This window comes from Larus michahellis, chromosome 1, assembly GCF_964199755.1.
Source record: "Larus michahellis chromosome 1, bLarMic1.1, whole genome shotgun sequence".
NCBI classification, from domain to species: Eukaryota; Metazoa; Chordata; class Aves; order Charadriiformes; family Laridae; genus Larus; species Larus michahellis.
In genome coordinates, this window is record NC_133896.1 from 28,024,648 (window position 1) to 28,096,564 (window position 71,917).

Below are 71,917 nucleotides of genomic sequence, written 5' to 3' on the forward strand. Positions count from 1 at the left end.
TTATGGTATCATTCTGTTTATTGGTTATTAAAATCATCTACAAGAAAACAACATTATCCTAATTGGAAATGTAGGGAAACTGGGGAACAAGAAAGCAATGGAATTTGCCATCATTTAGCATATAAACAAGCTTAGGCTCCCTATTCAATGCTGTATTCACTAGTTCCACTGCCTACTTATTTAGCAGCAGAAATATTTACTTGGGAGAAAAATGTCATTTTTTGTTGGGAAGAACCTTCCTGAGTCAGATCCTGAACCACACATTAAGACTGTTTTGTGCTTTCTTTGTTGAGAAACAAATGACATCGCTTTCTGTTTCTTTATCGAGAAATAATGGACTTTTCTTCATAGAATCATAGAATGGTTTGGGTTGGAAGGGACCTTAAAGATCATCCAGTTCCCACCCCCCTGCCATGGGCAGGGACACCTCCCACTAGACCAGGCTGCTCAAAGCCCCATCCAGCCTGGCCTTGAACACTTCCAGGGATGGGGCATCCACAGCTTCCCTGGGCAACCTGTGCCAGTGTCTCACTATCTGCACAGTAAAGAATTTCTTCCTAATATCCAATCTAAATCTCCCCTCCATCAGTTTAAACATGAGGTTTGTTCACATGACGTACAAGGAAAAAGAAGTCAGACAGGAGCTACCATTAAACATCGTTTTATTGTAGTCTTTAATGTACATGCAGAATTAAAAAAAGTGTCAGTTATATCTGTAAGCATATAACAACAATGTAAATGTCTCGGATCAGCAATGTATTTGGATTAGGGACTAATAACTCTAAGTGAACAGACATCTTTCAGGATATACAATTTATATGGTAAATCAAGGTTTTCTTCAGAGTGATTTTCCTCATAAAAAGATAAAATATTTCTTGTTTACAATCTCGCTTGTTTTTAATACTGAAAAAATCTATAATAGTACACTCTCCATTATGTACATAGAAAAACATAAAACTATATCCATACCAGTGTCTGTTTTAAATGCAAACAATAGTAGTTAATAGCTTTGTAACTTTTTTGTGCACCCTTTCCCCTCTCCTCCCTCCCCTCCCCTTAAAAAATGCAGCATTTCCTAAAGTTTTCAATGCTTTGGCAGAAACTGAACCGAAGGCACTCCCGTGTTAAGTAAAGCCATATGTGAAATATCAGCGCTAAATAAAAAAGCCGTAGGTGTACCAGACAGCTCCAAGCTCATCCCAAGGGCCAAATCTTGCACTCTCCGAGGTCAAGAACTGGTTTGCTGGAGATCCCAACTGGAGCAGGCTCAGGCCCCAGCTCGGTTTACCATAAAGCTGATTAGCCTCACAACTATTTTTTACAAATGCTTCACGCAAACCGTACGAGGATGCAGAGAGCACCTCTGAACACAGTACTATCACGAGGGCAAAAAAAGCTCCTGCAGGTCACAGCATCAGAACGTGTGGCAAAGGCCTCGCTTTCCGGGCCTCGCACTTCGCAACACGGCAGTTTCACACAACACCCTCCGTTTAAGACTTCCCGATGCGGCAGCTCAGCTAAAAAAATGCACAAACCAACCCACAAACGTGAAGTTTCTAAACCCACCCCTTGCGACGGGTTGGTTTAGACTCCGCAAAGTGTCAATTCTCCTGAAAATAATCTGCGCGCTAGTGGCGTGGGCAGGGAAGCTTTGGAAGTGGACAGAAAAGTTTCTCCTCTCAGGGGCAGCTCCTCCTTGGCCTCATGTGGCTTGTGTTTGGCACACCTTCATTTTTCTTGTAACCCAGGGCTATCTCTGGCATACCCGCGATATGTATTTATATGAATACTTTGCAAAAAATTACAAAAAAAAAAAGAAGCCTATGAGAGAAGCACCTAAATGCTCGCTAAGGGATGTGTCGTAAGTCACAGTCGGGAAAACATTTCCATAATGACCAGTTTTAGTCCTCAGCTGCAGCCTGCTTCTGCAATCCTAGCAAAGGCTGAGCAATGACTGGATGCAAACTTCCAAGAGAGAATGAGACAGAAAAGCACCGACTGAAGCTTTTTATGCACATGAAAAGCTTTCCCGTGTCAATGTCTCCAACCTGATAAAGTGTTAGATTTTTGGGACGTGTATTAGTTTAGTAATTTGTTTACTTGAACTAATTTATTCGTAGTGCACCATATCTGACCGTGACTGTAAATAGCTGCAGTCAAGTGACAATCCAATTGAAAAAGAACATTCTGCTAAAACCTGCCAGCTGGTCACGATCATTCTGCTGCAATAGCTCCATGCTCTTTGGCCACAATAAAATGAATGGCTTTATAGCGTTGGAAAGCATTTTTGTCGTTCTTCAGTATCACTGTGAATTTATCTCACAAGGAATGAAGGGTGAGAGAAAAAGCCATCCAACAACACTTCAGTCTCTGGATTGAATGGCCAACAAAATGATACGCAGCTGGCATGGAAGAATAGCCATTTAAGGTTAGTTTGAAATGCAGACTGAAGGGGAAAAAAAAAAAAAGCAGCAAGTAGTCCAGTAAGAATTAATAGTAGAAAAGAAACTGAGCAAGTGATTCTTTGTTTTGGGCCAGTATATCCACCACCAGTTGCTGTATGTTGCTTTTGGAAACACGAAACTGGCACCAAAACACTCCAAACAACACAAAACCCCCACCCCCTTCTTAGGCTGATGGCTCTCCTTGAAATGTCCCTCAAATCTCTTTCCGTACTGTGGCTCGGATGCTGCTGAACATTTTGCCTATGGCCTCAAAGAGTGGGTCGCAGAACGTGTGGATGCAGATGGAATAGACGCGGCTAATGCACTGGATCTCAATCAGGTAGCTCCTTATGCACGGCACCACTGCCCAGATGTGCAGGAATGACAAAATGGCAAAGTAGATGCCCCAGATGAGAGCCATAGGAATGCCAAAGATTGCTGACAGTAAACGATAAAACCAGTATTTCGTTACAGTGAAGGTGGTAAAACTGGCCTTCCAAATCCCATCAAAGCTGTGTGTTCCCTCTGGCTCAGCAATCACATCTTCAAAATCAATCTGCAGCAAAGAACACAAAGTCAGGTCAGTCAGACATTCGCGTCAAGGGTGGATTCCAGAAACACCTTTCCTGGAGAGCAATGGTCCCCGGCAACAAAACACCGAAGCACGTACTTCCGACGTCCCAACACGATTCAACCCATTTTAGCACAGCATTTAAGCCATGAATCTTCAGTAATTATCTTTCTCCAGTGACTACCAGGGAGCCTTGATAACAAGCTCAAGATTAAGACATCTAACTTCTAGATGGAGATGTCGACAAAACTGAATATATTTTCCTCATCTCCTACAGCCCTAAGGATACGCAGTGCCCTTGAAGTCTACTTAAGGCACAAACCAGGTGAGCAGAATCATCACGCTTTCATTGCCTAACGTAACTGTTTCACATCTTTATGAATAGAATAAATGCAGTCGCTACTCTGACTTTTTACATACCTCAAGCATGTATGAATAAAATGGGTTTTATTCGTCCACATTTTCCCATCCTTCCTTGTTGAAATCATTGCTGAATTTTGACAGTGAATAAAGGGTGAGGCTAGCTATTTAAATACATACTTTGAAACAGGCACAGATAGTTCTTATTAGACTGAAAAATAAAATGTTGGATTTTGATCTGCATCAGGTGGAGCTCCTCCTTAGTCTGAAAGGGTTAGGGAGCTCTTTCATCTTATTAAACATATGGAGGGCCTTCACGTTAGAACCATTTTGTTCTATCCTATCCTGTTTACGTGCTAACACTCTGTTCATGAAAGACAAGGCCAGAAGGAACATAGTCTTCCACATATTTCACAGTTTTGGCTATTCCTAAATTGTTCAGAAAGTTACCTAAGGAAGCAGTGCATTCCAACAGGCATATTTTACTGCTCTCTGTTGAAATACCGAGCTATTCAGGAAGCTTAATTGTCATAACATTTCTATTAGAAAATTAACAGAATTACGATGATGGTTCAGCCCCTTGTCACACGAACATGCGTTTGATATAACCCACAATACGGGATATTTAATTTAGCTAGTACAACCAATTGTAGAGGTACTGCATTCAACAGGAAAGAGAACATCACAACACTATTCCTCTGCAAGAAACTAAATGACTGTTTAAATCAAACGAAAGGAAAAAAAGAAATTGCATTCCTGGGACTGGATCCCAAAGTGAGATGCTGCTGCTGACGTAAGTGAAGATTTACAGGCACGGGGTAAATATGATACGGGTCAGCAGCCTCAGAACCTCGGGCAATAGTACCTTAGCATGCTGAATATACATATACACTCAGTATAAGTATTGCTTATACTGTAGGAAAAGGCTTACAATCACTTCTTTTAATCTAAAATACACATAACAATTGGAAAGAACTCCTCCCTCTCTCCTGTTGAATCTTCAATCACTTCCAAACAGAAGGGAAAAATGCTGTAAAACCGCTGGACTTTGCAGTTTCTTAAACAAAAAAGATAATTCCAAAGCAGAAGTGCACAGTTCAGGCACAATTTACTTGAACAGACTGAAAGTCTTCGGGAGGAAATTTCTGAATCAGCTGTGATATCAAATATTTTGAATGCCTAATGTCAAGCTGGCTTGATTCAACGTATTGCTGGTGATACGGAACACACCTCAGCACTGTGCACTTGCCCGTAAAGGCCTGCAGAGCCAAAAGCTGAAACCAGACAGCGTAATTTTAAATAACAGCTACAAAAAACGAAAATGAAGAGAGTCTGAATCACAGTTCTCCTCTGCAATAGTTCTACAGGTATGCAATAACCTCTGCTTCTGTAGGTTGTGCACATGAATTTTTGGTACAAATCTCAGAAAACAGTTTCCTTGAAACCAGTGTCTAAAGACGACACAGAAAGTACACTACAGTCACTGCTGAGTGAAGACAGCAAATTGGAAATTATTTGGGCTCTGTACTTTCAGTGGGTGTGAGACTGAAGCTCTGGTGGAAGTAATTCTGGGAAAGGCATCACAGGCAACAATATCTCTCTATTTTCATTGTGGCATTATTAGATATAAAAGTTCATGTTTGGGGACCACACAACTGACCGAAAATTAGCTTTATGAAGTATATTGACCATAAAATAATTACAGAAACATAATTAAAAGTTAGCTACAGTCTAGTAAGACAGGGCAAGGAACTTTCCTGGATGTATTGTGATCTTTTTACCAAATGAAACAATCAAATGTCTTTGTATCAATCACGGGATTTTAGGACTGCATCATGAAAGAAAGAAGAAAAGGTTGTAGATGTATACCTGGAGAAGTCAATAATATTTACTGATGATGGCATCTAATTGTCTTACAGCTATCCCTGTCCTCCCCAGATGGTGTCAAGATCTGTATCTTGTTCACTGAAACCAATCTCATTCAACTGAACGCTGAGAAAAATGTATGCCTGAGTTTATGGAGCAAGTATATTTTATTTTTGGAATACACAAGCAGGCATACTTATAGTATCTGTTTCTGCAGCTATTCAAAAGCAAACTTTTTGTTGTAGCCCATATCCCATGCTAGCTCATTTTCAAAGAGAATGGGTGTTCTTGGCTTATCATCAGTGTTTGCCTTGAAATCAGATAATATAAATATCCAGATGATGGCAACCCCCAAGATGATTATAGCAAAAAAAAGCTGCTTTTCAAAAAACGCTACTACACGAAGACTACGTTTTTTTCTCATAGGTTAAGTATAGCCTTCTTATTCTGAAACTTCTGGCAACTTATGGCATGCTTCCCACCAGCTGATGTGACCATTGGCAGAGACAGTTTGTTCACGCAGCCATCACACTGCAGTTCGGTGCATCGAGGACTACTGAGGGTCGCATCTAGAGTCTTTTTATTCAATTTGGTTGTGGCGGAGTCTATCTTGTATTTTTTCAACTGGCCCATAAGGGAAATATTAAATCTCAGCAGGAAAGCAAGTTCGCATTGAGCTCCATCAGCCTTTTCATGGTTACATCTTTAATTTAGCTCAGCGGGGCCTATTTTTATCAGCAAAGCCTGCTTTTGGCATGCAAAAAGAGACCATAGGTTAATGTGAAGTTTCTAGAACTTTTAAAATAAATAGTAAGACTGGCCTGTAATTTGATTCCTTTCAAAATAATTCATTATAGTGAATGCTGTACCGAAAAATGGAAGCCAGTAAACTCATTGGTTTTCAAATCAAATAGTAAACTTTCTGCAATCATGATTCTCAATAACTAATGTTTTTAGCCTGCTGTGTGCTCCAAGATGTCCACGGAGTTAATCCTGGGGAGCTGACAGAAGAATCCTGCCATACAACATTTCCAGATGGACAGCCCTGTCCTCATTCCAGGAGATGATGCTAATATTAGAACATTTATGATATATCTTTGGCCAGGATTTCCCAGCTCAAGTCATACACTGTTGTCCTAAAAGTACTCAGGAATCAATCTGCCTGTGAGAAGAAAATAGCGGTGTATTTGTGCCACTAAAAATTGTCAAGAGGTTACTTTCTTGGAGTAATTTTAACAGCTGTAGAAATGCTTCTACCAATGCACACAACCTGAAGAGATGGTGCTGTAGGAACCACAACTGATGCCTCACCATCATCTTTCCTATTTCATTATTCCTCAAGACCCATGTTCCCCTTTGAATAAGGGAGATACTAAAGTGAATTTGAGAGTGAAAAGTGAGAAAAACTCTAAAATCACTCAGCTGAATACAGTGTTAAAATGAAGCTGCTACCTCCCTGAAAGCCATGAAATTACGTACATGTCAAGAGAGTCCAGCTACGACACGAACGCGAACTTCTGCGGTGCTGTCCAAACTCAGACTCACCCGCAGCCGTGCACAGCCTAAATAAAGACTTGAGGTAATCTGGGCTCTTCTACTTCTCAACAGATCACGTACAGATCCACTGGCTGGGAAACGCTCTATTTGTTTCACTGTTCAGGCAGTACAGATAAGTCCTTACGCTGCAGGAACTGAGATATCACCCAGATTCTTCCTGCACTGAACCACTCCCATCAAAGATCCTGTTTTTAACTCCCAGGGATCAGTCCTCCACAGGCAGCAGAAGGAATAGGTGACTGGATGCATTTTGCCGTGCTGTGGGTTACATTTACCCCACTGGGATCGCTCACTCCTCGGTCTCGTCTCTCACTGTCTTCTGGTTTTTAGTTCAGCAACACTCAGTGACGGTGAGTGTCACTGGACTGATAACGGGAGTCCAACTGAACTAAATAAAGTAAAAATAGGACTGAGAGGAGAAAGAGAAGGGGCCAGAAATATGATCCTAGGGAACAAAGATACTCTAATTTCTGGAAATGAACCTAACTGGCTTGCAAGGACAAGATACCTTTTTTTAGGGTATTGTTCTCGACGCCACTTTTGACAAAGCATTGTGTGCATGTAAATCTGTGAAGACCTCTGTTTCATCTACATAAAGGCACGCTTAGGTTACGCACAGGTCTTTTTCGGTACATTTCAGTGTGCGGTTTGTTCCTCCAGAGCTGTCAGGGTGTGCTGTGAAATCAGGGTGAGGCATTTGCCAAGCTCATGAAAACACAGGCACGTTCACTTGTGACAAGGAGAGAAGTAAAGGAAATTTGTTTTGACCCTCCAAAGGATGCTAATAACTCACTACAGCCTTCTGTTTCAGCCAAAGCTATTAAACACTATCAACTGCTGTTCCATGCCTACAATACACTTCCTGACTTCAGCTATTCTTTGTTTCCTACTATTCAGTTTGGTAAAGCCAGTTTTTACATTGCTTGAAGCTTTTGTCTGATTCTGCTATGAGAATTACTGCAGCTTCTTTTGCTCTGCATGTGTTTATTAAACCTTCATCAGGAAATTAAGGAACCTGCTTTGATTCTAATACAAGAAAAGGAAAGAGCATGGGGAATTTGTCTTCTTTTTTTCCAAGTCTGTTTAAAGAAAAAAACTATCAATTAAAAAAGCTTAACAGTGTGAAGTTACTGCTTTTTCTAAAAAAAAAATCCCAGCTTACTCAAGTATATAAGCTTTATATATGAAAGTAGTTGACCTGTTGACTGTGTCGCTTTAGTCCCTCTGTATCCAAACTTGGCAGGCTGGAAAAGTGTGTCAAACGCCAACCCCCAGGTGCCTACTTACCAGTTCTGCTTCTCCTCAAAAGTTTGTTCTCTGAGGTACACATTATCCATGACATCACAGAAAAATTTACTGTGCTGGGTCTATCAGGAAAAATTATTAGGGCCATCAGCATTTTATGGGAGCTTTGACCTATGCCACATTTCTGTGATTGTAACTGTAATTATTCAAACCTTCGTGTGTGGTAGCTGTGTGCTGCTACTCTGCTCACTGCGTGCAGTTCGCACAGAGAGGCACCACCGCTCCTCCACTGAGGAGGAACCCCAACAAGCACTGAGGATGCCTACATTTTCGAGTGCCATCTATACCTTTAGCAGCCAGTGAAGAGATGCTCAGATCCTTACTGGATCTCTCTTGATTGATCACTAATATCCTGAACCAAGCAAGCCATTTAAATACGCACACAACTTGAAAAACGTGACCCGTCCCACTGATGTCAATACGCTTACATGCTCTGCCAGACCAGGGCTATAGTCTAGTCTGAATATATATTTATACAAGAAGGAGTCACAAGCTAGTTTTCTTTACATTTTTAACACAGAGTATGGGAACTGTCTTTACTGCTTACCCTGTGCTGCTTTTAAACTGGTTTTTCCCTGACATCAAGACTGTAAGTAGAATACTGCTTCACCACATTATATTGTGTCCCTGTAAAGACCTGGAATAGACCTATAGAAAAAGGCAGATGTGATCTTTTTCTCTGTTGTGATAAATGCAACTTGTAAAATTTCTGAATGCATTCAAGGTCCTTTAAAGAAACACTCAGCAGAAGAAAATGTATAAAAGATCATGAGTTACATTTGGGAGGTGATGTTCGGGACAGATGCAGCACTACAAACTTTGTAGAAGGCTGTGGTGTGTTATTAAAACTTAGAAAATGCATAAGCATATGAGATTGTTATTAGTTTTTGTACTTCCACATACTATTTGAAACTTAAAAATTGACAGTTACAGTGCTTGGAAAACAAAGGCATCACAGCAGAAGCAAAAAACCCCTAAGCAATAAGCTCACAACTATTCTGTTAAACCAGTGACATCAGCTAATCATCTAAATGTTTCCTTGACCCTTTGAAATATCACATTTCCATATCGGCTGGTGCTTGTCTTGCTGACCACTACCACAGTTTATCAGAAAATGATGAAAAAGCCTATTAGGTTGTTTCTACTGAATCCAAGGGAAAGAGCATGGGATGTGCTGGGATTCATAGGGGTAAGGTTGTTCTTCTTCCTTCCCTCACCGCCCAGACACCAGGAGACTTCACTATTTTGAAGGTGTAGGGTGTTGCACATGGTAGCACTTCACAGCTGCAAGGCTACCTGAAAAAGGAATAGGAGGACACGGGGCTGTCAGTATTGCAAAGGGGTCTGATGCTCTCCCTGAGGATGCACATCCTCACCTTGGTTGCATGGGGTTACAGGAACTTGAACAGTGTCTTCACTTGTTTCTACTCTAAAAAGTCATTCAACCTTTTAAGAGTTTACCTGCAGTTATGTAGAGAAGATGCTACTTCGTTCCTGAAAACATACAGCTTCATGATGCCTAGATGTTCTATTTCCTTTAGAAGACAGGCTGAGAGAGTTTGGGTTGTTCAGCCTAGAAAAGAGAAGGCTCTGAGAAGATCTTATAGCAGCCTTCCAGTACTTAAAGGGGGCCTACAGGAGAGATGGGGAGGGACTCTTTATCAGGGAGTGGAGCGATAGGGCGAGGGGTAATGGCTTCAAACTGGAAGAGAGGAGATTTAGATTAGATATTAGGAAGAAACTCTTTACTGTGAGGGTGGTGAGACACTGGAACGGGTTGCCCAGAGAAGCTGTGGGTGCCCCATCCCTGGAAGTGTTCAAGGCCAGGCTGGATGGGGCTTTGAGCAGCCTGGTCTAGTGGGAGGTGTCCCTGCCCATGGCAGGGGGGTTGGAAGTAGTTGATCTTTAAGGTCCCTTCCAACCCAAACCATTCTATGATTCTGTGATTCCTTGCTAATCCTTGTCTTCAACAGCAAACATTATGTGCTGTCAGGTGTATTATAAAGCCAAAAGTCATTCTATTCCAGAGTATTTATATAAGCCTCAGGCTATAGCACTGGGTGGCTACAAAACACATCCAGCAGTGTTCAGAAACGGGATAAGTTCCATCACAAGACAAGAAATCACCTTGACTCTTGGTATGGTGGCAAGGATCTAACAAGGGAACCCCATGAGCCCCTCCTGGGGTGCAGCAAGATTAGGCTCTGCCCGTCAGCCTTGAATTCTGCCTTAGAGCTCGCCACCGTTTTAGGGACTGGCCAGATCGATGGGCACAATGCTCATTCCTTTGCACAAAACCAGAGATGCCTCGAGTGCAGATGGCCAGGACCGTAGTTTTTGTGTAAGGCTGGTTAAATGCAGAAAAATGACAAACAAGTAATTGCTAGGCAAAAGAAACCGTACAGAAGCAAGCAGAACTGTTCCACCCCAGCTACTGGTTCAAACTGGCCAATGACTTTGCCTTACATTCCCTGTCGCCCGGTGCCTGCTTTCCATAATATGGCACGAAAAGAGTGTTCTGCTGGCACACCTCTTAATGGAAATAGTGAATCTTTCCTGTGTACTACAGAGTATGCCAGAAAAGCAAACAATGCTTTAACAAACAAGGATATTCATGTCGGAAAGTAGATTTGAAGGACTACACTCTTCTAGCCAGAGAATAAAACCAGTCTGGTCAGGAGTGACCCCTACTGCGCACATAACAAATATTCAACTGGGTGGTGATGGATTTTAAACAATGCCATGACTTAGAAAAAGGCTGTGATTGCAGGTTACCTTTTCAGAAAGTAAAAATCAATGAAAATAGCCAAAAAAATAATTCGCTTCTAATTACTGAGAGAACAACGTCCTGCTGCCTGCCTATGCTGAACTGCTGATGACAGACCAGAAAAGCCCTGGTGATGGGCTTTGTTTTATCAGATGGGCAGGCTCATCGAAATCTGCGGAAGTGCTCGTGCGAAAAACGTGACTGATGCCAACGGGTCAGCGCTGTAACAACCAGCCGTTCCTCCAGAGAGCTCTTCCTGAAGCACTTGCCCGTCCTGTCTCGGGATAAATCCAGCAGAAGGAAAGCCGAGCAGCTTCAAGGAGACATCTGCACTCCTCTGAAACGCAGCGGAACTTCCTGTGCAGGTGGGCATGTCATGTCAGCCAGTTCCTTGGAAAATACGTTGCCGTTGTCAGAGTAGGCAGAAAATAAAAGGGCTCTTTTCCTCCCTGGAAACGGGGTGTCTGGGAGGTTATTGCTGTTTTCCCCAAGAGAAACTCTAAAGAAGCTTTCTTCATTTTCGTATTTATTTCATGTCCCACAGTTCCGTGTTTGATACAGCTATTTTAGCAAAGAACTCTGATACGTCTGTGTGTATGTACATCCACATGTCTGTCCATCTGTATGTTTAAAGAGGCATATTAATCACCAAGAACGCCGGGGGGAAAGTTTTGACTGCACTAAAGATAATGGGAATTCTTTTATTGATTCCAGTGGGGTCTGGAGTTAACCAAAATCCAGAAACATTAATAAAAGTAAAGATATTCTGTAAACAGATTCTATATTATACTTTCATATTATATTTTATTTTATACATATAAATATAATATATTTCTATATATGATATGATATGATATGATATGATATGATATGATATGATATGATACGATATGATATGATATTACATTATATTACCCTCAATGCAGGTTTGTAGACCTGCTACTAAGATAATAAACTGCTATAAAGTATAACTTTTCAGAACTTGCTCTAGCTTCATCCCTGCTAAATTTAGGCACTAATGGGAAATGGAAATATGGTGACCTTAGACTCTTTACTAGTGCATGGAGAGAGACAAGCACCTTTGGAGGGTGCTTTAGATCTGGAAACCACTTTTTTCTCTTTCTCATTTGTAAAAGCAGGCTAAGGAGAGGAGACCCTTAACTACACATACTACCCACAGACACATTCCTGTTAACTGCCGCAATTCTTTTTAGCAAATTTGTATAACTTGTTCTCACCTCTTCCCTCATTTCTGCCTGAATACGCTTACTGCTGACTGTGAGTGTGCAGCGATGCCCTGCTGCCTTTTTCTTTAAAAAAAAATTGCCTCTTCATTTCTCCTGTTAGAAGGTTTCTTTCTTATGGAGGATCTTAAGTTACTGATCCTTAAATATGAGGTAATTACTTCTTTACTATTTCATAAAAATCAAGATATCATTAGTCTACAGTTCTGGTCTTGTCATGAACTACACTAGAACAGAGATATATGAACATGGACTTCAAAACCAACAGGAGACTATATGGCTGAGGTCTACAGGAGGTATTAACCTCATCTTGAGGAAAAACTGATTTTTTTTTCTTTGTAGCATTTGTTTGAATTCTGAGAAGAGATTTCAAAGCTGACAGAGGAAGTGTTGCAATCCGTCTATGAGACTCCCTTAGGCTTTTTTGGAACTCGGAGTACAAATTCAGCACAGCGGGAGTCTGGAGAGGGAACGTGATGCTTTCACCTTCAGCTGTGAGAGCATCTTCTCACTTCCTATCCACATAGCTGAATTTATCAGTTGCCATTTATTTCAAAATAAAGCACATGGACCAAATAAATAGAAGACGACGAACAAACCTCATCCTTGTACAGCCCCACTAACAACTACAGCACAGCTCCTTGATTATGTTGAATAAAATCAGGTGCAAGTTTTATCAATTAATGTGTTCATTAGAGTGGGGATAGTGGCACTGAAACTATTTGTCCTTTTCAATGCTTATCTCATGACATAATTTCTGACAAGAATGATATTGCATAAAATTCAAAGTTTGTTTTGAAACCATCAAAAGACATTTTCATAAGAAATCTGCCAGAAAAATATAAAGGGACTAACGGAGTTGAACCGGCATCCCCAGTAAATCAAATGAAATTAAATGTCATTAACTTCTCTTTCATCTTCAAAATAACAAATCCTTTTTAGTCCGAGATGGTATTTATTATTGTTGTTTGTCTAGAAAAGAAAAGAGAGATGGTAGTTCTGGATCAAAAAGCTCAAAAAAATCAATTGCCGATGTAGATTTCATCCCGCTGTCTGTTTATTACAAGGGTATTTGAGAGCTGTGGGAAATGCAAACTTATTTTAGTTTAGAACTATATCTCTCTTCAGTTTTCCAGAGATCATAAGTTTTATGGAATCATCCAAGTTCATTTGTATTTTCTTCTCTCTGTTGCCTAAAATACAGCAAAGATCAAATTCTCACTGGGGACCTCATGGGCAGACCACTCTATCATACACATTTTCCCTCTTCCCTCTGGAGATTTTTGGATTTTGATATTATTTGTTTTTGTTTTAGACATCCATACTCTCTGCAACAGAAGGCTGTATTTCTGTCCATATAGTGGGCTAAAAATTCTAAAATTAATTTAATTTTTTCTTATAGTTTTCCAACGTATAATCTGAATTCTGTTGAATTTATCAGAAACTAAAAGTATTTGTCTCCTCTGAATCTGAGATCACAGAATCACAGAATGGTAGGGTTGGAAGGGACCTCTGGAGATCATCTAGTCCAACCCCCCTGCCAGAGCAGATAGCGTCCAATAATTTCTAACAAAAGGAACATCCATGCTGAATCGTTGGCTCTGTCCCCATGGCCATCAAATGAAGATTTTCCTATGGAGTTATGAGTCATGTTCGTCGTGCTAAGCAAGAAGGCAGTGCATAAGGCTTTAATAATACTATGAGCTTAAATGCAAACACATTTTTTTGAGCAAGAAGCTTTCATTAGGACAAATGCCATTACTATCTGTAATCTTATGGACATTCAGAAATTCCATGTCTGGAAACTCCTAATTAATGTGCAAGAAAACTGTTTTTCAGTCCTCATATAAACTGGCATTCATAATAACTCGAGTTTTTAATCTCTCACTCCTAGACTAGCTTTGGAAGAAATATTTAGAACAGAATTGTATCACGTGGATAGCCGAAGTCAAACATTTGAACATTCTTGCATTTTACATCTAAACCCCACATTAATATGATACAAAGTTTCAGAAGCATTTCATTTAAAAGCAGAAGTGTAAAAGTACAGTGCCTTGTCTAAGCTATATCGTTATGCCTAAACTCTGTGATGTGAATCTGCCTCCAGACACATCTGACTTCCATCACTGCCAATAGCAAGAGCCCAGATGACAAGCTTGGATTAGAATATACACACACACACATTTATATTGAGATATTGATATTGATGTATTTAAACATGCATTTATATTGATGTATTTAAATGTATATCTCTCTCTCTATATCTCTCTCTATATATATTTTATATATCTATATCAATATCTGTATCTATATCTATATATTTGCGCCAGGGGAGGCTTAGACTGGATATTAGGAAAAATTTTTACACTGAAAGGGTTATGAAGCATTGGAACAGGCTGCCCAGGGAAGGGGTTGAGGCACCATCCCTGGGGGTATTTAAAAGAGGGGTAGACACAGTGCTTAGAGATATGGCTTTGTGATGGTTTTTGTCAGAGTTAAGTTGATGGTCGGACTAGATGATCTGAAAGGTCCCTTCCAACCTAGGTGATTCTATGATTCTATGATTTTCATGGGATTTTTAACAACATCTGAAAACAAAGAACAGGGATCTGCATTAAATGTAATTTAATTCCTTGTTTCAGAAAAAGCACCTGACTGAGCTCTGCTTTTCTCTCGCTTTACCATGTTGAAGAGCAGAACTCTGTTCCTTCCAGGTTGACGCCTGCTGTCACATCAGAGTGACAGCCCACAACGCCTTAGCCCTCCCACCTGAAAAGAGCAGGGGACGATGCCTGCTTTCCTTCCAGGAGGTTCTCAGGTGTGGAGATGGAAGATGCTCTGCCTAGTCATCTCTGCATCTTATACCATGCTCAGCGCAACAGGGAGGGACCGTAACTGTGAAGGATTAAATAAAATGGCAAACTGCTTTTTAAAAAAAACTCTCTTTTTATTAGAAAGCCGTAGAAATTGTAAATGGCTTTAAAATGGCTGAGCAATACTTTCCTCCCTCATGCCCACATAAGGGTGTTATGGTATTTGTCAACATCTGACTAAAAATTCCAGACTTTTCCTTGCAGCGAGCTGAATTGCCCTTAACTGCATTAGCTTTAAGTGGAAGGCATGAATACGTAACTGTTTAAAACTTGGTACAAAAGCCCTGCATCCTTACATCTGTAGCCAAGTACTGGAATTTTTTTTTCCAGAAAGAAAAGGACTCTTACGCAACAAACAGCAGATAGACACCACTTGTTTAAAACAAAATAATAATTATGTTCTGGATGGTAAACCAGGCACGGGCCTTTCTTCCTGGCACACCACTGTAGGAAAAAGCTATAATCTGGCTGCAGATGTGACTGCACCTTTGGTCCTCAGTACTCCCAAAGGAATAGACTTTGCAGGGCTGGCTGCAAGGTCCATCCCCATCCTGAGCAAGGAGCAAGGAAGTACTGAGAAGCGCAAGCTGCAGGAACACTGTTTCCCTCCTCTGCTTCTTTTTCTAAATTCAGTAAACTTTGTGCAGACTTGACCACAGATACTTTGAGAAACTCTGAACTCGAAAGAGCTGAAAGGCTGTAATTTAGCCATGCTCCGGAAAACACAAATAGTGTGCTGGGAAACAGGAAGAGCAAAGGCTGAACTTCAGGCACCTTCATGTGAATCCTCCATCATCAGGGAATGAATGAGAGAAAAAAAAAACACCCGATGAGCTTTCTATCCTGTTTGTTGCATCTCATCACACATAAATAAAACCTGTGTGACACAAGTCCAGGAGCAGAATCATTCAGTGAAAGACGTATTAAATAGATACAGCTGTGCGGCAAAATAGCCGCAAAATAATCACCAGACTGACTCCCGGAGAGCTCTCGGGCCCACAGAGGCTGCTTCTCCCTCGCTAGATTCCCTCCTTGCCTCCTGCATGACCAGCCAACTTCAAAAGCCAGTGCGTGAAGGCATGGGACCACCGTTGCACGTTCTGTCCCCGTCAAGGTGACGCACGAGGACAGTCGTGTGAGGAAGAAACTCCTTCCTTTCTGCTCCCCGCTGAAGGAATTGGAACAGGAAGGAAATTCTGGTGATTTTACTAGATCGTGCTTCCTCCAGCACAGAGCTGCCAACTCCGTTGTCTGCAGACCTCAGGTTGGGTAAGGCCTCGTTTTCCATCCCTCTTTGGACAGAAGTCCAATCATTCGCCCCACTTTTCTGGAAACCTCCCAGCACTTAGCTTCTACTTGGTAGATAATTTGAAGAGAAACCGTAAGTAAGCTGAGGTCACCAATACCTTTGGTATAAAGCTGCCCCGTGTGTCTAGCTTTTATTAAAGGATCTCGACGGGGTCTCTCCCCTGTTGCTGCCCGCGCCATGTATCTGCTGCAGGGGAAGCTGTGCAGATGCTGCATGTTGCACATCAAGGGAACGTGTCTCCTGCTTCTCACAAGCAAGGGTTATTTTTAAAATGTGCTATGGGAAGTATTTGGATGCAGACAACACTGAGGCCTTTTAGAGAGCTGCTTACAGAGCAGATTCCTCGTTCTCTGTCTAATCATTTCTGTTTCATGGCTGACTGATTTGTCCCCAGTTTCCATGCTATTGTGCCTCATAGTCAAGTGGCAAGAAATGCATTAAATGCTGGGTAAAAAGCAGAAGGTTCTGAATCTAGAAAAATGCAATGGCTCTAAACAAAACTGAGCTAAGCCTGAACCACACTTCTGGCATTACAACACTCCTGAACCTTTTTTTTTATTCTGATTCTCAGTACCTGACTGAGACTGGGATTTTTTACTCTGCCTGGATGTTTTACAGCTGAAGTAAGAAAGGCAGATGCATGACAGAAGGGGACCGCAGACTGATGGTTAAGGCAGGAGCTGAATCTGTGTATCTTCACCCCAAACCAAGCCTGTCCCCTACGTACTGGGGGGGGGGGTGTCCTGAACTTTATTGCTACGTCTAACAGGCTGAACCTGAAAGCAGTGCCCAAATAAACTCAAATTGTGGCAAAATTCCTATCTCTACTTTTCAGGTTGGACCTATCCTTGAAATACTTATCAAAATCAAAGTAATTCTTATTTATCCTTGTAAAAAGACTGAAAAATGTTGCTTTATGATGCCCACATTTTTCACAAATGCTGCTGGTTTTATGAGGCAAAACGGATCCTGTCTGGTTAACACCGAATTCATTTTGACACATTCCCGTGTCTTGATGCGACTACGTGCACTACCAGGAGCTCACTTGCTGATATAGAGGCAGTACCGGTATTCTGGTTGTTTGCTGGTTTTCAATGAATGTGTTGGTCCACAATTATTTCAAAAGGACAAACTGAAAAGCTTGTTTTTTTCCATTCCTATAATTCTTATTTTTCAACTTTCCTTTAGATGATTGGATGTAACAAACTTTCTTAATCATTGCCCCTGTGGGAGGCGGAGAAGGCAGGATGGGCTTTGTACGCTTCAGTTTCTTTCAAGTCCGTTAGGAGTTTTTTCCATCAGTGGTCTCCCTCTTTTCCCAGCAGGATCTTTCTTTCCCTAGTTAAGTTTGTGGACACCCGGATTCTGACTTGCTTGGGGGCTATGACTCACCCTCAGAAGGTTTGGTTGCTTTGGGGACTTCTTCTGTTGATGTACGCAATAAGCCGTGATGCAGCCTCATTCTTCAGCTCCTGCATTCCCTGTCTACTCAGCTGCTCCTCCATGGGTAGAAGAAAAAAGAATTGTTCCCTTCCCTTTGAGAATCAACCACTTTAATGGAAGTTTTGTGCCATTAGGTACACAGATGGTTTTTTTTCTAAACGAATAAAAACTTTGTGCCTTTTCTTTCTAGATTGCAAAGCTGATAATGGCTCTTTAAAGATACAGCCTGCTCTGAGAGAAAATCCTTAGCATTGAACCAGCACAATGGCTGGTCATATTCATCACCTTCAAATCACATTCATCACAAAATTGTGTTGAAGTCAGTGGAATTTAAGGTTACTTGGGCCATTGCTATATTACCAGCACATATAATGAATCATTTTACTGACATACATTCAGGAACCAGAGTCCAACCTTTTGATTGTCTGGAAACAATGTGATATTTCTCTTCTTCAATAAAGGGTCTTCCTGACCAACAAACATGGTGAACTGCGCACACTCTGACTCTGCTGGACACTAAATCAGCCAGTTAGTGGCTTAGTCACCCACTATGGCTGGGCAACTCCTGTTTTTCCTGGGTTCTGACAAGCCCAGATGACACCATCCTCAATTTTCACATGCGAAGTATAAAGTTTGTCTGCTAAGATGATCTCTATGAGTTTTTCTGACCAAAGTGCCTTCGAGCAAAAATCTCCATCGACCCTGATTTGTCACAACAGTCAAACTCTGAATCAAAAACCTGAATAAACAAACAAAAAAATCTAGCCAAGGGCACAGCTAGATTTTGCTTAGCTTATTTCCATTTATCACTTCTTGAGGGAAGGAAAAACACTCAGGGAAACAAAACGAAACAAGGAAACCGACCCAAAGGACCACCAGGATCCCTGATTTTGCACCCACTTGGCTTAGGCAGGGTGACCTGTCCCACAGGCCATGCCCAGCCCAGGCTGCGCTGGTTTGGTGCCGCCTCCCTGCCCTGCCTCTATACGTGCCCGAGGGAAGGAAAATCCCTCAGCCGGTGTTACAAACGGTCACGCAACATTTTTTTCCCCCCGGCTCCCGGGCGGGATGCCCCGGCTGCAGGGACTGACCCGCCGGCAGACAGCTGCAGGAGCCCCGGCTCCGGGGCGGCCCCTGCCCCGCAGGGCTGTCGCCAGCGCCCGTCCCGGCGGGGGGCAGCCCCGCAGTGCCCGGGGAACGCAGGGACAGCCCCGCCGCGGGATGCAGCCCCCATCCAGGGTGCAGCACGGAGCTCCAGCGGGCTGCCCTGGCCCTCTCCCCTGCACCCTCCCCCTTTTCTTTTAAAAAAGAAAAGATAAATAAATTAGGAACATATCTCTCCCCCCGCCACGGTCCCTTCCCTCTTGCAGCAGGTGGAGGGGAGCGGCTGCGGGCTGCTGTCGCCCTGCCAGTGCCCCGCGTACTCTGCCTCGCCCCGTCCCGCCTCGGTCCGTCCCCCCGTCCCCTCACCTTGACCACGTCGTCGTTGAGGTGCTTGGGGTCCCGGTTGACCAGGTCGATCTCTTTGGTGTGCACGTCGTGCACCGCCTTTTCGCTCAGCTCGTCTGCCATCATCTTGTTGTTGGGCTTGTAGATGTTGCCCTGCTCCCTGATGGGCGCCGTGTAGAGAAAGCCCTGCGGAGAGGAGGGAGAGGGAGAGCGGGCGGGAGGGGGGAGCCGAGCCGCGGAGGGCCGGGCCGGGCCGGGCCGGGCAGGGCGGGGGGGGCGGGTTGGGGGGAGGCGGCGGGTCCCGCGGGGAGCGGGGAGCGGCGGGAGCCTGGCTGCGGGGCGGCTCTCGCCCCGGCTATTTAACCGCGGCCGCGGGACGCACACCACACCCCCGCGGTACCGGGCACGGCGCTGGCTCCCGATCCCGACCCCGATCCCGCCGCCAGGCGTCCCCGACCCCGCACCGCCCCGCTCCGCTCCCCGCCGCGTTGCCCCAGGGCGGAGCGCGGCCGCCCCTACGCGGGGAGGGCGCGGGCAGCGCTAGCGCCCTCCCCGTACTGCCCTCCCCAGGCTACCATCCTTGTACTGCCCTCCCCAGGCTACCACCCCCGTACTGCCCTCCCCAGGCTACCATCCTTGTATTGCCCTCCCCAGGCTACCATCCTTGTATTGCCCTCCCCAGGCTACTATCCCCTCGCTACCATCCCTGTGCTGCCCTCTCCACTCTGCCGTCCCCATACTGCCCTCCCCACGCCACCATCCCCACGCTACCATCCCCATACTGCCCTCTCCACTCTACCACCCCCGTACCGTCCTCCCCACACCGCCCTGGCCGCGCCGACCGGAGCACGGGGCCCCCACCGTGCCCCCTCCACGCCGGCGCCCTCATCGTAGTGCCCTCACCACACCGCCCTCACTATACCGCTATGCTGCCCTTCCCGCACGGCCACCTCCGTGCCCCCTCCACGCCGGCGCCCTCCATATACCGCCCTCGCCGCGGCCCCGGTCCTGCCGCAGGGGACGAGCCCCTCCGGTCCCCCCTGCCCCGCTGTCCCTTGCCCGCAGGTGCCCGGTTGTCCGCCCTCCCCCGCCGGGCTGCCCACGCTCCTCCGCCGGGCCGGGGAGCGCGGAGCCGGGGGGCCGAGCCGCTGCAGGTACGCGGCGGGGAGGGCGGGAGGGCGGCGGGGCAGCCGGCGGAGCAGCTCGCAACCCCCCGACTCCGTCCCCACGGCGGTCCTACCTCCGAGTCTACGTATTTGGTACCGGACATGCTGCCGCGGGTTGGCTGGCGGCTCTGCCGCGCCTGTCTCTGCGCTACAACTTTGTAGGAGCGGAGGCAGGAGGATCCCGCGGTGCGGAGCCGGCGGCCGGGGGAAGGTAGCTGCCAGGGAGAGGGCTGGCGGCCGGCCAGGGGCTGCTCCCTGCCTTCGGCTGGGGTGGGTGACAAGCCGCGGTAGGGCCCGGCATATCCCTGGGAGCCGCCGGGGGTGGGAGGAGAAAGCAGCCCTGCCCCGGCAACCTGGAAGCGGGCGGACCCGGTCCCGGATGCTTGGGCCAAGCCGCGGGGGGACAGGGGACACGACAGGGACAGGGTCCCCTCCGCGCTGCCCTCCCTGCCCCGCCCGCCCCGCCACCCCCGGCACCGGGTCCCCGCCGCTGGGCTGCGGGGGGCGACGGTGCCTGCGTGCGGCCGAGCCGCCCGGGGCGGCGGGGGGGGGTGCGAAGGAGAGTTGGCGGGGAGGGGGGGAGGAAGCAATGAGGAGATGGAAAACTTTAGCTGTGTTTCACGTCCAGAGCGAGCGAGGCGTTTGTAGGGCTCCATGTGTGTCGTCGTCCGTTCGTGTCGTGTCCCACCCCCCCAACCCCCCCCCCGGCAGTGACAATAGTTTACACAAAGTCATCGCTGCCCCAGAAACAATTGTGGAAACTTGGACATCCTTGGGATGAAGAAAAAGAGATTTTCTCAACCGGTTCATGTCACAACTATGCAAATATTTAACAGTTCTGCACTTCAACTGCGCTGTATTTTTCCCGGGAGGAGACTGACCCATGCACGTCTGCTGTGCGTATTAACCGCTGGGATTTACTTTTAAAGAGGCACGGTGGGACAACTGACATTTCGGCATGCTCTGTTATCAAGGTCCTTTGTAAGCTCAGGGCCATGTGTTGGTGTAAAAGCTATAAGGATTCATCACTGTGTTCAAAATGGTTCAGATTAGGGTTTCAATGGCACTGTATATGTTTATAAACATAAATGTATAGTGCCATTGCAACACTAACCTGAGCCATCTTGCATGAGCTATATTTTGTCCTATTTTTTTTTTTTTGGGGGGGGTGGTGTTTGCAGCTGTCAGTTTTCTGTTAGGAAATCACACCATTGTGAAAGATTTATAAGATTAACAGAAAAATAGTGACCTTAGCCTTATGCCATTTAGCACAGAATTGCAGCAAGAGAAGCAGAAAATTCTTAACGGCGGTATGTTTGGCTTTGGCAATTCAACAGAGAAATGACCTCGAAAAGGCCATTGGCTAAGATGGATGTAGGCTCCACAGATGTAAATAATGGCACCTGTTGACAACGCGGTCCACACGGACACATCTTACTGATATGGTCATCGGTTAGCAGTGAAATTTCTTTAAGAATGTATTTTGCTCATAAACTTCAGAACAAATGCTTTGGGTGGCTGTTTTCCAACTTTCCAAGTTAGTTGTAATTTTTAAAAGTAACTCTTTTATTGATGCAATAATTCACTTAGTCCATCATTAAAATATCTTCGGCTGTCCAAGCATTTCAGTGTGTGCATAGAGTGAAGTGGCTAGATTGAAGGACACAGTCTCTGCAATATTTCAACCCATCTGAAAAAAAACCCACCGTGAGACAGTTCTTTGTTCTCATGCTTCGGAAAGTTTTTCAATTAGTCAGTGTCCTGCACATAAATCAGAAGATTTTGACCCATCATTCAGTATTGCAGCATATCTCAAGGTCGACTGAAAAAAGAGATATATTTGTTAATTTGAAATGCTGTATTCGTCCTGGAGTGGTTTCTGCAGAACCACAACCCCCTTTAAATAAATTTCTGAATCATGCAACGCTACTGCAGCTAGAAGAATACTGGAAGCCAGCTGGGTTTATAAATTTTACAAGATGAATCCCAGAACAGGCTGCTTATATAGCTGAAATGAACCATCACATCTGATGAACCTTGGAAGTGCTCACTTGAGCTTAACTGACAAGATGACAGCCTGCAGAGAAAGCGGCATGGGTACTACCTGTAAAAGTGAGGAAGACACATCTGCAGAGATGGATAGGGACAGAGCCATGGCCCCTTGCCTCAAGCACTGCTGTCTGAGAAATGCCCACAAACACCCGGATACTTGGCATGGATGCGCGTAGGAGTTGTGCAAGGACCTCCCTCCCATTCCATACAGAGAAACAGCATGTCTCTGCTGGAAAGGCCCTGGTAAAGGCTTGTAGGAATCTTAGGAAAGTGCAGTGGTTATGGTCCCCTCTCATTTACTGTGAATGGATTATCCCGAGGTGGCCTTAAATTGCCAGGGGTTGTAGACACCCAGCTGGCCTTGGAAATGCCACCCAAACTGTCTTCTCTTTGAGCTTTGCTGTGTCCTTAGTAGCCCAGGTCAGCTGTTGAACAGGAATATAGGCTACTTTGGCTGGCCACCTCACCACCTTTCTTCTTCATCATACCCACCTTAGGTATTTCAGGCATAATTTTAAAAAGTTTCTTGTGCTCCAAAGTCTTGCTTTAACTCAACTTTCGAACCTCAGGATCACCTTAATTGAGAACTTGGAGCAATGTGTGTGCAAGGTATGAGCTGTTCTTCCTGTTTTGAGAAGAGGAAAGGCTTTGGTACAAGTAGGAAACATTTCTTCCCAGAAGCCAATGCAAAAAAAAACCCAACAAAACAAAATCAGACAAAATTCCTCAAAAAAGTGTCAGAAAATGAGTCACGAAACTGAACAGAATGTGCATGACTGCTCACTGAGTGTCTTTGTCTGGTATCAAACACTCCTCCCTCCACTCCTCAACCGAGGGGGGGTTCCCCTTCCCTTTTTTTTTCAAACTTGTGTAATTATTCCAATTATGGTATTAGCAATACTCCTCATATATTCCAGTGTCAGCAAGATCGGAATCAGCCCCGGGAATCTGTATTCTTTACGTATAGTTGCAGCAGCAGCGAGGCTGTCAGATAGCACAGGCTGTCAGCACGCAGAGCTCCCTACCCAGAGCACTTAAAAACCTGAGCCTGGGGAGAGGGAGATCGTTGCTTTTTCTAGTGTCTTCAGTTCAACTGCTAAAGCACATCCTTTTATGCGCATTTTTGGATGTTTTGCTGGATGAACGCCTGAGCCGCCAGAACTGTTGGTAGTGAGCTTTTATCTGCCACGCTACTGTCCTCACCCTGCTGCGCGATAACGAGCGTTGGGACGGGTTGGACGTGCAGGGCGATGTTTTGCTCGGTCCATGATTTACAGACTTCTCGTCCTGGAGGATTCCTGGTCGTCGTCCTGTCCCCAGTCTGGAGTATTTCTGTACTTTAAATTGTAAGTCACTGGAACAGAACTTTTCCCTTGAGATGGGTGCCCCTCACCACCAGTATACAGGACCGCACTTTCATGTGTGCGTTTGTCAGCTGGCCTGTTCCTTCCGTGAAAGGAGTAGTCATACCAGGAGAGATGGTGAGATCCCCTCACCTTCCCCTTCTTTCTCATAACATCTAACTAGGAGGGATTTCCTTTCATATGGAAGCGCTGCTGCCATAACACAGTTCACACTAGCCTGAGGGCTAAAAGAAGTAATCCAACACTTGAGAGACCCAAAATCAGCTTTTGCCTGTTCAAGGTGCGCTAACACGTTTGGACTCACTCCTGGGAAAGCGTATTTTGGGAAGTGCCTTATTCTGCTGATGTGCAGTAAGTGTATTTTGAGGGGTTCAAGGCAATTCTTTTGTGATTCTGATGGGGCTTAGATGTGAGTAAGATGCCAGGTTGCTCAAACAAAGGCAGTTCTGGGCATGACCAAAGTAAAACTGTAGGTACCGAGGGGAGGTTACACAAAAGGGAGGTGCCTTCTGAGTTTAGACATGTTCCTGGTTGGGTGGCAGCTGGGCAGGGATTACAATTTTGGATTTAAATGCCTGACTGTCGTCTCAGTCCTGCGGTAGGTGTGTACATCTTTTATTAGAGCTAGTTCCTGTAGGTCTTGATTGAGATAAGTTGTAACCGTCTTAGCTGGAGAGGCAAACAGATTGAAAGCTTTAATGCTGCCAGACCTTGTGCAAATCAAGTCATTCTTTTCTCAATCACTTTCAGTACCAAATTCCTTGACAAATACCGTGCTGAACCATGAATGCTGATCCATGTCAACATTGTTCTGTACCATTCTGCCAGTTCTAGCATCTTGTTAACTGTTCAGGTGTCTTCTAGAAATATCAGACTGTGAGAACTGGTCTCATTAATGGGGCATAAACACCCACTCCTTGATGCTTACGTGGGATGGGACTCTCTGTCACTGGAGCTTCACTTCTAAGCATTTCATGGCCAATCCTAGCTTACCTGGGGTGAAAAAGCATCTCTTACTAAACTGAGGCAGTTGGAAAAATAGAAAAGCTTTCCTCAAAGTTTGAAATAAAAGTGTGACTCTCTACATTTTATTCCATTTAGGTGTCTAAAGTAGCTTCTGATTCAGTGCCTTGTGAAGGGCTCCTTCTTTCTTCTGCTTGCAGTTGGAGGGGGAAGCCAGACTAAAGTGGACACCCAGCAGAGGTGACACTCACCCCTGGCCTCAAATTGTGAGAGCAGCATGTAGAGAAGGACCTGCCCCACCACTTATATGAAGCTCTAGTTGCTTCCATAGGCCTGCCCTATTTCTGCAGCAAATGTCACTTTTTATGGAGCAGAGGAAAGGAGCCAAGCCAAGCCAAACCTTTTGCATTAATCAGTGCAGAGAGTCTTCTCTGGAGGATGATTCAGAGCAGGAACCTATCTTAGCTCCTCTGAATTGCCTCTACAGAAGACATTTTCTTTTTGTTGCAATAAACTTTGGAAGATTAGTGTCACCAGGCTAAAATTAGCCTTTATTAATTCTCCCCTCAGTTGTAAATCCCTGCATGAAGAAAGCACCTCAGTTTTTAACGCATAACTGCTGGTTCATTATACTCAGTGGAGGTCTTCAGCTCTAATTTTCATGATCACAGTGGACGAACAGACAACACCGGTAGCATGCCTGGTGTTTGACTTTGTTCCATTTGCATTTTATTTAAAAAAACCCCAAACACCATGTATTTTTCCACGTACTTTTAAAATAGAGTTAATACAGCTTAACAGCAATAGTTTTATCTCAGCAGGTGGGGGAACGATCACACCCTGTAAAAATAATGGACTTACCATTCTTTGGCTTCCACTAAATATGAGTGTGTGGTCTGAGGTCCCAGAGCTGCAGGGATGTTCTGAACTTTTCGGTCAGTGCACGCCTAAGTGAGCTTTTTCAATAGGTGGGAAAAGGCTCCTCATTTACTAATATGTCAAAGTTTCTGTTAAGAATTTATTCCAATTTATATGGTAAACAAGCAGGGTGGGGAAAGTTAAGATACTAATATAAAAGTTCTAGAGACAGATTAGAAGGATTGTATGAAATAGCTCTCATATGGAGGCAGGTTAAATTTCTTCGTGAATTAAAAGAAAAAAATCCACAAACACAAATCTGGGGTTAGTTCTGCATGTTAGTTGTGATCTTCATGAAAAACAAGATGCTGAAATATTTTGCGTGCCAGAACTGAATCTCCAGCTCATAATTACAAATGCAAGGTCTGCAGTAACAAGAGACATGTTGGAATAGGAACACCTCACACTTTTTATTTATTTATCCTCATAACTCTACCATGATGATGGAAAGTCTACTCCTGTTAAGAGCAGTAACGTTTTCCCCATTCCACAGAAGGGAAGAAGATGCTGCAAAACAGATGGCCTGAATCAGGTGTAAATTTTCCTACATTTGTTGCAGACAATGAGACTAAGTTTCTGGACTCCCCTTCTTGCCTAAATTCTCATTGGTAAGTTGCTGGTAAGGGATCAGCTGGGATGGTTTGTCCACATTTCAAACGAATTGGAGATGAACTTAAGGAACCTACCCCTACATGGAAGATCACAGTTCAGTGCCAGTGCCCATTCAGTTCCCGTTGTCCAACAATGCTGTAAGCTATTGACGGTATCAGCCGTGGCAGAGCTCCGGGATGTCTGTCAGAGCTGTCAAATCCATAAAATCCAGAGAATGCTTGCCAGCCAGAGTTGCCCGGGGCAGATTCACATCCAAGTATTGACGAATCTGTATATATTCACGCTTCCTTCCACTCCTGTCATGGATGAAGTAAACGTATTTGCCCGGCATCTAATATTTTGCCCTCAGCCTAACAGTCCATTTGGTATTTTCTGATAGTAAAAGCACACCTGTTCCAGAGAAAGAAACTGCTGTAAAATATGTAAGAAAATAACAGCTTTAATTACTTAATTACAAGCTCGCTTGAGTCGTGTAACAGCTGAAGAAATGGTGAAAAGAACTAATTAGTGACAAGCCTCAATCAAAATAAGAACAAACCAAACCATTCTACTTGATTGTCTGTGGTAGCCAGAGCTGGATGACTTCAGTGAGCTATTTAAGAAAGCCTATATCCAGTAGTGCATGACCTAAAATGACACGTTTTTCTCTAGGGAACGGCCTCATTCTCAAAGTTTGGATCCAGACCTGAGTTCTCTCAAAGCTCAGGATTTTATAGGGCTCCTTTTAGACACAAGGGCTAGTACTGATTCATTTTTTTATTTTATTAATTCATCAAGGGGACATTTTTCTGTGGAAAATATCTTTGTAAAAATCCTTGGACGTTGTGAAAGAAAATAACTCTCAAAAGACTTCAAGCCTAGCCTGACCAGTCTTTATTTTCACAAAGAGATATTTCAATTTTTAACATAAGAAAGGTGTTTTGAAAAGCACATCTGAACAGCAAGCTAACTTCTTGCAGAAGAAAAAAACTCCAGAGAAGTTTTCATGGGCACTAATCATTAAGATCCAGTTTTCAAAAGCCATATGAATCCCTCTCTAAATGGTACAAATGGTACAAACATTTTTAACGTAGAAAGATGTTCTTGATGTACAAAGAATATACAGTGTCAGCTAGCTTCCGTAGGCCAGTAAGCAAGAAAATGAAAATTCTCCAGCTCATCTGTAAATAAAGCATGTGCCCGTGAAAAGAATTAAGCATGTTTTGAATGCAGCCAAAATTCAGCACCAACAGACCTGCTGAAGAGAAAGCAATCATTCCGCATGGGCTTAGTTACACACAGAGATACATTATTTTCTATTATAAATAAGTTAAATGCAGTTGATAATAGTGGAACTGCATTGATGCTCATCCATTTCTTTTCCCTCTCCCATATTTTGGAAGAACTGCACAGTATTCTGTGCTGTTTGGCATTTTGAGAGCTTTTAAAAAAGTTGAAAAAGCGGAAAAAATGAAGTTGAAAATAGGAAAAAGCTGACATTTTATTATTTTATTACATAATCTTGTTTGATAAGAAATCTGTGACATCATTTTAGGAAACAACGTTCTAAATCATACAAACGTTTTACAATTGCAAGTTATCATCTGTATTTAAAGAAAACAGCAGCGTACACCCATCAGAAGACTAATGTAATCTTAATGTACCTCTGCATATGTTCTGTTATTCTGGTTTCCACAGCCATAGTAGGTGCAGAAGGAAAGAAGGACTTTTTTTATGGGTTAGGCTTGGAAGTAGTAAATAAGCAAAACGGAGAGTCAAGTCAATAGGTGAGGAGAATTAGACAACGATAGCAATTACACTCAATTGCCCTCTGTAAGAGCTTGCTACCTAGTTAAAGTGCCAGCATAGTGTCTACCATTTTAAATATCACAAAGTTCACACAGATAATGCACAGAAATAGGCAGGGTTGCATTTACTACACCCCATTTTTAATAAAAAACATTTCTCATAAACAGGTATTTCCAACTCTTTTGCATAGTCTTGTATGAAAACCCTTATAATCTTTGCATTTACATGCAACCATATATAATGAATATACTAGAATTGCACAGCAACACTTAAAAATCTACATAATTTAGAAACCGAAATTTTAGTTATCTAAAATCATTTTTTGCAGTGTCTCACTCTTGCTGCCTAGTAAGTTGGTTAGAATTCAAATACTATAGAAATAATGCTTCAAAGAAAACTGATCAAGTGCCATTTACAAAGGTACAAAATATACAGCAAAGTTAACCTCTCATTAAATAAAATATACAGATTAGCTGATGTTCCAAATCATTAGCTAACACCTTATTTTAAGGGATAAACTTCCAGGGAGCTTTTCCTCCCCAACACAGGAGAATTACACACCAGTTCCTTTCCCTATATGCTTATGCAATGAGTCACGTTCATTTTAATTGCTGCTAATAAAGGAATAAATTGATCATTTTGCATAGTGAGGGCCAAAAAATGTTCCCTGGTGGAACTGCAGTAAGATCAACGGGAAACCCTAAAGATCTGTTTCACCTAAGGTATCACAGCCTATTTGATTATTTATAGCAATAACGCCAAATCATTATCACTGTGGTGGCCATTAAACCTCCATTAGAATTCTCCTGTAATCTAGCAATCGATGTACCGTTAAAATAAAGTGTTGCCAACATACTCCGCGTTCGCTCTGTTGTTAAAATAGTGAGCTATGAAAACTGACTACTTATTCTTAAACTGATCTCCCTGAAAATAAATGAGTTTTAGAGAAAAAATAGCATGTTCCCACTTAAACCAGCCATTGTAATTTAACAGTTTGGAATGAATGGTAAGTGCTTGTATGTTAGGTTAGCGAAGAGGTATAACACCAGCTACAGTTACAGCAGTGTCGCATCCCTGACGTTTACTCTTGGTCCAGGCGTATGTTAACCATGGCAAAGCATCGGCCTAGGCTGTGAAAGAACGGTACGACGAAAACATCTGTCAGGCTCTTCCATATAGTTTGCACTGAAGGCAGGACCATGAGGCAGGTTTTCACGAAAGGCAGCACGATCCTGTAAAAGAGAAAATGCAAGATTTGAAGATTGCTGCTGCTATCTGAAGGGGCCTACAAGAAAGCTGGAGAGGGACTTTTTACAACGGCATGTGGTGATAGGACGAGGGGTAACGGCTTCAAACTGGAAGAGGGTGGATTTAGATGAGATAGCAGGAAGAATTTTTTCACTCTGAGGGTGGTGAGACACTGGGAAGAGGTTGCCCAGGGAAGCTGTGGATGCCCCATCCCTGGAAGTGTTCAAGGCCAGGCTGGATGGGGCTTTGAGCAGCCTGGTCTAGTGGGAGGTGTCCCTGCCCATGGCAGGGGGTTGGAACAGGATGATCTTTAAGATCCCTTCCAACTCTAACCATTCCATGATTCTATGAAATCAAGATAACCAAACACAAGTGTGAAATCTTATGGAAGAGGAAGTCATTTTATAACTCTAATCTCTAAACAAGTTGCTTTTACACTCTCGCATGCATGCACCATCAATTTTGTTTGCTCACAGCCTCACACCTGCACACGCAGAAGCACCATGATGCATGTGGTCCTCTGGCCAGGATCATTTGCGTGCAACACAGGACAGAAGTCACCAGCTTTCTTCTCATCATGTCTGCTCCTTAACTGGCAATGCTGAGCTAATTTTTGGACAGGCCTTTTACAGGGGGTGAAGTTTTGCTGTTCTCCCCCTGCTGCTGAAAGGGCTGGTGTATGTAATACACTGCAACCTTGATGCCACCCCAACTGTGGCTGAAGAGCAATGTCCACCCCTAAGGACTCATCTGCGCTGTGGGCGATTCTGAGTGTGGATCTTTGGGGCTTAACAGAAGCACCATGTTCCCCAGTTTTATCGATTGGGAGCAGCGCTCTTTACGATCTGTTCTTGCCCTGCTGTCCCTTTGGACATCTCTTTTCTCTGCCTCGCTCACACACACAGGTGCACGGGCACAAGCACATCGCCATTCCTCTCTCATTCCTGACAATCTAACCCTGGCGTTACAAGCTGCTACAACAAAACCGAGAGAGTAAAGCAATATTCGGTTACATTTGATTACAATAGCACAGACACACGTCGAACCTCAGAAAAATGGGATCTTGCTGATACTGTAAAGTTTTTCATTTTGGGTGAGAAACTAATATAGAATGAGGTCCAAACTCCTGCTCAGGGGAAAGACGTTTTTATTCTCTCAGGGTGCATACCTGAAAGTATTGTTCTTTCACCTCCTGAGCACTATAACCATCGGGGGATGCTCTCCATATGTCCCAATTCCAAAGCAGTGTCATTAGCGGTGGCTTACTTAAGCCAAGCATTCTAACAACGGAGGCGGCCAGAAGTGCACATATGGGCAGCTCACCAGGGCCAGTGGATCCATGATAACTGACCACACTGCTTTAAGTTATTCTCCTGTCTTAATCATTTACTGGCCAAAATCCCAGGTCACTTCACTAAACTGGATGTTCTTATTTGGGCCCAGACAAACTAAATGTATAAATTATTTATGTAATACCGAAGTGGCACTAGAACAAAAAAATATCTCTGCCATATATAGCACATTTATTTTCTAAATTAGGCAGAAGAAGCTATAGATTCTCTTGATAATAAACTCTGTTCTAGTTTGCTGTTGCATTCAAACTCTAAGATCCCAGTCTCGCGTCCATATAATTCCATTGCAGAACTCTCTTTGGCTTTGATTGGAATGGCAGGAAATATTTAATTTACTATTCCATTGTAAATCTGAAAAATATGTAAGTATTGTGTATTTCCAATGAGTACCCCTCAGAATAACAAAGTAGAAAAAAAATTGTACATTTAAAAAAAGTTGAAGTTTAAAAATCTAAAGAGTTAAAATGAGTTATTTTCAGTGTTTGCCTAACCAGATTCTCAGCTTTTATCATACAATGCAAGCCATATACTAGTATGTCTATGCTGCACTCTAAGCTAACCCGATGGATTTAAACAAGAATAGTTTTTCTAAAACCTTCTCTTCTTTTGTCTCTGCTGAAACAGCTAGCAATATACACACCGTATAGAACTGCGAGCATTACTGGAATAACGTGTACCTAGTTTTAAACTGAACTCAGTAAACTATGTGTTTTATAACCACCTATAGTATCACAGCATATAGAATAGATAATGCCTAAAGAATAAAATTACGGCTTCACATGTTAGAATACAGTTGATAAACATCAGTAATGCAAAGGGGAAAAAAAAAGGGTATTTCTCCAAGCAACACAGGGAAAACACCAGAAATGGCTACTCAGCTTGTGTTGATTTCACCCCTTTTCTATTTCAGCTAGTTTATACAGGCTATGTCATCGCTCCTTTGCTGCCATCTAAAATTAATTTGGCCTGCCTTTTTTTTTTTTTTTTTTTTTAAATCTAACTGAATTGCAGAGAAGCAGAAAAGCTGACATTTCTATTGAAACCTCTGTCGGCAGGATCACACAAAACACAAACTAAACAAATACCACACTAGGCAGAAGTTTCCCAGAAAGATGCAGTGAATCACCAGGATGCCATTAGGGAAGGCTGGAAAAGCAGTGATCGTACTACTTGCAACTGCTGTAGAGGTCACTCATACAGTACCAGAACTCAACCTCTTTTGACAATCTTAAACACCATAAATATAAAAATGTCTTGGTAATGTTTTGTAATATTCTAATACTTTCTATCTGATTCTATGATAAATGCACGTGAAAAACAAAGTAGGTTAACTCCGTAGGAGGATACGTGAAACGTGCTAGCAACCAATGCTAATTAATGTAAATAACTTTCAATTTTACATAAAAAAAAATTAAATAAAAGTCAGTCTTCTTAGACAACAATTACTCAAACACCTTTCCTCAGAGAAGAAAATCCCTTATGCCCAGGAGAGCAGTAAAAGGTATTTTCTAACTTTAAAAAATGCAAGTGTGTCTATATATGTATCTACATGTTCTGCATAACATACGTTATCCTACTGTGCGGCATTTCCAAATCATCAGAGGGTGTGATGTGCCTTCTATGGAGTGACCAGGCACACTTAAAAAACAAATAACCAAGCGCCATTAGAAGCTATGTATTTGTTTTTGTGGCCTGTCAAATAAACATTAGGATATACATCCTTTACTCCCAGTGTGTGGGTTTACTCCAGTCTGCACTTCTATTCACAGAGACAGTAAATGTTTGCTTGAGCAATGCCCAAGAGTGGCAGTAAAATCGGCATATCCCAAGGATATCAACATTTACCACTAGTGTTGCCACACGGCACAGCGCTGGGAAGAAAATCAAAGCTTTGTTGAATTTGTCATCTAAGCTGAATCTTAGCCAAGGTATTTCAACTACCTGTATGACCTCTCATTGAATCTTGCTATGTATATATATCACAAAATACCCATCCTTTCACTAAATAGAAGGAATTACCTCTTTTGGGAACTGTTGGACTGAAAAGACCAAATTACCCCTTTTTTTCCACCCTATCTTATTTTCTCTTCTTTCTGTTCAAGGCATGACATCTACAAAACGATACCCATCAACATTTCACACTTTTGCTCACATTACTTTTTTTTCTGCTAATCCCTGAAGGAACATTGTTGAGAGCCAAACACCTCTTGGGAATGGCAGAGTGCAATTTAATTCCCACTGATAAGGGTATTTCGAGTTCAAAGCAGTCCAACTTTTCACAGAGCTGGGCAATACGGTTGGAGCAGTCATTCAAAATTAATTCAGATTCCTGCTTCAAAGTGAAGAATCACATCTTCTCCTACAACGTTTTTCAAAACGGAACTTCAGACATGTCTTAATGCTATACCGTTCAGTGGTTAAATTACCAAACTCCACATATATACATGTACTACATCATGATTTTGGATTAGAAGTCTTGCACGGCTCTACAATACAAGCACGCATTGTCGTGAGTCGCAGAGCTTCTTGTCGCGTCCCATTAACCCTTGGGATATTTACGAGTGAGGCAAGAGATAACCACCAAAGCCTTCCAGGACCCATATATAGTATATGAAGTGCATTAAAACCAAACATTATATATCCCAGGACCTGGGTAGACTGGAAAAGATAAAACTAGAAAGGAAGCAAGACAACATCCCCCTACTTCCTCTTCAGAAGCCAAGGGATATATACTGGACATGAATGAAGAGGCATCAAGGCAACACCAGATCATAAGGTGGGTCTTCATGGCATAGCTGTACTGTAATTTCTTTTGATTTCAGACAGCCAGTAGGAAGGTGTTTTTGGAGTTGAGTACGACAGCAATAAATTATGTAAATGGAGTTGTAGAGAAAGAGGTAAGAGGCAACACATGTCCCCATCTATTTCTCTGTGTATAAGTCCCTGGCTACATTTTAGCACTGTGAATGGAAGTTCAAGCCAAGAGGAGCTCTGAGTACCTACTGCTCCAGCTGATTGACAAGAACATAAAGCTGTCCGAGTTCTTGTGCTTTAGAGGCCATTTCAGATCCAACGCTCAAGTTATGGATCCTCAAATGAACCACTGATTCTTAGCATAAATATGCAACATACCAGAACAGTATTCAGACAAGACTGCAAGAAAGCATATACAAGATTCAAGTGTTAATTTCCAAGAGATGGCATACACGCGGCTTGGATCAGTCCTTGATCTGTAATAAAGATCATGATTTTGCATATGCTGCCTGGAAAACCAGCAGTGTTCTGCTCATGTTCGAAACCCGATAACCTTAATCTAAGGACATGTTTAAAAGCTTGCTCAGATATTCACAGAAAGATGTTAAAACTCAGTCTTGACAACTTCCGCAATCTGTGGTGAGAATGACAGCCATCAGTAAAGAAGAAATGTGAAGAAGTAGCGTTCCTTGAACTATCTTGTAGATAGGTCACCAACATGCTAGCTGGCACAGTTTCAGCCCATCAATACCAGGTAGCGTAAAACTGGACTCTAGCTCAAGCAGCCAGTTTGAGAACAGAACCAGAATATGTTCCTGCTTTATAGGCAAAAATGAAAATTAAAGTGTATTATTACATACCTCTTGCTCAGCTTTTCCATGAATTCTCACATGATTTCTTCCTCCTTTAGCAATCTTTTTGCCAGTGAAAGACTTATCTACCTACATACTATCGGGTATAAGAGGTGCAATTCATGAAGTGCCCTTGATGCACAAGGAATGCTGAGCCGGATTTTTGTGGATGTTTAGCATGCTGACAAAACTGGAACAACATGTGTGACAATCAACAGAGCTTTGTGCCTGAGCACTTCCAAAAGGTGTTGAAACACTTTCAAATTTAGCCTCAGGAAAGGCTCCCCTATGACAGATCAACATCATCATCTCACTGGTTTGGGTGATGGCACAGAAGCTCTGATAAGCCCTCCTGCAGGCAGCCATGTGGGAGGGTGTGCTCAGGGTTTTCCCATGAAGTTTCAACATCTGAAGACAGAGTTATAATGGAATTCCCTTCCTCTCACCCATCAAAAAAAAGTTACTATTTTTTCCAGACCAAATGGAGCTACATGGGAGCCAGTACCATGTGTTTAGGGTCCTTATGCCTCCACTGACTAATGCCTCTGCTATCTGTTGCTTCTGTGCCACCCTCTCGAATGCAGAAACATTGAACTCCTTACTCCCAAGAAATCTGGAACATGGAGAGCTGTAGAGAAGCCAACTTAGTCTCAGTGTGTTCCACCTTTGCATTGGAACAAATCCAGCTTGTGGTTGTGGGAAGACGAGACGGTGCTGGCTTTGGATGGTAGCACTGGATGGGGTCCAAGGGGGTGCAGACAGTGCTAATGAGTTACGTGATTCTTTCACACCCATCCCAGGTGCAAGGAAGATCAACATGAATGATCACCTCTGTATTGACAGTGAACACAGGGAAGGAAAATTAGTTGATGGGGAAGCACGTGTGTTCACAGAAAGTCAAGGGAAACTTTTCAAAATCAAGTGCCACATTCAGGCAATCCTATTTGAGACGTACTGAGAACCCACAGTTCCTGAGAGAGTCACTAGGGACTACTTGCATAAATAGAAACTGACCTCTGAGACCTGGTTCAGTGAAACTCATGCCTACGTATCCAGGCTGTGAAATACAGATACAAGATCATTCCAAAGCACAAAATCTTATCAGAGTCTTAATACTTTGGGCATCAATGAATTCTTCCATAGATATTCCACTACTGGAAGTCTATATGCCCACCAAACCCTTTTGCAGTAACATGGCAGAGTGCAGTACAGTGACTGCTGACAGACCTAAAAGTCTGGGGACACTACACAATGTTCCCCATAACTTGGGGAGCAGCAGGTGGGCAGCTCTAAACTACATTGCAACTCCTTTAGGTATTATGCAGACTTTATGCTCCAAAATTCAAGTTAATCAGTTTTTGAAGTGGCTCATGACAATGTCATCAAACCAAACTTCCATTCCACTTTTGAAAACTGAAATCTACATCCAAAAGTTTGCAACCACATGTTCAGACAACCAATGTATTCCTATTGCTTTGAGTTTGTTTCTCATTTTCTGGATTGTATTTCGTTTCCCTTAACAACTTCATGATTCCAGTGTTACCCAAGTCAAATGAGTCTGCCCAAAACCCATGTATATGGAAAATCCTGGTTTGCCGTAATGACGTTGACAATCCGCATTCACCCCTTCCGCTGCAGCCTGCTGGATTCTCAGTTCTTTCCTCATCCTCATTCTTTTCCCTGCCTTTTTTCCTTCTCCACAATCATCTGCCTTTCTGGTCTCAAGGTACTCTTCCCTGCTATTTTGCCAGTATATTCTGTTTAAAGTGCACCAGGTTTGCTGTCACTTGGAGGGCTACTGTATTTGCCTGTGAACCTGGGCCATGGCCAGAAGCAGCTTTCCTGAGCTCAGCAGGGGTTCTTTGCTGAGGTGGAAGTGCTCTGGGGCACTGCACCTAGAGATGGCCATGTACCAGCTGCAAGGCGGTGACAGTAGATTTTGTGGCAGTAGCAAAGAAAGAGTGAGCTGGGCCCTCAAAAGCTTCCTTCAGTCTGTGAGGAAAAAAATGACAGAGGTAACCGTACTGAGAAGGCATCAGGCGTAAGTAATACTTCTGCCCGGGTTTTTCATTTCAAATATACATGTTTTAACAACTTAACAACCAGTTTTACAAAAAGCAAGCAATCATATTATCACTCCAAAAGCCAGCCGAGGCTGGAATGCATTGCGGTAGGTGCCACACAAATGGTAAAACGGGCTCTCTGCCCCAAGGAGCTTACACAGACATGACAGACCACTGGTAAAAGCAAGGCAGGCAACTGAATCACAGAGAAAGCATTGTTTTCATTTAAAAATACAGCAGATAACGTAAGTCCGTCTGACTACCGGTTGTGAAGGCAGTGACCAACGGTTAGGCAGAGCCAGGGGAGTTCTGCGGAGCTGTCGGCAGAGCCCACACGCAGCAAAACGCACTTACCAGATGTGCAGGCAGCTGAGGACGGCGAAGACGATCCCCACAACCAGGGCCAGCGGTATGGCAAGGACCAGCGTCAGGAGCTTGTAGATCACGTACTTGCTGAGCTCGAAGAGAGCGTGGCTGCAGATCCAGACCTTGTCGAAGGAGTGGGTCAGCTCGGGCTCGGCGATCACGTCCTCGAACCCCAGCTGCGACAAGAAGCGAGCGGCCCTGCCGTTACGCGGAGCCGGGACGACGGGAGACCGACGGGTCCCGCCCCCCCCGCCCCCCGCCGCCGCCGCCGCCGCCGCCGCCGCGCCGAGGCCCCTGTCCCGGCCGTCGATCCCTATCCCCGTCCCCCACCCCCCGCCGCCCCGCCGACGGCCCGTCCCGGCCCGCCGATGTCGATCCCCGTCCCCCCCCGCAGCCCCGCCGGGATGGTTCCCCGCGGCCGCGGCCCGCCCCGCACCTGAAGGTGGGCGTTGAGCCCGCGGGGGTCGCGGTCCAGTTCGTCCTCCCCGTACTTCTCCGCCTCCGACAGCGCCGGGCCGCCGCTCGGCGGGAAGTTGTCGTCGTCCATGAAGATGCGGGTGTCCGCCTTCTCCGTCTCCAGCCCCATGGCGCTGCCCCGCCGCTCCCCGCTGCCCGGCCCGGCCCCGTCCGCCGCCGCGGCCCCCGCCGTCCCCGCCGGGCTGGGGCGGAGCGGGGCTGCCCGGGACACGCCCCGCCGGGGCCGGCAGCGGCCGGGAGCTCTCCGCAGCGCCCAGGGACGCGCCGGCTGAAGCGCCTGCTGGCAACCCAGCCGCCCCGCGGCTTGGCCACCGCTTCACGGGCCGGGGCTTGCGGCCGGGCTCCCCTCCAGCGCTCCGGGCGGGTTGAGTTTCCCCATTCACCCGAAATCCCTCCCGCGGCTCTTCCCTGCGGCCTCACGCGTTACTGGGATTTGCAGGGGCAAGCGTTTGTGGCATTGCGGCAACAGGCAGCGGGAGAGTCGAGGCCGTCGTGCGTTAGGGTCACGTCTGCTGCCCTCGTCACAGCCGTAGGGGAAGGGGGGAAGGAAGGTGCGCCATCCCCCCGATCATCTTTGTAGTCCCGAGGAGGGCCACGAAGATGATGGGAGGGCTGGAGCACCTCTCCTGTGAGGACAGGCTGAGAGAGTCTGGGATTGTTCGGCCTGGAGGAGAGAAGGTTCCAGGGGGATCTAATAGCCCCTTCCAGTACCTGAAGGGGGCTACAGGAGGCATGAGGAGGGACTCTTTATCAGGGAGTGGAGCGATAGGATGAGAGGTAACGGTTTTAAACTGCAAGAGGGGAGATTTAAATTAGATATCAGGAAGAAATTCTTCACTGTGAGGGTGGTGAGACACTGGCACAGGTTGCCCAGGGAGGCTGTGGATGCCCCATCCCTGGAAGTGTCCAAGGCCAGGCTGGACGGGGCTTTGAGTAACCTGGTCTAGTGGGAGGTGTCCCTGCCCATGGCAGGGGGTTGGAACTAGGTGATCTTTAAGGTCCCTTCCAACCCAAACCGTTCTATGATTCTAAAGGTGTGTTGCCACTGCCCACCAAGGTTCCCACGTCCAGCCCCACCGGTGTGTTACCCTCCAGCATTACTTATTTGGTTCATACTCCGTAAACTGCCTAATTGTTGCTGCAATAACATACTGCATCGTTACAAGCTACTATTGTGCCCTTCTTGGTTTTTAGCTTCAGTCTGGAGAGATTATTTCCTCTGTTTTATTTGAGAACATATTTTAAGCCTTAGTGTACTATTTTTTTATATAAATATATATATAATATATTTTTTTATATATATCTAAACAGAACACTAAGGCTTAAAGTATATATATATATAAATAGAGCAAATTGCTGTAATGACTGCTAAAAATATTTGATAATATTGATAGGCAGTGTGAGCTCATGAGCTGTCAGGAGTACATTCTTGCTGCATACAATAACCACCATCACCCATCACTCTCAGAAATAGAAAGGACGTTACTAATCAATGATCCAGGCTTGTTAAATTAGAAGAAAGCTGGTACTGGGAATTGTCTTTAATTTCACCACTGCATTAAATTAAGAATAACCTTTGCTTTGAGAAGCTCACAGGAAAGTGATATAAAAATAACTACGCAAGGTTTGGGTAGGAAATCACCTAATACAATGCGCTGGACCATACCACATTGTTCTTGACCGGATAACTTCTGCAGAAAAGCTTCGCATCTATGTGTAACTCATGTTGATGCTTTTTTCTCCCCCGCTGATGATTTTAGTGATACTGGTGTCACGTAAATGGTTTGGATCCAGCAATGTAGCTGTGGCTTATTAAGTATAAAAGCCTGCAAGTTTACAACTGGTTCAAATGCAGGCAAAGAAAGAGCATGATGACTCAAGGCATACTTATGAGCTGCATTTCTACCCTCCCCAAATCATTTTTGTTCCATGAGTGGGAGGAATAAAAAGGGCAATTGACAGACCTGAGGTTCAGAACCGCCCTTCAGGGTGTTTCTGTCCGGCAACTATTATTTTTTAGCCTATAAATATGGGGAGTTGAGTGCAGCCCAAAGGCATTCAGCAGGCTCCTGGTGGCTGCTTGGGTCTGGCACAGGAACCTGTGTTTGGTGCTGCTGAAAAGCAAGGTAGGAGCAACCAGCAGAGGATCCCAAACTAGCCCCTTGGCTACTGAAGTGAGAACATACTGGTTTATGTCAGCTAGTTTCTGCCTTCCCCCTCGCCAGAGGCATGGATGGGGCTCATGTGCACAACCAGGGAGCTGCTTTTGAACAGCTCTGCCCATTTCCCAGCCTCTCCTGTTGGCATCTCACTCTACCAACCAACTGGAACACTGAGTCCGTAGCTCCGCTTGCCCAGCTCCAGCTTTGCTAAAAGCCGAGGGGTGGTTCTTCTTGCAAGATTGCCCAAATCACAGTTTGCTACTGGAGAGTGGTCTTGCACTCAGCCCCCTTTATAAAAAACAAACAGCACTTCTTGTGAATGTCCATCTGTGTTTTGAAATCTGCTAATGTAATAGCTGATAAATGTTGGTGTCTGTCAAGACAGCACCATGGAAAATGAAGAGTTTTCCTTTGTGATCTCTGAGGATTTGAAGATTTGAAATAAAGCGGTGATGCAATTGCTCCTGAAAGAATGATATTTTTCATGAAAAGCCTGTTTAAAAGCAACAAAAGCTCAAGGCTGTAGATATCTCAGGGTGTTGTTTATTAAGAACCCCTTAAAACACGCTGTTGTCAATAACGCTGGTAGTTATTTTGGAAATGATTTCTGTATGAACTACCAAGTGGGGCTGATGGCAAAGCCTGGGCAGTGGCAAGCTCTGATCCCTGACTTTTCTGGCAAATGTACAGAAAACAAGGAGGCATGTACAGTGTTCAGTAAGGGGGATTTTTCCGGTTCCCCAGGGCTGCCAGGCTCAGCTTCTGCCAGCATGGCTGGGCAGAACAGTTGAAGGACAAAAGTAAGAGTAGAGAGCAATGACCACAAACAGGGTGGAAATCTCCAGTCTTATATAATGTTCTGTAACACCCTTTGGACAGATTTATTTATTATTTTTTTTATTTTTTTAAATCTGCGTGTAGGTAACAGCCAAAGAATTATATCGTGTGACACAAAATGCGTGCATGTGTGTGTGTTTCCACACTTCGGCCCAAGCGTAGTTCCTTATGGTGCTAAACTTCTGCCTGAAAGTACTCTTGAGGAACTATAACGAATCTCCATTTTCTAAGCATTACGTGTTTTGCTGCTCTGTTTTTAACAAGTGGAAGGGTGAAATTCTTCATTATTTCAACTTCTATGTATTAGAATAGCCTCTCAGAACTTAACTGCGGCACAGAGTGCACAAATGTTGAACAAGTAGTCTCTCAAAAACCTTGTAATCAAAAGTATAGGCCCCGGGATGAACGATGGATGTGGACGTACAGGTGGGGAACAAGCAAGGCTGTGGTGGGCTCAATGGTTTTATTACTGTGTTTTCATACACATTACTAGATAGGGAGTTTTAGGAATTGATATGGAGAAGGATATGAAGACGCATCTTGCATGTTCACAACAATTCCTCTGAGGCACGAAGTGCGGCATGAGGGGAAACAGCTCACACGCGGGTTTTTGGAAGGGGAAAGTTCTCAGCAAAAAAAAATTTCCTATTTGTCAGGGGGTTAAAAATGGGTTAAATTGGTTACATTTATACTCTAACCAATGTATAATTTTATTGAAAAATGTGGAGTCAATTCAACATTTGTTTTATAAGGATGTTCCTGTTTAAGCTTTGAGCATTACTTTGGTGATTTTAGTGCTTTATGTACAGATAGAAACTGTCTTTCCTGACCATGGCAGGGATTTCAGTTCTGTGTCTCTGGGAAAAGCTTTCATAATTGTACTTTACATTTGAGAAAGCTCCCCAGTCTTTGCAACAAGACCATAGATAATGGCCAGTAGGGCCTCTATGCTATTTTGCTTGTCTGGATGAGTTCAGCTCTCAGGGTGTCCTTTTCCTATTTTCCCTCTCCTTTCCCTTTTAAAAACTATTTGTAACTTATCTAAAAGTATCATATCACGATTATCATAGAAATAGCACTTTATGTTTTCAAAGAGATAAAGGACGAGGAATCCTATTAATTTCTCTTGTAATGTCATTGGAGTTTTAACAGATGTCTACTTCAAATATGTTCTTTTCAAGATCAGTGTTGATGATTCAGAATTTCTGAATGATCAACATTCAGAATGATCAACATTCATTCAGGAAATTCTGAATGATTTCAGAGGAGCTGTGAGAAGAGCCTTTTATTTTATCCTTGTATCTCTGTGACGGATCTGGGGAATTTTTGTTGCCACCATTTCACGGAGGAACTACTAGGATACAACATGTCAGATGGGCTCTAAAGATTTGTGTGCATATAGGAGTGAGGTGTGAAAACTGTGGCTGCAGCCAGCCCGCACCTGCCCATGAGGTGAGGGTGGAAGGGAGAGGCTGCTGCACAGCTGAGATTTCAAGCAGTGGACCATGCAGTGTTAATGGAGGGGTTACAACCCCTTTTCCCAATTTTCCTCCTGATAAATGCATGCCTGGGTGTAAATCCGTATGATGGAAGCAGGTGTAGTGAGCTGAGAAACTCGGGAGGCATTCAGGGACGTGCGAGATGCTTTAAATTGAGGCAAAACCCGAAGGATCTTGGAGATTAAATATGGGGATTAGAATCTAGATTTTCTTGTTTTCACAGTGGGCAGATTGAAGATTCAGATTTGACACATACAGAGAGGTTTAAGCTGCAAACTCCAACATGTTGTCTTGATGTAGCCATATCTGTGTAAGAAAAAAAAAACCCTAAATAAAATGATTTGTTTGAAGAGAGTACATAGGATAAGCTGATGGGAGACTTTTGGGAAGAGTGAGTGCATCCTACCTGTGCTAACTTGTCACCACTGAAGCGGTGACTCTTGACTTGTTCCATGAAAAAGGATAATTAGTTCCTGTCTCTGTGTATGGATACTCCCTTGATCTCGGTTTCTTTTTTTTTGTAGTTTTCTGCCCTGTGGAGTGTAAAAACCACTGTTTTCAGTGGTCGATCAATGTAAACAAATGCAAGCCACAGCTAAACATTTATATTTATTTTGCCAAATTATATCCAATGCTACCAAATTTAAGCCAAAAGCTTCTATGAAGCCTGGTTTTATATGTGTCAGGGTGAAAGCTGCTTAGAGAGTCAGCGTAGACATGACATGATAAACGCGTTTAGGCCAAAAACTGGTTGCAGAAACAATTTTGGGATTTTCTGGATTTCTTTTAGCCAAGTTGGGTTACTGGTGATTGAGTTGTTTATAGTAGCTTTCAGCATAGCTTCTGATTTCTAATATGAGAAAGGAAGAAAGAAAGTGCTCCCATGGGGTCTTCTGAGTTACTGTTTAGATGATTTACCAGTTAGTGCTCAAATGGTCTCCACTGAGGGGGTGAGAGAGTTTGCTGCTTAATACCAACAATGGGAATACAGTTCCTTGTGAGCAGATGGAGAGCGTGGGGAATAGCAAAGGGACTGGGCTCAGACATTTTTAGATATGTCTTTTTTCTTTTCTCCCATCGGTAGAAGTCTGGAAATGTTTTCAGTGTGTTTTCATAATTCATTCTTGTCTGTTTTAAGTTTTTTTTCCAATTTTTGCTTCTCACTGCAGTTTATAGGATGTATCATCAGAGCTGTTATTAGCATATCAGCGTATGCTACAGGGTAGAACTCACAATGACTCAGTGGTACCCAGATTTGAATGGTGAAATAAGTGATGATCTAGTGAAAAAGGTCCCAGGTTGGGATTTGAGGGCTGACTGCATGTGTGATATGTACTTCAATGTTTACAGCAGTACAGGGAGTTTTGTAATGAATCTTTCCTGTGTGCTTAAGCACGTTAAAGATTATGAGGAACCCTAATTGGGTTTGAGAAAGTATTTAAGATAGGTTCCTGCTTACTGGGCTAGCTGCACTTGGTAAAAGGTTGGGAAAGGGACGCAGGGTATGGAGAGGACCTCAGCGCCGGATGGCAACTCATAGAATCATAGAATGTGTTGGGTTGGAAGGGACCTCTAAAGGTCATCTAGTCCAACCCCCCTGCAGTAAGCAGCGACATCTTCAACTAGATCAGGTTGCTCAGAGCCTCATCAAGCCTGGCCTTGAAGGTCTCCAGGGATGGGGCCTCCACCACCACTCTGGGCAACCTGTTCTCTCACGAGCCTGTTTGTACTCCAGACCTGCCACCACTGGGGAGGAAAACCATCTGCTTTAACCTTGCAGCACGGTGGTCAGACAGTCGGCTGCTACTGTTCAGCTGACCAGTGGCAGCTCGTTAAAATGTGGTGTCCCAAGTGCTTACAACTGTTTATTCAGATAAGCAGAGCAAAGAAAGGCATTAAAGTTCAGTGTAGCATGAAACCAGAACCTGAACGTTGATCAGAACTTCAAAGCTTGTGCTGTTCACTCACTGAAATGAGAAAGGAAAAAGGATATAATGGAGGAGATATGCAAACATCTCTGGTGCTGGTGGGATCTGCAGGACGAAGCAGATGATTTCTCCATGAGCATCTAACAATTAAACCAGATTCTGATGGAAAATCATTGTACAAGCAATAACCGTGCTTGGCTGCTCTCTGTTGCAAAAATTCTGGGATTAGCTGTCAATGATGGAGAATCCTGCTCTTTAGCTTGCACCATACAATGCTTGCCGAAGACTGCTAAATTTTTTAATTAGGACTCTGCTAATAGTTGTTTTGTACTTCTATTGGTGGAGTGTTTCTTTGTGGGACGCTAATGTCCGGTGGGAACCAGGTGATGACTAGGGCTGTGAAGCAGGGTGGATAACTTTTAAAAAAATGAAAATCAAATCCTTCAACTCTTTAATAGCTGCCACAAGCTCACATAGATTGGACATGTAAAAAAAAGTCTGGTAATTTTTCCTGAAGGTGCAGATTCCTATCCATTCAGCAGCTGGATCCAATACATCTCAGAGCCGTTCATGAAAGCTGTCCGCCTGGAATCTGAATTTAAGTGTGACAATCACTTGATTTTAGTTTGCATTTCTAAACCACACTTCAGTGGTTTACTACCACTGAGTTTTCCAGATGATTTCTGCAACTTGCTATTTAACAAATTTCTATGTTGAAAGCTCTTTGATCTCACAGGTTTCTGCTCTTTTCATGCTTTGGATATGGAAAGGGAATACTGAGCATGCTATACTTGAATTAGGTCATTCTCTTGTGCAGTTCCTTTACAAAAATACTTACAATCTGATAAACTACTTATCCTAAGAATGCATTTTTGGTCTGTTTGCGATCTGTTGATGAGCCAGAAAGTCTCCAAGGAATTTAGGACATTCTCAGCAATAAATTAATCAAACCCTCGACAAACAACAAAAACCTTTTTTTTTTTAATAAAATATAGAAAAAATTATTTTCCATTCTTATTCATCATATCATTTTAGAATGGCTTATTGGAAAGCCAGAAATATATGTAGATTAGCTGCGTATGGAGTGATGAATTTTTCCTTTCCAGGGTAGTGGCCATTCCGACACTTAGGGTTCATAAGGATCTGACTTTTACTTGCACAAGGAGTGCTTCACAAACACTATTGTTGAGTTTTTTCTTAATGTATACTTTATTTACCTTTTTATAGTCTAATAGCTTGGTTGAATCTTGACTTCTTTAGGTAAATTAAGTAATTTTTGAGGGGAAAAACATCGTCCTTTATAAAAACGGGTGCTGCTTTGCTAAAAGTAGAATTTGCAGAATAGTTTTTCAGTGGGCATACAATTTAAAAATACCTACTTTGAAAACTCCACTGAGAAGAGAGATGAGGAGAGAATGGAAGACAAATGCCCATGTGAGCAATAGATATTTTTGCTGACTATTTTGAGTCAAATAAGTGTAGCTGTTCCTGTTCTTGAAGGTGCACTTGGATCACATTCCTTCTTTCTGTAAGACTTGTCTAGTATGAGTAGGCCTGTCCCTGTGGTGTCCATGCAACTAGTCCATGTATTAGGACACATATATATATAATATATATACATATATATATTATATGTACAAATGTGTATCTGTTACAGTGTTTAGCTCTGTCCAGCTTATCCAAAAAAAGAAGATAGGAGCAGATAGAATGCAAAGTTAGACAGGATGTACATGTTAAATAGTCAAAGCCTACCAAACTGTGATTAACCTTCAGTTGGCTGCTTCTGGGTTTTTTCCCTCCAGGCCGCTCCCTCCCAAGGCTATGTGCTCTTTCTCTTTCTGTCTGTCACATAGCTTTCTATTAAATCCAGATGGAATAAGGGAACTCTTGCCTAAATGAGTCAGCAGTACCCAGTGAGCTCAGAAAATGCTGAAAGAAGTTATATGTATACGATCTTAAAATTTCCTTACGTGTTTGTGCTCGTGGCAGCAGTGGTAGGACAGACCTTGTCACCTTCTACAACTACCTGAAAGGAGGTTGTAGAGAGATGGGGGCTGACCTCTTCTCCCTGGTGACAAGTGATAGGACAAGAGGAAATGGGTTCAAGTTACGTCAGGGGAGGTTTAGATTGGATATTAGGAAACATTTTTTCACTGAAAGGGTTACTAAACATTGGAATAGGCTGCCCAGGGAGGTGGTGGATTCACCATTCCTGGAGGTGTTTAAAAAAAGGGTATATGTGGTACTTAGGGACATGGTTTAGAAGTGGCTTTTGTCAGGGTAGGTTAAAGGTTGGATTTGATGATCTTAAAGGTCCCTTCCAACCTCAGCAATTCTATGATTCTATGATTCTGTGACACACAGCAGAGAACAGTGACTAGGTTAGGGATTGTTTTGTTCTCCAAAACTGTTTTGACCAGAGCTAGATGATCCTTGAATAAAATGCCAGTAGCATTTTATTAGTAGCAAGGAACGTTGAATTATGGAGATGGCCTAAGAAGAATGGGAATAAGAAATTTTTAAGAGACCTACTAAAGACAGGGCTGGGAGTAGAAAACATTGTCAGTCTTAGACTAGCAGGTCTCTTCCACATTCCATGCTTGGGAGACTACTCAGTCTATTTTGGAAATCCAGACCGCATTTTTCTTTTCTTATTTAATTGCCCTTCCTCTTTTGCCATAAAAGTCCCTCTCTTTTTATATTCCTGCCTTTCAAGCTGTAGATTGCTGTATCTCTTTAATTGTCATAGAGCCAAGGGCTTAAAAATCCAGCTCTATTTTTGTCACTCACTATGTATCAGTCTCTCCAGCTCTCTGATAATTTTTGCTGTTTTCTGGACTCTTTCCATTTTCTCCCTCGGTCTTTCTGATAGTTAGACGGCTATAACTGCATGTAAGATTCCTGGCAGGCGCACTTCGAGTAAGGTGATCTACAGATAGATTTTCACCTCCCTTCTTTTTGACATGATGTGTTCGCGAAAACAGCTCAAAACTGTTTTGTTTGTATTGCAAACAATGCATTTATTTTTTTATATGGGCTCTCTCAGGCATTATAGCTCTAAGATTAATCAGAATAAATGCTTGGCCTCCAGTGCTTCTGTTTATGCCAGCTGAAGGTCTGTAGGCTGCTTCAATTTATAGCTGAGATTTTGTTTTAATGTGTGTGTGTTCATGTTCCTTCATTGATGTTGTTTATCAGTTTTCCATGGCTTGCTTCTTTTCTCCTTTGACAAAGAATTCTGTGTGAAGACCCCCATCCTCCAGTGAGAAACCTGCTAGTCCTACAGCTGAAATAAGGCAGAGCTCCAACTTTTCCAGCTGAACCTTTGGGAATAAGGGCAGAATCAGAGACTTGAATGTCAAAATACTCGAGGACTGTATCCAGGCTATATATGGTAAAACAACCCAGGCAATACTCTGAGTTCTAGGCTATTCCTGAGACTTAGCCCCCTCTTGCCCTCTGAGGCAGTTTTCCCTCGACCTGAGCTCTGGTTCCTTAAAAACCCTGCTCACGCTGGGCCAGGCGATGCTCTGAAGGTTCCTGGGGCCCTTCTAAGGAAGCTCCGGGGAAGCATCTCTCTCATCCCCTAAGTACAAGGGCAATGAAGGTGCACATATATATATCTCTATACTTTGTTTTTGTGGCTATATGAAACATATGCCGGGCACTCTGAACCTTTGAAGATCAAGTTTATTAGATAATATTGACATATTATACTGAGAGCGTGGCAAGCCTGAGGCATTTCTTGGATTATGACTCATTCTGTTTTCCATTTCAGCAGCTCCAGGTTTATTTTCATGCCTTAACCAAGTATTTTAGATTTGTTTAACTGTTTTTGTTGTAGGCTTTCTAGTTTACTTCAAATTTGTTAAAGAGAAGCAAAAGACAGGAGAACACAGCTTTTGTGGACCTTCTGACGTGAATACTAAAGTACCAATATGGTCATCTGAACACTGAGAGCTGATAGACTGGGGCTTTGTTTTTCTCTATATATAACTTCTGGCAAGACATCTGTGCTTTTTGTGCTATATTGTCTTTATTTGTGTGACTCATTCCGAATTCATTGTGTGGGAACGAAACGATGCTGTTTTGTCAAGCTCATGTTTATTAATCCTGTGAAGCATACCGGGGAACCCGTTTGCCTTTATACATGCCCGGTGTGCCATTTAAGACCCTGTTAGTGTGTGCTGCACAATACTGTGTACATAACTTCCAACTGTATCGTCAAAATTCAAACTCACCTTTTTCCCTTGGATTTATTCTATAGTCCGCAGCTTGGTGATGTCGTATGAGTACCCAAACTCTCAAAAGCAATATGTTAAATCCTTTTAGTCACCTAATTTGCCTCATTAGCATAGCTTTTGCTTCTTGAACTGATTTGCAGTAAGGAAAAGCACTGTTCAGTGTGCTTGGTAGGGAAAGCTCTGAGGAATGAGAGCTGTTTTAAATAGACTCTGCCTGTTGTGTGTGATAAGATGGATGCCACCTGCATCTTCACAGTGAGTTTGAAAATACAATAAAGGACTGAACTCTGGGATCACCACAAAGTCTGCCAAAAGGCTAACATATCGGGTTGTTTCCTGGTTCTTCTCTTGCTCCAGTGGAGATATATTTTGCCCAGTCCTTGATTTGCAGTAGATCAGGTCAATGGTATGCGTAGGGTCAAAAAGCCACCACTCCTTTCCCAGCTCATTCCCTGCTCATCCCGTTGTTAGGAAGGAGATGACCAATTTCCCTATTGTGTTGTTGCCTGTGGTGATCTTTCTTAATGCTGTGAGGAAAGCTGAGGAGCAAAGGGACACAGAGTAGTCCATTGCTACCCACCACGAGTGCATAGGAACAAGCACAAACCTGCCCAGAACTGTTAGAAATAGCCGCACAACCTTTAGCATCAGGCATTCCGCAGATTGACTGGGATGTATTTTACTCAGAATGCTCAGTCTGTCTGGGAAAACCTCCTGCAAGAAGCTGGCCAGGAGGGAGCTTTGAAAAACAAATGAGAATGCAGTTTCACCACAGGGGCTGTGGAGTCCAACTGTCCCTCTAATAGGTGTCAGAAGGAAAAAAGGCTCGTCTTTACCTGTCACACATAGAATACAGATTATTCCGATATTTTTAAAGATACTATTTTAAGACAGGCCTGTGAGAAAATGTCTTTTCCTTCTGTTTTGTTCCATTCAGAGACATTATTTCCAGATCACTGTGACATGAAAGAGCATGTATTTACAGACTATTACAGAGTGTCTCTGACAAAACATAGCTGAAGGCAATATAATCTGGAGAAAGATGCCTCATAAATTCCACCCTATCTCATGGCCCATCCAGCAAAGGTGGCTTTGTTCAGGCACTGTTCAAAAACCAACCATCATCATGTAGGCAAGAAATATTAACAATAGACAATGTGAGCATTTACCCGGAGCTTACCAAGCAGTGGGCGGAGAGGAAAAATCTAAAGAAAATCCAGGAACAGAGCTGAAGCCTGACATGATGTAACAGAAGCATGCTTTTGTAATTAGTGTGTTCTCAGCAGCCCAAATCTTTTGCTGCTTGCTGAGTGCGCTGCTGGGCAGTGGGGAAAGCTGGCCAAACATTCCTGTGTTTTCAGAGAAGGGCCACACGCCTCCACTGCCTGCAACGTTTGAAGGTGCTGCAAAGTTATTTTTCCTGTAACATCTGCAAACTATGACTAACACATGGAGAATCAGAAGAATACAGTACTGGCTATGCCATCCTTCCCACCGATAAACTTGCTCCCTCGTATCTGCCCTGGTAGCATGTGCGCTCTGGGCATCCACGTCCCGACGGCTGGAAGAAAGCAGACGCTGTGGCAAGAGCAGGTAGACAGCACAATCCAAGCTGAGGTGACAGGGAAGGGCTAAAAATGAAAGGCAGGGAAGGCAAAAAGCCTGATATCAAAGCAGCATTGTCTTTTCCCTTTGGACGTGATACAAATCTCCACTAATAACCTGTATAGCAGGGATTTATGGAACACAATCTGTATGGAGAGGAATTTTGCCTCTTGTGTGCTCTGGGTCTAGTGGGTTTTACACACAGTGCCCAAAAGAAGCTGAACGCTGCCCAGGTTTTATGTTTCCCAGGTACAGAAGTTACAGGAACAACGAATCTTATCTGTGTTTTTATCTCAGCATGCCTGGCAGAGAGAAGGGGGCTTGGCCTTTGGAGGCCGCACACGGCTGGGCCAAATACTTCATGTCAGCTCACGTTCAGGGAAAGCAGAGAGAGATTCAGCACAAAGAAATCGTTTACATTCTGGGGCTGCCCTTTGGCAGGTGGAAATCAGGGTGGCTCTATCTTCTGAAAGCCTGAGGAATGGAAAAGTTGAAGGGCCGAAAGCACCTACTCCTATTCCTTGCTCTGTGAGACGGACTTATTTGGTCTGATTTCTCTGTGAGGAGGATTTGAAAGATACTGAAGTGGAAATTCATATGGTAAAGACTCCTTGTGAAAGAAGAAATTTGTGCTTTATTAGTTGTGTAATGCGGTAATTGAGGCTAACTACTGAAATAATATTTGTCGCTCTATTAATGGTCAAAGACTTTGAGAGTGAAAATAAGCTGTTAAAATAACTGTTTAAAGTCTCTTGTATTCACACGAACTTTCAGAGCAGGGTGTCAGCTCTGCCAGCACATCAGTTAGCACCAACTGAAGACCTGCTCCTGCAAACCACCTCTCCGCAATCGGAACTGAGGAGAGCCTGGGGCACAGGGACGGCAACTAAAGCAGAAACTGGAGCCGAGTTCTTGCTGGGCAGGAGGCAGCAGTGAGGTAGGGTGTTACAAGAGAAACACCAATGCCTGAATTCTGATTTTGGACAGTAGCAGAAAGAAAAAACAATTAAGCATTTTTGCATTAGAAAGTGCTTAAGTGTGCCCACCTATGTTAACAGTCTAGTAGATGAACTTTGGAATGAGTGATCTATCAAAGTCCAGTTCCCTTGCTACCAACTGTTCTCACCGCTAAGGGCTAAGGGATACTGGTGGTTTTTGAAGAGCTCTGGGAGCAGGTCAGGTTTGAAAACAACTATGCTAACATCTGTCCGGGTGGTTGGTTAAGCATTTTAATTCCATTCACCAGATCAGAATTAAAGATTGAGGACTCAGTCCATTCATTCAGGAAAGGCAGCCTCTCTGTCTACCAACTCCATCTACCAGCACAAGTTTAAAAACAATAGAAGCTCTTTTATGCCTCTAGCAATACACCGCATTGCTTTTATGAGAGGCAGGTAATTGTTTTGGGTACTCCAAAAGATCAAGTTTAACAATTTATGACCTGATAAGGGAGACGTAAATATTATTTGATGGGATCTGGCCAAGTGCCGACCTGCAGCACGGTTATTAATTGGAGTTGACTCCAGGGACTTAACAGAAAGGTTCAGCCACTGCCAGGAGAACAGAGAGCGGGGGCCCCAGGGGTGGCTGTTGTGGTTCCTGGTTCCTCTGCACTCGTTTAAAGGGAATCCGTATTTTTAACTGCGGGGTTACACAGTTTCATTTTGTGGCATGTGAAAATGTTTGTAATTTTTTTCATGTGGTTGCATGACACCATCCACATCTAAAGTTTGTTTTATGTGAGGTTTGATAGACTGCTGTGTTCATAGGCTTCTTGGGTGTTGTTTCGGGGTTAACTCTGGGTGCTTTCATTTGGCTGAGCCATTTTTGCTGAAAAAATGGCATCTTATATACTCTTGATGAAACTTGGTCTTTTTAAAATTTTCAGCGAGGTGGGAACAGTTAGATTAATTGTATTGTGTGCCAGTAAAAACCACAATATCCTACTTCTCCCCCCATGTTGGCTAGTTAGGGCACTTCCCTGTGATTTGCAGGCTTTAATTTCCAGCCTCCTGAGGCTGAAAAAGCCGAGAACACAGAACCCGAAGCTTATTTATAGAGTGGTTCTGCTAACCACAATGACATTGTGCAAAGGTAGACAGCACCACAGACTGTTCTGGTCTCAAAGCTATTAATATATGCTGACTGCAAGGATATCTCCTTTACAAGTTGCGGATATTTTAGCTGGAGATACATCAGCTCAGCTCAACCAGAGAAGAATTCTTTTGGGTGCGAATACATGACTAGGAGAAGCTAGATGCCAAAAGTAGTCTAATAATATGATGGATTTTTTTGACTTACAGGTACAGCTTACGGTACTGCTAGCTTAAAAATTTATCAGGGGGATTTGTTGAGGCTGTGAATTTGTCCTGCTGCTAAACAACAAGGGAGAGAACCTGTGCTCAGCTCCTTTTGGAAAAAAAAAATCACTTAAAAAATCACCTTCAGAAAAAAAAATATCACTTAAAAAAATGAAGTAAACAAAATATGTGTCAAAAATGCTGCAGCACAGTCCGAAGTACTATGACTTTTGCATCCTGGTTCCCAGATTTCTTTTTGGCCCAATTTCTTAATATCTTGGTTTACAGCCTTTCGTCATCAGGCAAGGAAACAGAGAAAGCTTATTGCTCCTAATTTCTTGTTAGAAGAAAGAAAATGTAATTGTCTTTACAACGGCTTTCTCTCTGTTTCCTTGCAGAACATTAATCTAGAACCTGTATAAACTGTCTCAGAGCAAAAAAGTATATTGTACACATTTAATTTTGTTTTCCAGATATATGGAGTGTGCTTTAGGACAGCTTTTAAAAACTGACTTACCTTGTTTTCTTATAAGTAGCCAAGCCAGAAGATCATTGCTGGAAATAAAACCAGATATCTATAGTTATGAAGCGTGCCAAATGCTACTGCCTAGCTTGATTTTGTATTTCTGTTTACATTATCACTAACATGCCACTGTTTTGTGTTTTTTTTTTTTAAATTACCTTGTGTCCTGCAGGATAAGATAGTAACATACTTCCCTTTGGCTTTCAAGATGTAATTAAGTTGGGCTTAGTTTACCATTTTAATGAGGAGAACTCCCTACACAATTCTCTGTATCATGCATAAACACAGATTCCTGTTTATTCACTCTGAGAGATCTGTTAGTACTGTATTATACTAACATCTGCATCTTGAAACAAAATGAACCCATTTTTAAAAATTCGTGAATGAATAGCATGTGTAGTCAGGTTTATGGAATATTAAGCTGATGAAAAGTTCAAGTGTAAACAATCAGGCGAAGCCACCTGAGGTTATTTAATTAACATTCAGAAAAATGCGAACATGTGGGCAGAAATATTCCTGTATGCTTTGACACATTTCTTTGTTCTTCTACCCATCAAGATACAATCCCTACACAATGGAAGTCCGGGGGTTGTTTAATGTCTGGGTAACTGAGAATAGAAGAAGTGCTATACAGCCTGTTTATGTGTCTTATATCTTGGATCTGTCAGGAATGTGCTGCAGCCCCCTTCCAGCTGACTCAGCCGGGATGCCTTCCCGTGGGAGCCGGGGGTTGATGGGGAGGGAGACAGGGCAGCCCCAGCGCCCTCCCGAGTGTGGACTGGGCATGTGGGTCCCAGAGGGTGAGACACAACCCTCCTGAGCTGGATGCCACAGGACTTTGTGTGGGAGGCACTGCTGGTGCAGACAGTGGAAAAGTTTCCTTCCTGCATAGTCTGCAGCACTGCAGTGACTTGAACTGGGGTTCTTGCATTGAAGTGGACACAGGGACTGCTCCCCGCCTATTATTTTGATGTAATAAAGTGATGTAACAAGTCAGAAGGAGAAGCGCAGTGCTTCGTGAAATGTTCTATGATGGAACTATCTGGATTTACTGTAAGAGACGCGGCCATCCCTAAGTGGTGCTATCTATTCTAAAGAACCTGCTTTTACCAGGCAAATTTTTTATTTAGAGACAACTGAATAATGGGAAAGCATTTTCAAGTGGTGGTAAATTCTCAATGAATGGAAGTAGCCACAACTGAGAATGTTTTATTGAGATTACAACATTAAAGTAAAATACTGAACTGCTGAATGCCAGAGTGTGAATGATGGCTTAAAAATCATAGAATTGTAGAATCATAGAATGGTTAGAGTTGGAAGGGACCTTAAAGATCATCCAGTTCCACCCCCCCTGCCATGGGCAGGGACACCTCCCACTAGACCAGGCTGCTCAAAGCCCCATCCAGCCTGGCCATGAACACTTCCAGGGATGGGGCATCCACAACTTCTCTGGGCAACCTGTGCCAGTGTCTCACCATCTTCACAGTAAAGAATTCCTAATTCACTGTATTCTTCCTAATATCTAATCAAAATCTCCCCTCCTTCACTTTAAAACCGTTGCCCCTTGTCCTATCACTACAATCCCTGATGGAGAGTCCTTCCCCATCTTTCTTGGAGGCCCCCTTTAAATACTGGAAGGCCACTATAAGGTCTCCCCAGAGCCTTCTCTCCTCCAGGCTGAACAACCCCAACTCTCTCAGCCTGTCTTCACAGGAGAGGTGCTCCAGCCCTCTGATCATCTTCGTGGACATCTTCTGGACTTGCTGCAACAGGTTCACGTCCTTCTTATGTTGGGGGTCCAGAGCTGGACACAGTACTTCAGGTGGGGTCTCACGAGAGCAGAGTAGAGGGGTAGAATCACCTCCCTTGACCTGCTGGCCATGCTTCTTTTGATGCAGCCTGGGATGTGGTTGCAGGCACATTTTTGTGGCACATTGCATAGGGTCATGTTGAGCTTCTCATCCACCAACACCCCCAAGTCCTTCTCCTCAGGGCTGCTCTCAAGCCATTATCCGCCCAGCCTGTATTTGTGCTTGGGATTGCCCCAGTGCAGGACCTTGCACTTGGCCTGGTTGAACTTCATGAGTTTTGCACAGGCCCACCTCTCAAGCCTGTTCAGGTCACTCTGGATGGCATCCCTTCCCTCCAGCGTGTTGACTACACCACACAGCTTGGTGTTGTTGGCCAACTTGATGAGGGTGCGCTCAGTCCCACTGTCCATGTCGCCAACAAAGTACCTGTCCCAGTACCGAGCCATGAGGAACACCACTCATCAATGGTCACCCCATTCATCACTGGTCACCCCTTGGATATCGAGCCGTTGACTGCATCTCGTTGAGTGTGACCATCCAGCCAATTCCTTATCCACTGAGTGGTCCATCTGTCAAATCCATGTCTCGCCCATTTAGTGACAAGTATGTTGTGTGGGACATGACACTAAATGATCTTCTAGTGAGAATATGAAAGTTCCATTTGCAGAAGAAAATAGAAAGCTTTCTCCAAATGCTTTTATTGTAGAGTGTGTGTGTGTCTGTCTCCATAAAACAACTTTTCGAGCTGCTGGAGAGCTATGGCATGGAGACCCCTTCAGCCCCGTACCCCCAGCATTCCCCATGAGCATATGTTTAACTTAACATTTTGCCTAGAACATTTTTACTGACTGAGTGCTGGCAATATTTTAGCATCTGTGATGCTAATTTGTGTCTATGGAGATGTTTTTAATAGTTTGATAGGAAAGAGCATTAGGGTTGTACAATATGAGATAGCTATGTAACTTTCTCAGGGTCCGGTAAAAATAGCACATTTACATTCTTCATGAAATTGGGGCATTCCTTGAGCAGACATTGCCTTGCTTCATAGTAAAGCAGCTCCAGTACCTTTGGTACACATGAATTTACCAAGAGCATGTCTCTGAAAGGTCAACAGATTGCTTAGTCTAGTCAAAACATCTTTCCAAGTTTTAGATTGCACAAACTTCAGTCTTGAGAAAGGTCCCCTTGAGCGATTCCCTTTTTATAAAAAATGTTGTGTTGATTTGCCAGTGAATTTTGCCAGTATGCTTTTTCTTCTTGAAACATGTTGCTAAGGCACACTGTCTTGTTTTCTATTCACCATTTGGGCAACACCTCACCATGCACTAGGAAAATCACTTTGAGGAACATGTGCTGCTGACTAATACAGCACTGATGATTATCCATGAACATTATGGTTATCCATTATCCATTATTATCCATGAACATGTATGGCACAAATGAGTCCACCAAGAAGGTGGGAAGCGACACCACTTTATTTATGTTTTCTTCACTGATTGAGACAAATATTTCATTTTTAGGCATGCCATGCTTTGCGACAAAGAAATCCTGGGTCCCACTTCAGTCAGTAGCAAACACATTTGGCAGTTCAGTGCTGACACTGTAATTGTTATTTCCCAATGGCCTGTTGCAGTACTTTCCAGCCTCACATTGTTCATGCCTTAATCACTTCCCATCTTAACTATTCCTGCTGCCACTTTTGTGCTCTTAAGAGCTTCTCAGTGTCCAAAGTTCAGTGCTAAATCATAGACTTACTCAAGGAAATGGAAAAGTCTCACCCTTCTCCTCAGGCACTTTGCACTGGCCGCCTATGCAGCTTTAGGGACAATTCAAACTTCGCCCTTTCTCTTCCAAACCTTTCCTCTATACAACGTCTGCTCTGGGATGATGACTTTGACTAAATTTTAACTGGGCTATTCATCATATTCAAAGGGACCAAATACTACCACATTTCGTATTTTTAACTGGGAATAAAAATTCTCATGAACCACGAATGTTGCATTAGGCAACATTGTGAGAAGGAGTTCCCCAAAATATCTATGAACATTGTCTTCTGGACATGGTTTTCAGGAGATAATGTGGGGATCTTCTGGAGATCCCTGGAAAAATTTGGTCTTCAGTGCTGTTATGAAATTCTGAGGTTCTTTTGGTGGCAGCAGCTACATATTTAAACATCAACAGCCATTGTATACAAAAAGATTTGGTGAAATTGTGGCCATCTCAAGTCAATAATAAACCACATAATAATTAAATATTTCTCTCTTCCAAATTTAACTGTCTTAAAAGTGGAAATTCTATAATTTAGATATTTAGCCTAAGCTAGTTCTTCTACAGTTAGCAGGAGAGGCTCTTTAGAAAGTGATTTGGCTACATGTGTGTTTTATAATTAGGCTAAAAATGCCCTTAGGAGCCCATTTCTCTCCCTTAGGAGCTGATTTCTCTCCCTTGACTGTAGGCAGTGTAAGGGACAGGCTTAGAATAAAATCCAGCTGGTTTATAGCTGGTTTCAATTATGCATTGTCTTCCATGGCTTTGTCTGTATGGTCTCGGGCTCAGTCCTGCATTGTGCACTGTGCGATCCTGCCCAGAGTCACCTTGATTTCAGTGGAAGAACAGGTGCTGGTTTTGGGCCACAATCCAGGTTGCATCAACCAAATTCTCTTTTTACTATGTTTTGCTAAAATGGAGAAATTCAGCTAGTATAAATCAATTTTAATACTGTTTTGGTATGGAAATACAGAAACAGCCTGATTCATAGAAAATAACAGGAAATTTTAAAACTCTGTGTTTACAGTTGTAAACACATTTTGTATAGTTTTCCACAAAATGGGAAATCTCATTCCTGTAAAGCTCTGCTTAAGGTAGAAACCTTCTCAGATGTTTGCTTTACCATTGACAAGTAAGGACTACACAAAATTTGATACAGGTTACTTTAGTTAAGCTGTAATTGCTTTGCAGAATCTTAAAAATATTTAAAAAAAAATAGAGTATATCAGAAAAAAAATTGAAATCCATTTTCATTTTAACTCTTCCTGTCAGCATAATGTGTTTCATTTCCCTTGGCTTTCACCCTTCAACTGCTGTTTCTCAGTGTCTGTTTCTCCCTTACCTCAAAACTTGTTTCTCACTTAGGCCATGATTTTGTGAACATATTATTGCAAACTAGGTGTCGATTTTCACCCAGTAGTTATTGTTTGGTAGGTGCCTGTGTGCACTACCACAAGTAAATTAGAGGTGTTTTACCACCAAAAATATTAGAGGTTTTTTACCTAATTTCTAGCCAAATCTAATGAATTAATAAGCCAAAGAAAACTGTAGAAAAAAATCAGTGACAATGGAAAATACAAACTTAACTGTGGGAGATTCAGAAGCTATTGGATCATTAGACTTTATAAGAGTCTTAAAAAGCGGCAGATTGTAGTAGAATGTAGAGATCTCTACTTGCTTCCATCATCTCATGTTCGTAAAATTAGTCATCCTTTGCTTCCCCTAGTTCTGCCTTACACAATAGATATAGAGGAATCCACTGGGATAACCACGGAGTTCCAAACCATTGAACTATATTTATTTAGATTACAAAAACAAAAGCAGCAAACCTGGCTGATGAACATCACAGACTGAAGGAACAATGCCTTTAGAAACATGCAAATAGATTTCCTTTAATTCTGGAAGAGGTCTTTGAAATAAACAGCGTGGTAAATTATTTAGCCTCTATTTTTTTGGAGGTTGAGCTTGCTAATGTTCCAGATGTGAGAGAACAGGAAGTTCTATCATTTCCTCAGAATATGTGATGTGTAGACTTTTTTTTTTTTAACTGGAGATTGGTAAAATAATAAGAAAAATAAAAAAGTCATTCCCTTATACAAATTTGTCATGGTATTAGTATTATTCATGACACCACTTGTTCTGATTTTTTACTTTTTCCTCAGTAGCATTGTTGTTTTCTACATTGTAAGAATCAATCCAGCAACAGAGACCCATTTTTACTGCAAGTGGGATGAGAAATAACTAGGATAATATTTTGAGAATATAATTACAGAATATTAAGCACTGCTAATAATAATAAAACAGTGTTATTAAAACAAAGGACTCTATGTTGGATATTAATGATGATTATTAGTACATATGTGGAAATATATTTTCCACTAGGGGTTTTGTAAAATGTTGTGTGGCATCACTGATCAGACGGATTTCTCCGTCAGTTTGTGTGATTAGAAAATCCGTGTTTGAAAGGAAAAAGAACATAATTAAAATTTATATAGATAACTTTAAAATTGTTTTGAGTCTGATAGCATCTAAAGCAGAGTAGCTGTTCAATCAGTAATTTCCTCATTAGTTCATTCAATGGTGAATTTTTCAATTTTTTTCTTGTTCTATACACTTATCTCTTCAGCACTGCGCACTCTTCTTAAATGCAGAAATTACTACACTTTCCCCACCAATATATATTTCCATGTTTATGTGTGTAAGTTTTATGTATTTTTCTTAGGAAAAGTAGTGAACATGAGAAATGATGAACATCGTCTCTTGGTCATCCTTTTTAGAGTCCCATTCTGCGCTCTGACTCTGGTTCTGTCATGAGAAGGACAGCCTCATGTCCTTGGGGTTGCGGATGCTAAGCTTGCACAAGTTAGCTGAGAAAACAGGACAAGCAAATCTGTAACAGGGATAGCACTGTCCTCAGATGTCCACAGGACATTAACTATTAACAGAAGGAAGCAGAGCAGTATTAAAAATAGTTAAAAACACTGTCATTTAATGAGCTTTTGCTCTGTATTTCTTTGCAATCTGGTAATTTTACTGATTCCATAAATGCTAGAAAATCCTCCAGGAAAGGTAAAACTTGAATTACGCATGAATTCACACACCCTGAAGAGTAAAAGAGGCAAGCCAATATCTTTCAAGAACATCTTTCATGAACATCTTTCACTGGATCGTATTTTTAAAAATACTGCATCCTATTAGCAGTCCCTATTTGGTATTAAAATATTTACATTCCAAGACAAGTGTTGACCTAGTGAATAAATAGTTTCTGTGAATGGTTTTCTAGATAAAGACATGAAGGAATGTCCCAAACACAGGAATCAAACTAATTCACCAGTAAAGCTCACAGGACAGGGATTCCCCTGGGTTTAGTGAGATTTAAAACTGATCATTATTAAACATCATTTGTTTAATTTAATCTACTGAACTATTGTGTTTACTATAACTGTCATTATTGATGACTAGGCATGCGACGGCTGAAGTTATGTGAATTTTGGGCAGTATTGATGCCATAAGGATTCAAAACCTAATTCAGGTACAAGTTGCACAGGGAAAGATGGGCTGCAGTCTTGCTGTAGTGCCGAGTCCGCAAGGATGCCATCCTGCCTTTGTAACCAACCAAGCCTGACACCAGGTATGTGATATCACCAATAAAGCAGCTGTGTGGAAAAATATCAAGAAATGGCTTACCAGTGCCCGGCTGGAGCTGTACTGAGCCCTGAATTGCACGGAACCTGAAAAAAACATCCATCGTCTGTTTGTAGTCTTGTAAGCGTGTGGGCTGCTTTAACATGGAACCCAACTTTTATTTTTCTCCACCAGCAGAAATCTCAGACCAGGGCACTTCCATGTTACAGGATAATAAAATGATCATGCAAACTAGATCGAAAGGGATGTAATAACTCCGTGTTACATTTGAAGAGAACCGAATATCAATTGTGAGTATAAATATCGCTTAATAATTTTGGATTATTTCAAACTGCGTACTTACGTGCAGAAAAAAATGTACTTAAACCACTGCAATATGGCAACACATTCAATTTTGTCTCTGATTCAGCTCAAAGGGACTTGTGCTCTGCAAGGTCCCAGAACTCCTTAAATTTGCTGAGATATATTTTGAGAAAGCTGCTCTGTAGAAACACCTAACAGACTATCAATGGTCTATCAATGGTCTATCATTGGTCTATCAATAAAGAGTCTATCACAAATTGCTTGGCTTTCAAGAGCTTGCCAATAGCCTACTGAAAGTCGTGCTGCAATGAGGCAAAAGTGGCACACACACCTGGCAACAGATGCTGCTTTCTTATCCTGAAGTGGAGCGATGCAGGAGATGAAGACAGATGTTTGGACACCCAGTTCTACCTCAAATGTCACCTGCAGTTGCACTGATCTTCATAAGATCATAAAAAAAGACTTCATAAAACTGAAGCTGTTCCGATTATTGAATATCAGCAGTGTGGATACGTCCATACTTGAACAGACTTTGTGTTGTTTCATAAAATACAAAAGAAACTGAGCCACAGTGACATAAACCAAGACCAATTGAGGGAGATCAATGACATTACTCTGAAGTTAGTGCAACTTTCAGAATAACTTGCTTCCCCAAAGGTCCACTTTTAAGAACTGTCTTAAAAACAGGAAACTATATTCAGCAATCCTGAAAACACCTTGGACCATAGCAAGGAAATAAATAGCTCCTTTCCACTCCAAGTTGTTGGCTGTACTCACGCATTGTTTTTTGGCTGGGTAACAGCTGTGGAGAGAGGAATATTTTCCAAACGCAAATATAAAAATGCCCTTAGGATGCAGGCATTTTTATCGCTCTTTGGGAACAGTGCATTCTGTTTTAGATATTAAAAATCCAGCGTACAGCACATAGTTCACACCTATTCACTAGGTTTCTCATGCTGGTTGGCCTAAAGAGCACTGTGCGTGGCAAGGATATAAGGAAGGAAAGACTTGATGGAAATTAAATGGCTTCTAAATATACGGTCTTCACAAAATTACATTTAAACACTCTCATTTTGTTTCCAGTCCTTCTCTTAGTGAAGTTAGTGACTTCAGTGGTATACAGGCAAAAGCCTCCGCTTTTTGCACATTATCTTGGAAAAGTCTCCATGTCCAAGACAGTAACACATGTTTTATTACCCTGCAAAAGAGGATAAAACACCATGAGTCAATGTTCTCTGCACTAAATCATCTTCTTGTTATGAAATATAATTTTCTGCAAGTCCTGAGTCATTAAAAAATGACAAGGATCCCCAGCAGGATTTTTGCTAAACAGTCAAAGAAGAAACTATTTAATTTTTAATGGAATTGTAAATTTATTATCAATTAGATTTCCAGGTCTTGTTTAAAGAACAATTGAAAAGTTACTCATGATCTGTTCTGTTCTGATTAGGAATGGACTGAAATTTTCTGGAAGAACAGTTTTCCATGAGAAAATATGATCTAACGATATTGAAAAATATCTGAGATTTATAGTAAGTTCAAACTACTAATGGAAGCCATACCGGCTTCCAGATTTTCATCCTGCTTGCCCCATTCACTTTGTCCTACTCACTACGTTTTTAGCAGCTTTATTGAGGTAGAATTAAAAAAAATACCTATCTTGGCCATCAAGGAAAATTTAATATTTTCCATTATTTCATCAAATTCAGAGGAGAGAATGCAGATATTTGATATTTAGTTTTAAGGGCAGGTTTTGTTTATTTTTTATTTTACAGAAAGGGAAGTGCAGGTCCCACCCCAAAATATTTACTAATCCAGAATGTTAAGAAGAGCCAGGTTAAGAAGAGCCAGGACATTCTGAACTTCCACCCAATCTTGGCTTTTAATCTCAAGTAGAAACCTGCAAAGAGGTGAGGATGAGGGGATGAGGGGATAGAGTGCACCCTCAGCAAGTTTGCTGATGACACAAAGCTGGGAGGGGTGGATGACACACCGGAAGACTGTGCCGCCATACAGAGAGACCTGGACAGGCTGGAGAGTTGGGCAGAGAGGAACCTTATGAAATTTCAATAAGGGCAAGTGTAGGGTGCTGCACCTGGGGAGGAATAACCCCATGCACCAGTACAGGTTGGGGGCTGACCTGCTGGAGAGCAGCTCAGCTGAAAGAGACCTGGGAGTCCTGGTGGACACCAGGATGGCCATGAGCCAGCAATGTGCCCTTGTGGCCAAGAAGGCCAATGGCATCCTGGGCTGCATCAAGAAGAGTGTGGCCAGCAGGTCGAGGGAGGTCATCCTCCCCCTCTACTCTGCCTTGGTGAGGCCGCACCTGGAGCACTGTGTCCAGTTCTGGGCTCCCCGGTTCAAGAAGGACAGGGAACTGCTGGAGAGGGTGCAGCAGAGAGCTACCAAGATGATTAGGGGACTCGAACACCTCTCTTATGAAGAAAGGCTGAGGGATTTGGGTCTCTTCAGTCTGGAAAAAAGACGGCTGAGGGGGGATCTTATCAACACTTATAAATACTTAAAGGGTGGGTGTCAGGAGGATGGGGACAGGCTGTTTTCAGTGGTGCCCAATGACAGGACAAGAGGTAACGGGCACAAACCTGAGCATAGGAAGTTCCACCTAAACATGAGGAGGAACTTCTTTCCTTTGAGGGTGGCAGAGCACTGGAACAGGCTGCCCAGAGAGGTGGTGGAGTCTCCAACTCTGGAGACATTCAAAACTCACCTGGACGCGTTCCTGTGTAACCTGCTGTAGGTGACCCTGGTCTGGCAGGGGGTTGGACTAGATAATCTCCAGAGGTCCCTTCCAACCCTATGATTCTATGAAAAGTTAGTGTCAATAAATAAAGCTCCTTATTCTTGACTTCTTTCTCTCAGATTTAACATCAGTGCAATTATTTTATCCTACCTAGAAACTGATATAACTGTGTGACTTCCTGATAGCAGTGTTGTTTTTGTTAGAAAAACTATTATAATGTGCCATTAGAAATGAAAGCACATAAGCGCAGAAAGTTGTATTAGCATTTACTTTGGGGCAGGTGCCAAATGACATAAATTCTAGAAAATGATCACAAGAGAGTTGACTTTATGGTTGCTTGTAGCTCTCTGTGAAAGGTGGACCAGATGTTCATATTAATGGTGGAGGCCCCGCCTCTCCGCTGGCCCTTGGAGCAAGGCAGGAGCATGGCAGAGGCTTTTACCCGAGGTGTGATCAGTGAAAGCAAAAGGCCATGTGTTAATATTCACATTGCGGAGGCATTTTGCTCATGGTTTCCCACCTTCTCCTCTAGCGTTCTCCAAAGGCTGCCTTAAAGCCGTGTCTGAGTCTGGATTTAAGTATGTGCTCAGGCTCGTGTTTTTGCACAGGATACGGTTAAAGTCAGAGGGATTAATGGCCAGACTCGCAATTCAGGCACCTGTCTTTCTTCATAAGCTCAGTTTAAGGAACTAGACTTCCCTGGGCAATTAATGTAAATCCTGCCTGGGCTGTGTAGGTGCTCAGACACTTAGACCCCAAAAGCTTACTTGGGTACCTTTACCGGCATTGCTACACGTGATGGGGCCATAGTTTTTGGCTAAATGAATCAGTTCAGGGCTTCTCTCTGGAAGAGCTTGATTTGCACTCCCGGTTCAGCAAGGGACAGCAATAAACTACCTAGGGAAGAGGGAAAGGCAGTGGCCATGCTGTCCTGATGACCTGGGGGGAAAGTACTTGGCTGGGAAGTGGAAGATCTGATTCCAGTTTCCTTCACATCCTGAGGAAGTCCCAGCCCCCTCCCATTTCCCAGCCTCTACGCTAGGCTGGGATGGGGTCACACTCCGTCCTTCCTATTGCAGATAGACTGCCGATGGCCCAGATGAAGAAATCAGGAACCCAAAGAAAAGGTAGACAAGAGGGCTCCCATGTGACTTGTGCTGTGTTAGGAGTAGGGAATCTTGGATTCTGTTCTCTGATTAGGAGTGAATATATGAACATCTTGGGAAGTGGGCATCAGAGTCTAAGTTACCTCTAACTGAGTAATGCCTTTTCTGGGCAATACCACCACCTGTGTTTTGGATTGATACAAGTGATTCAGTGTCGCATCTGCAATGTGCCTGCTCCTCTGAATACACTGCCGCTCTCAGTGAGATGAGTATGTCCATTTTGGCCCATTTAGCAAATTAGCAAAAGTTATGAATAACAGCCACAATACGAAAACATGAGATGACTAATGAGTGAAGATTTTTTTTGGCGAGAATGTCAAAAGGCATTAAGCATTTTTCAGAGATAAGAAATGTGATGAGCTTCTGGGCTGCCATTAAAGGGTAGGACTAAGGCAAGTGAACAAGGAAACACTTGTATGCTTCTTCCGAAATGAAGGGGGCCGAAGGGGTCACGCTTCTCATAAGTTAGTGAGACAAGAGAAACTCACGCTGAAGAAAAGAAGAGGGATTTGGATACTTTTGGATCCTTTTTGGATCCAATACCCTTTTGGATAATGTATTTGCTGGGATCCCTATTCTTTTCTTCACCCTTGTCCTTCCCTTCTGTTCCATCTTCCCTATCAGAGTGGAGCAGGAAGTATTGTCATATTGTGGTACTGCGATTCGTCCAGTGCATGGAGCAACTTTAATCTTAAATGCCTGTATGTGCTTATGCATGTGTGCATGTGTGCATATTCATGCACTTGTACAAAATTCCATCTGATGCTGACAAAATACATCCAAAGGAAGGAGTGATGATATTTCCTCCTTTTGTTCTTGAGGAGGGTAAGACATTTTTTTCTGTGAACACAAGTGCTCCCCTGTTCCTGATGCAATCACTTTCAAAATGTGCTGTCCCACCCAAATGAGGATTGCATCCTACTTTTCTCCTCTGGGAACTGCAAGTTTTAACTTTTTAGGGCTTGTCTCTACAAGTACAGCCTTTACTTCCCTCTGCCTCCTTGTAGCCAAAGAGAGGGGAGAATCTGGTCCTGCATCCATTGTGTATATCCTGTACATCACCCACAGGCAACTGTTGATCTTGAAAAACCAGGGTACCTCTTAAAACCTGGGTGCAACCTCAAGATGGATAGGAGGGGAAAAATCTGTAACTTTAAAGTTACATTTAATAAATAATAAAACCTTAACTCTGAGAATTTGGCGTTGTTTTGCAACGTTGGTCTGTATTATCTGTTATCTTTTGAGCTTATGTCTCCAGGGGCCACAGAGGTAGGTGCTGAGCCTGGGGCTCTTTCTGACTCAGAAAGGCACAGAGCCAGGAAAAATGGTAGTTCCCAGCCCTTATAAATGAGTGCATGGGGAGACCTTTCTATTTACAGTAGCAAAGACCAGCTGACACTTGTTCTGGCACCAAGAAGATTATAAATAAGGATCCTACTTTTGTGAATTCCTGAGCACCTTCAAATCTCTTTGACCCTGATGAAGAGGAAGAAGAAACTGTAAATATAACTGTCTGAAGAGTCTCAGTGAAGTCCTTACATTCACACGGGACAGCAGTGAGAAATGTCAGGAACTTGAGCATCGTCAAGATACCCCGACCTCTTTGGACTGTTCCAATCAGACACTTTTTGCTGAAGCCAGCATAAATATTTTTGGACTACAAAGTTATGTTTTTATTAAATGACCATTGGAAGAAATGACCTTGTGATATGGGTGAAGTTGTATTGAATGTCTTAGATGATGAATGATGATATTATATTGTATCCGATTACATAGTTCCTGAAGAGGCATAGTTTGGCTACAGGAAGGTATTTGCTTGGATATTTGTTACCATTTCCTTTTCATATTATGAAAACAAAAAATATGCAGATTGGCTGTGTATGGTTTGTATAAAAAGAGGTGGTTGCTTTTCTGTTGAAATGGTATCTCCTGTTGTAATAAAAAAAAATTTCCTTCTCCGTGGCTTAACTTTATGCATTTTCTATTTTCCTGTTTTGTGGCAGAAAACTAAACAAATGTCGTATCTGGGGTTTTACCAGTTGGGTAATACCATGCTTTGGCAATTCATTGTATTATCATCTTTAGTTTATTTAATCTTCTATTTTTTCAGTTGTTTGTCATTGGTTATTAATAATTTAATAACCTAATAAATTAAATGCCCTGAGTGGAACAACAGGCAGAACAGAGAAGTAAAGCATGACTGGACCTTCCGTTGTCTCTGCTTTTGACATCTGCCTCCTGCGAATCAGTTATTTGCATAGAATACGTATAAACTGCTGCTGTTTGATTTTCTGTCATCTATTCTGGACCACCGTTGGCATGAACACTTGTGACCATATCAAACAATGCCAAAAAACTAATTCAATTTTTAAAAAGTAGGATTTTAAAATGCCAAAGCCAGAGGTAACCAAATGCTGGGGAATTACTGTATTATTAGATAACAACGTCATCCAGATAGAACGATTTGATATGTAGCTTTGCTTTAGCAAAATAAATAGAAAGTATATTGTAAAGATTTAAGATTGAAGGATTATGCATTTTATACAGATGTTGTCCAACTTAATTTTAAATAAAGTGAGATTTTAGAAATTGGCGACTCTTTTTCCCAGCACCAGCTCTGCAGCTTTTTGCTCTTCTGTCCTGTGCATCTCTTGCTTTCCTCCCCCTGCTGTATCTCCTTTTTTTTTTTTTTCATGGAGCATCTCCATCACTTCTGCAGTCTCTGCTCAGCTCCTGAAGCCCCTGCATGCCAAGTACTACTGCTGCGTGGGACGGGCCACTGGGAAGAAATGCACATTGCGAGAGCAGCTTACCTGGCACACAGAGGAGCAGTACTACCCTGATTTCAAAGAAGGGAAATGCAAGCACAGAGGTGGTGTTTGGGAGCCATACAAGAAGTTCAGAAACCTCCCAGATACTGGATTGATGACTATAAGCACTAGCTTGACTTTTTTTTTGTCCCTTTGTCTTTCCTCCCACTGTCTAAGAAACATGATCTAAGAAAAATTACCGTAATATAGACACAGTCTCTGGCAAGTTTTGGCTACACCAGGATATTTGGAAAACTTGGTGGCAAATGTTTTTGTGACTAAGAGCCTGTAAAAAGGTTTGCAGACCGAAAGCAGCATTCTTTCAGGCTCAGCTCCTAAACGGACCAAACAATCTTAGTATCTGCCTTATAAATGTTTATGCTGACAATAAAACCTGTAAAGGAAAGACTGAATGGCAAAATCACCTGTATTAAATGTTGATCTCATGGAAAGACATCTACATCCACTTTCATAAGAGAACCTTGTTTACAGTGCTGGAGTGTATAACTTTGAGGTTTTTCAAATGAAATTGTTTTGTAAGAGCTTGCTTTCTTTTCACTAGTTTCCTGAGCAGAATTTGCAGTCTGTCAGATATAAACACATATTTCTGTGGGGACAGTTTATAATAGCTTCATCCTAATGTAAATTTACATCAGTTTTGCATTTGGTGTAACTGCTGGCTCCAGATGAGCATCAGTAGAAGCGAGATCACGATCAATCCCTGAGGAGTTGGAATAGGGAGAAAAAAATGGTCCAGACATACTGTCATAGAATACTCAGTGTAAATATTTAATTAGGTATTTATATAATACTCGGGGTGTGTGTGTATGCAGTATACGTAATTTATGTAGAGATATCGTATATCCATACAGGTGAAGCACTGATGCGCACATTTATCTGGTGTGGAAGCTCACTTTTGTCAGAGTTACTGACTTAATATAAGTTTGACTCGAGGCTAAGATTAACAGGACAAGGGACCGATGTGCTAAGGAGGGCTCTTCCCCCTTCTTCTTGCTGTGCAGCACACATACCCTTGGCCCTGTGGTCAAGGTCCGGCTGCACAGCCACATGGCCCCCTCTGCTCCTGGCAGAATTACATTATTCCACATGATTTGTGCGCCCAGAGCTCCCAGCGACTCCTGGTTGCCCATCTCTCGGAGGAGGAAGCTGCCCCTGCCAGGCCCCCACTTCTGCCCCTGAGCCAAACCCATCCCAGCCAGGCTGGGGGACCTCACCATGGCTGCTTTTCAAACTTCTCTGATATTTTTGCCTGGACGTATTAGTTCACATTACTCCCAATTCAATCTGATTTCCCATCCATTTTCCTCTCTTGGTCCCTCTGGGTTATTTCCTCGTTCTCACAGCACTCTAATCAGCTCCATGCTGAATTAATGCTCTGTTTACCTTCTAGTCCAGATTGTTAACTGCATGACCCTGGCGTGTGGAGTTCAGTGGCTTTTATTAGGTTTAAATCGGTCCTTTAATAGGGCTGCTCATTCCCATCAAAGCCTGTGAGGTTGACTTTGGTTTTTTTTCCTTTGTATCCAAAGCAGAAAAATCAGAAACACCCGCTACCTCTAGCATAGTTGCATTTCAAGTCAGCACAGGTTTGCTTTGATTTCTGGGATTTCCACTGCTTTTTTTCAGTCATAATCCCTTGCTCAAGCAACAGTTCGTTCTTTTTTTTCCCTGGAAAAGGAAAACAAACTGCCTTCCCCCTCCCCAAGTCTTTTGTACAGCGCATAGAATAGTTCTTTGCAAATTGGCTAAATGTGGGTGTTGGAGGACCTGGATTGCTTGCAGTTACTGGAATGAAGCTGCTAATCTCTTCCTGCATCTGATTTATATGTAAATAGAAAGGAGGTGCCTTGTAGGGAGTCCAAATAGGAATCCCTTCTGTTATAAGAAGCCACAGCTATGAGTCACTCCGAATGAAAAGCTTAGTGAAAACATCAACATCCCTAAAATATTTTGGGAAAAAAAAAAATCCATGCAAAGGAAAATTAACCTGCTGATTCTAAACCCATATTACAGGGCTGCTTTTTTTCTGAATGCTCATTCCCTTTGCTTGAGCTAATAACAGCGCTTTACCACAAAAAGTGATTTTAAATTGTACACAGAGCCAACCCTTTGAAGCTTAATGGCAACACAGAGATGAGTGAAGCTTTCATGTGTTGCGCCCTCAGAGGATCACTGGCATGAACAAACACTGCAGAATAAAAGTGATAAGAAAAATATGGGCATTACAGAGCTACTGTGAAGTTTATGGCTTTATTGAGGTGCCAAACTCTTACACATAAACCCCCCCACTGGAGTTCTTTAAAAGTGAAAAAAAAAAAAAAGAAAACCCAACTAAAATTCTCAGTGCCATTTAACTATTTACACTTCTGAGCTCTTCCCACAGAAAATGCTATTTACAGACTCAAGCTACTCTCTTCTTCTTGGGTTCCTCACCCTTGTTTGCCAGGATATTTTCCTTTTTTTTTCTTTTTTCTACGCTTTGATGCTGCGACCAGAAGGGCTCAGACATGGCAGTGTTCCCCTCCAGGCATTTTTCTATTTTTCTCTCTTCTGCCTTTTTTTTTTGCCAACAGGTTACTGTATCTCTTCTCGAGTTTGCGGCTGGCACAGTAGTCCTGCTGAGCAGTGGCTGGCTTTCGGGTGTCCATCCTGCCAAGCTGCCTCCGGGAGCCCAGCTCAGGTAGCAAAGCTCAGGAGGGCACCTGGAGGCCTCGGGTCCTCATGGAGGATCCTCACTGTGTATGCTGGGAGGGAGATAAATGTAAATGAATGCTGCAAGGCCAAGGAGCTGTGATATCTGCTCTTCTCTCTGACCCCGGAGGACCCTCCATGGGCATGGAGAGTGAGCTACCAAGCTGGGTCCTTCCACCCACCATCCAAGGAGAGGAAGCAGCTCCTGCTCCCTGCGTCAGGACTGGCAGTGGGAGCAATCCTTCATTCTCAAATTCTCCCTCGGTGCCAAGGGCTGAGTTTCAGGCTCAGTGGGCAAGGCTGAGGCTCGGCGTGGGTGCCCGTCCCTTGTGTGTGCTCCTTGTGGCAGCTCACTGTGCCACATCACTTTCTCTTTTGTCAGCCTATTTTTGTTTACTCATTCTTCATTTGTTTTTTTTCTCTTTCCAATGAGAAGAAGTCAACCAGACTAGTAAATGCTACCAATCTGACATATCATTCGCCTCTTGGTAGCTAAGAACGCATTCATCAGTGAGTGTCAGCTATCTCAAATGGCAGCCAGACATGTGATATCTCTTGCACTACAGACAGCCCATTGCTATCTCTAGCCATTGTCCCTTCACAGTTTCAAAGAATGAGATAGGAAGCTTTGACATCTCCCCAGCTTGAACCTGAACCCCTCCTTGGGTCAGTTGCCAGTCAAACTTAGGTTTACAATGCCCATGGAGATGCTTAGCCCTGCGAATGCTGTGGCTGTTGTAGGAACGGTGGAGGATGAGACCTTTAAGGGACCCTCTGTAAAAGAGGGAGCTGCAGAGGTGTCTCTGAAGGAAAAGTGACATCTGAATGCAGGCTGAACAGGCTGAAGTGGTGCAATCCCACCAAACTCTGCCTCAGGTGCTTGTGGTCTTCTTCAGATCCAGTGCTGAAGGTATGAAAATGCATTCAGCAGTGTTTGTTTGCACACTAGGTGATACCCTCATCCTGGAGTAGCTAGATATTGCCTGGATTCCTTGCACATCTGGAAGTGTGACGTGGAAATAATTTTCCGAAAATGCATCCATTCTGTGAATATAGGATATATTATCTCTACAAATACAGGATATATAGACATAAAATATCTAAAATATTCTCTGATGTGCCCCACTGGAACATTGCTGCTTTCTGAAACACCAAAATTAATGTTGCCAAATCCAGGTGACGGCTCTTTGTCCATTCCCTCTCTTCCTTTCTCTCCAGAGTTCCTCCCACCGTTCCATTTCAAGCAGTCTTGCTCTGGTTTTACCATCCTCCTTCCCTCGGTTTTGTAGCTGAATACCCCACATGCCTCCGCCCACAGGTTTCTGTATACTGGTCTTATGTGACTTGAGTTTCTGTTTGTTTGTTTGTCTCCTCTTCAGCCTGGAAGCTTTTCCATGCACAAGGCAGGGGTCAGGGGACATCTGCGGTCAACTATAGCCGTTATACATTTTTTGTTACATTAGCTGAGCATCGCCTGATCTCAAGCAATGCACAAACTGCAGAGATCGCTGGAAATTCAGCTTAAAACCAAACCTGAAAATTAGCAGGGGAAATAATGGGAAGAGAGCAGTGAAGTTTTGGTTATAGCAGGCTGTTCTTTCACTCTCAGCCACAAGGCAATGACCAGCAGGCTCCATGAAGCTGTGTGGCTCATGGGGGGCCAATCTAGACCAGCAGCATCTCCTTCCCCACGTAGGAGACTGAAAATGAGGTAAAGCCACCAAACCTCTGCCTGGGATTTTTGTAACTTGTGCAGACATTAGGTATCTGTTTCCTAAATTTGTAATAATTTCACTCTGCTGTTTTATTTTTTAAAGTTGCTTATTCTTTTTCATTTTTGATTAAGATGAGCGTGATGTTACATAAAACTATCAGCTTTTGTTTAACACAATATTTAATCGGGAAAAGTCCCAAAGTCTTTGTCGTGAATAAGACGGCCTAGCTGTGGCTCCTATAAATGTATAAAGGTGTAAATTGAAGTTTTCCAGTTCTCTTCAGGGGACTTTGTATGTTATGCAGGAGGGATTGTATCACCTTTCCAATCATTCAGTTGATGTCACCTGAGTTCCATAAATTAATGTAATCATCACTAAGCAATCATCACTAAGCAGCACTATCAAAAATGAACAAAATCCCAAGCTAATGTGATCTTGATTTTTTCAGTTTAATTAATAGGTCATTCATTTGATCATTTATTTGGTTTATAATCTCTTGACTGGCACATAACCTGAAGCAGTATCACTCTAGCTGAAGGGGAACAGAAAATAAAGGACCAAATAAAAAAGTTGTAAATATAACCCGAGTTTTCTGTGTGTCACTGCCAGTGTAATTTTAATTTGATCTAGGTACACCTGCTATTTAAACATCCCTCCTAATTTGATTATCAGCAAGATAAAATATGGAGTTATTTATCTGCATTTGTGGCCATATATGTTCGTTTTGGCAACATTTCACAGCAGGCATATCTTCAAAAATATCAATAAGTGTTGTCTACTATCTTAATGAACAAAGGCTAAATAAATCTAGCAGTTTTTATCTACTTTTCATTTGAATCACAGCTGTAAGAGGAGGCAAACTCAGGATTTTGGCCAAAAATTTTCTTTAAGCTGAAGTGGCCCTGAAGCAAACAAACCCTGAAGGTGAGGAATCCAGCCTCATGCTGACGATTAACATGTTCCTGCA

The 71,917-nt window shown here is 42.9% G+C and overlaps 2 protein-coding genes across 3 annotated transcripts; both read right to left on the reverse strand.

Moving 5' to 3' along the window:
• Window positions 1–645: 645 nt before the first annotated feature.
• CAV1 (caveolin 1) lies at window positions 646–20,645 on the reverse strand. 2 transcript variants are annotated; one of them, XM_074602982.1, is made up of 3 exons: window positions 20,429–20,645; window positions 19,210–19,374; window positions 646–3,000 (listed from the first exon to the last, which is right to left on the reverse strand). In XM_074602982.1, the coding sequence occupies exons 1-3, from the start codon at window positions 20,456–20,458 to the stop codon at window positions 2,659–2,661; spliced, it is 537 nt and encodes a 178-aa protein (XP_074459083.1). In that variant the 5' UTR covers window positions 20,459–20,645; the 3' UTR covers window positions 646–2,658. The 2 variants fall into 2 exon arrangements, with proteins under 2 accessions (XP_074459083.1, XP_074458992.1); XM_074602891.1 differs by lacking the exon at window positions 20,429–20,645 and adding an exon at window positions 20,175–20,369.
• Window positions 20,646–27,113: 6,468 nt separating this feature from the next.
• CAV2 (caveolin 2) lies at window positions 27,114–37,735 on the reverse strand. The gene is made up of 3 exons (XM_074603101.1): window positions 37,122–37,735; window positions 36,674–36,861; window positions 27,114–29,283 (listed from the first exon to the last, which is right to left on the reverse strand). Exons 1-3 carry the CDS (start codon window positions 37,269–37,271, stop codon window positions 29,133–29,135), a joined length of 489 nt encoding a protein of 162 aa, XP_074459202.1. The 5' UTR covers window positions 37,272–37,735; the 3' UTR covers window positions 27,114–29,132.
• Window positions 37,736–71,917: the final 34,182 nt, after the last annotated feature.

What these genes read in the sequence shown, in the direction of transcription:
- CAV2 (XM_074603101.1), bottom strand. Translation starts at nt 37,271, where the DNA reads ATGGGGCTGGAGACGGAGAAGGCGGACACCCGCATCTTCATGGACGAC. An exon ending in GGCTCAACGCCCACCTTCAG is followed by an intron (nt 36,862 to 37,121) that starts GTGCGGGGCGGG and finishes TTCTTGTCGCAG; the next exon opens with CTGGGGTTCGAGGACGTGAT. An exon ending in CTCAGCTGCCTGCACATCTG is followed by an intron (nt 29,284 to 36,673) that starts GTAAGTGCGTTT and finishes TCTCTTTTACAG; the next exon opens with GATCGTGCTGCCTTTCGTGA.
- CAV1 (XM_074602982.1), bottom strand. Translation starts at nt 20,458, where the DNA reads ATGTCCGGTACCAAATACGTAGACTCGGAG. An exon ending in CCAAATACGTAGACTCGGAG is followed by an intron (nt 19,375 to 20,428) that starts GTAGGACCGCCG and finishes TCCTCTCCGCAG; the next exon opens with GGCTTTCTCTACACGGCGCC. An exon ending in TCAACGACGACGTGGTCAAG is followed by an intron (nt 3,001 to 19,209) that starts GTGAGGGGACGG and finishes TCTTTGCTGCAG; the next exon opens with ATTGATTTTGAAGATGTGAT.